Source organism: Formica exsecta, unplaced genomic scaffold (genome assembly GCF_003651465.1).
Source record: "Formica exsecta isolate Colony F162 unplaced genomic scaffold, ASM365146v1 scaffold192, whole genome shotgun sequence".
Lineage (NCBI taxonomy): Eukaryota > Metazoa > Arthropoda > Insecta > Hymenoptera > Formicidae > Formica > Formica exsecta.
This window is the reverse complement of record NW_021849218.1, coordinates 1,217,006-1,289,094: the sequence shown is the minus strand read 5'-3', so window position 1 is coordinate 1,289,094 and position 72,089 is coordinate 1,217,006. Positions and strand designations below refer to the sequence as shown.

The following is a 72,089-nucleotide window of genomic DNA, read 5'->3' as shown; positions in this document are numbered from 1 at the left end:
ATAAGGAGGAAGAGGAAAATTTTTACGGCATTTTAAATAATTATTTCTTCGCGAAAAGCAATTTGACGAGCGATTTGAACACATTTTATAATATAACAACAAATAACATGTAAGAAAAAAATATAATAATAAAATAAATAAAAATAATTAAGAATATAAATAAATAATAATATAAATATAAAATAATAAAATAAAAAATCTACGTGCTTAACATAGAATGCAGAACTGAAAAGAAAGAGAAAGAGAAAGGGAGAGATAATTAAAATATTGTAGTAAAATTAAATTTAAAATAAAATTTACGTAAGGAATATATTAAAATAAACAATATAAATCTACGAAAAATATAAAATTACATAGAATACAACAAAAAGCTATGTGCACCGGAAACGAAAAGTAAGCGGTGTGTCCTTTTTCACGATGACAAAGGGATTTTCGTAACGGGCACGGCACCGCTAAGACGAATTTGTCGGACGTGTTGCGGATCGAGCGAGACGACACCAGTCCCATTTGCATGTACGCGAGTTCGTTCGATTCATCGCGTCAATCGCGTCCGCGGAAAAATACATTATTAGCATAAACAAACGAATTCCTTCTCCATCGTACTCGCGACACGCGTCTAACACCGACTGTTTCGTAACGTGGCTTCAATTCCGCGTGCCGTCTCGTGTTTTCATTCTCTGCGACCATTGTCCGCGATGCGTTAAAAAAAATGTTCACGAAAGAAAAACACTACTAGACAAATAATAACAATATGTATTTTTGCAGAGAGAGATTCCTGATTATTTCTCATGGTTGAAGATCTTTATTTTGACACAGAGATTATAATGGAACAACTATTATAACAAGAAAACAAAATAAATAATATATTATGAAAAAAAAAGTTTCTTTTTGTCTATACGAATGAAAGACGCACACATCAACTTTTTCTCCTTTCGACAAGTACAAAATAGATGAGAAGATTAAAGTTTCACGATTAAAACTTATTTAAATTTCTATAAGCGTGCCGCGAGAGACAAATGTCAAGCTTGTCGGCCAGTGTCGCACGATTCCTCCGCGTGCATACCACGATATTTTCGGTGCAACTGTCATATCGACTTTATTGTCGTCAAGAAAATAAATCAGTCATTCTGATGATTGCACAAAATATGTAAATATTGTGCAACGAGAAACATGATTGTGCGATAAAACGATGGAAAAATTCGCTTAGAACTTTAACTTCACTCTTATATTCAAAGTCAAAAAGGCTAAAGAATAAGCGAGCACTCGAGCAGGCAATTATTATTATTATTATAACTTTGAAAAATTTAAAGAATCCATCCTAATTGCTATTCTACGCCAAAGATACTTATCTAAAGCAATAATTTGCGCTATTAATTGAAGCGAAGCACGAAATAGAGCGCATCGGATCGCTCGATATGAAATACGATGTAATATGGCATTTTGTAAAATTGCAAAAATATTTCAATCGAAAAAATTGGAAGGAAGCGACATCATTTTCTTTAATTGAGTCGTTCTTCGAGCTCAAAGTCCGGTGGACATCTAAAACTAGAGGCTAGCAACAGCGTACGCGATATCCCTGGACGGGTTCGGCACTCGCTCGGTTTGACGACGATATTTTCGGCGCGAACTGTTATTTTGACTTTTACGGCCGCAGGCCGTTCTTCCAAGGAGAACATTATCGGTGACATTTGTCCGCGCCGGACAAAACATGCTCCGGTCCGGTAGGATGACCCTAACGCCGCGCCTTTTGTCGAGCGAAAGGCACCCAGCCGACCCCGGCGTGTCTTTGTCATTATATAACGCCATTGTGGCCGCACTTGCCCGGCGTGGAAGTCGACTATGCCTTTGCATATTATTAAAATGACGATGATTGTCATTTTTGTGACCCCCCTCGCCCCCTCATTCCCTCTCCTCCACCGCCTTCTTCCTCCTCGCCCACCCTCCGCCTGTCGGTGTGCCCGGCCACTTACACGCACACACACACACACACACACACACACACACACACACATACATACAATCTTCTCCGTCCGTCCCTCCGTCTCTCTTTCTCTCTCCCACTCGTTCGCAGACGGACTCAGAAATTCCTCCTCGTCCCGTTTACTCTCTTCTTTCCCTTGGTCTTGCTCATCGTCGGCTTTACTCCTACGTCCCTCTCGGCGTGTCACTCTCCCTCAATCCGCCTCTCATTCGCTCTGTGGCGTTTTCCAGCGTCAATTCAATTGAAAATTAAATACTATTTCGTGAGCTTAATTCGCGATCAATTTTATATCAACACAGAACGAAGTAAAAAATGCGACAAATTTAGCATACGCCGTATGTCGATATGGAAAAAGATTAAAAATTATTACACGCAATTAAAAATAAAAAAGTTCGATCGGCAGTCGTTCTTGTGTATAAATATATATCCAATTAATTTTGTGTATAAGAAGTAATGAGATTTATATATACGCGAGAGAAGAGACAAAAATTATTTTTCGAGAACGCTCTCACGTGGAAAAAAGGCAACAGTTGCGAACGGTAATTTACTGTTGATAAAAGAAACATTCGTCGAATGCAAATACGCGTCCTTAATAGCCGTCGGTTCGATGATTCGTCGCCGGTCGACGGAAATTCATTGATAGAGCGGGACGTCGTGACGCAACTCCACGATTCTTTCGACGTGGACGTCTCTCCTATCGGTAAATTCGATACACCTGTGTGCCAATTGTTTTGACATGTGTCCCCATTGTACAGCCTTTCCAGACGCAGACACACATTCACGCGCGAGGACCCATTCGACCTCTTCTCGCGCGTCACAACTATGCGGGTCGTACAGTCCGAGATCGAAAAAAAGAAAAACAACAAAAGGAAAGAAAGAAAAAAAAAGAGTGAGGGACGAGAACGGGGGTTCTCTTACTCTCTCTCGATCGTTATTGAAGAAAAAAGAAAGAAAGAAGAAGAAAAGATCGGAGTCAAAAAGATCAAAAATAGGAGAACCGGCGACGGATGATTCAATTTTCTGATTAGATCGTGTGTTTAACGGTGCCGAACTTCTCGACCTTGCTCGCGACGATTTGCCAATACTCTCTATCCCGTGGTATCACCGGCGTGCGTCATAACCGCCGTGGTACAGGTATGAGAAGGCGCGCGCGAACTTTTTGGGCGCGTCCGCGACGACGCTCCGGGGACAGGATATAGGTTGTACGAGCAACGGCGGAGAAAGTTATGGCTTTTCTATTGTCTCGCGCGGGTGCTTCGACCTGGCCGATGCGATGGTCGCTGTTGAATTAAGCGCCGCGACGAGAATGCGTCCCGTCTCATTCGAGCGAGGAATGTAATGGTGCTCTCGGTGTGTTAAAAAAAGGTCGTTGAAAAATTCGCTCTCAATTATATCCTTTGTTCGGGTATACTTAGGTTTATGATGGAAAGATTGCAGATAATTGTGTCCCGGAAAAGACTGTTGTGCGTGCAATTTTTTCTTTACGAGTAAAAATAAAGAAATTTTATTGATTTAATGGATTTTCCCCACCCCCAAAATTTTAAATAATATTTTGACGTAAAGATAATTACGTTTATTGTTAGATACAAATATTTTTAATTATCCGGATATCTGCAATTATTACAGCTCAATTAAGCGTAACAGTTCATGTTGCTTCAAGGCCTCTTATTATCGTCCAGATAAAAATTAATCTTCAGAAATTAGTTTCTATCAGTATTTGGCATTTATTTGAGAATTTCGATTTTTTCTTTATTTTTAACAACTATAGTTTTACTTAATTTTTGGAAACGCAAAAAACTCGCTAATGATTTTTTTTATCCGCGCGTTAAAGACTTCACCGATTATTACTTTTCTTTCAGAATGGCTATTATTACGATGCAGGTCGTTCTCTAAATCGATTGGCGTCCTTTTTTTTTTTTTTTTTGCTGCCACGACTGTACAGGTGGTCAGTTGCCCCGACGAGGCAACCCGCATCGTATGGGACAGGTGAGGGCCAATGAGATAAATTCGATCTGACCCTCATGACCAGAAAGTACATTGTAACGCGTAATTATGCAAATTGCCGATGTAAAGGCAGAAGGAAGATTGCAAACACGTCTTTACAGTTGGACGAAAAAACCGTCCTCTCATCAAACAATATAGATAGTTTTGAGTCAAAGAAACTTTTCTGAGATAATGATACTTATATTCTAGATATTTAAAACTATGCATCGAACCAATAAAGAGATGAAACTATTCTTGTCGAGGTACATCGATCTTTAAATTAATCACGGAATATCGCGAAACAAAATTCTGGGCGGCAGCTAGAATAACACGTGCGTAAAGATGCGCGCAGACTAGATAAAAGTGCGGATAAGGAAAAGGGCCAAGACGACCCGGGGGCGCGGGTACACAATACGTCTGCTAGACGCGAACCTGAGCGGGGGAGAGGAGAGGAGGGCAGAGGGTACGGGCCGGCGGACGATCCTAATCTCTCTCCGGTTCGGGGCCACGGCCGAAAATTCAATTAAACTTTTGATATACGGGCGAAGCGCGTCCGCCGAGCGCGGCTGTGTAAACGAAAATTTCGCAAGCTTCACGTACTTTCCTTGGCCGATTCGACCGCCCGGTGGGATCATCTGCAGACGCGTTGCCGGTCGACTCCTAAAACGATTAAGCTGCGGCGAGGACATCATGAACTTAACGTTCACTCCGGGGCAGCTCGGTTTCTAGCTTTTCTGAATTTCCGTCTCTCGAACGGTACACAGAATATGTTTGGTTTAAGTATATACACTCAATTATTATTTTTTTAAATAATAGAATTATAAAAAAAAGATTACTCTAGAATAAAAGTTATTTTATTCGATATTTTATTCTTCCATTTAAAAAAATTAAACTGTCATATATGGACAATATTAAAAAAAAAAATTTAAGATTTTCGTTCAAATCACATATAGATTTTCTTAAACTAAATAACTTTTATATTCGAAATATTTTTTTATGTCTATTATTTAAAAATATAACTGAGTGTGTACTCTTGAACTAAACATACTATCCATGGTCTATAAAAGATAACGAGAAGAGAGGACCCGATATAAATTTCTTTAGAAACGAGGAAACGGAAGAAAAATATGACAAGTAAGAATAATTAAATAAAAAGAGTAGAAAAGTAAAAATTAAATTACACGACATATTCGTACTTTTTTCTCAGATTTTCTGCCTTCATCGTATATTTCATAATGGCTGCTTCTTCCATCATTCCCGTTATATTATTCTTCTCAGTAGGATATACATTGCGATGGGCGAGCTTCTCGGACTAAGTAGGAGCGACTGGTGGAATTAGGGAAGATTTGATGTCACCGGGAAATTTATCTCGTGCGATTTGCCGGATCTGGAATCGCTCGCAATGTCCTGAACGCCTGGGGCGCCGAGTCTCGCTTCCGCCGCGAGGATATCACCGATTGTCTCCTCGTTTCTTTCGATTTTTTCCTCCTCTATGTTGGGGAGTGGCGCGGGGAGAGCGTGATTTGTGTAGGGAGCATGGGGGATTTTTTTTTCGTTCACCGTCGCTCATTCGGATCCGGGATTCAATTCTAAATTGAGATCGCGTGTTTAGGATGCGGGGGATTACGGGGAGGAAGAGGATTAGATCGCGGGAAAGACTCGGTAAGGATATCGGATTGTTGATGATAATTAATTCAGAATGTTGGCGCGATTCCTCCTGTCACCGATCAATCTCTAATTATAGAACTGCTATTCGGTTTTACTGCCAGTTATAAGATTATGTTAATTCCGATCGGTACGCTCGACAAATGCGATATCTCTACTTGACGTTTTTTTTTTTCTATTCAGTGCCAATTACGATTAAAGGATAGACCAGATGAGCAACTGTCAATCACACGAAGCGCCAATCAATTTTAATGTTCTTCTGATTTAATTTTTCATTATATAAAAATATATGTCCTATATTTACTAAAAATATAATAATTCTCTTTTAAAATGATAATCGGAGCTTATAAATGACGTAAGTTAAAAACGATGTTACGATGTCTTAATAAATAATTTAATACTTTATTCTTCTCGAAGCCTTTTAATCAATTTACCGAGAGTCATAAATTCGTCTCTCTTTTTATTTAAAAGTGAAACAACATCGTCGTTGGACGTATATATTTTTTCCGAAAGTTTCTTCGTTTGTCGCAACGATTGCAGCTTCGGGAAAGCTGAAAGAAGCGGGCGCTAGGACAGTGGCGTCTATTTTTACTCAACCCACGACGTAACTGTCCAGCTGTGGGCCTCCTCGCGGTCCGATCGTGCGAGAAACGCCACGATTACGATTCGCTTTTCAGCCAAGAAAGGAGCCAGGGTGTTCGCGGCGCTTCGTTCCGGGTCCTAAGAAAAAAAAAAAAGAAAGAAATCGGACTGGCCGATCCGAGAAAGCGGTCATAATCAGAATCGGCGAGATCGGCCGAAATGTGGTGCGAGAGTTGAATGAGAAATGCGTTCGTCATCCTTAGCTGGGGAACTCTTGTCACCTCGCGGATCTCTTTCTCGGACAAATCGTCCATCATAGGCAAATATGACAAGCCGGGCAGCCCTCCCCCCCCCCTACAAAGGGGATCGGCACCGTGAAAAATCTGGCAGAACTGACGCTGCAGATTCGGACCGATCTCGCAATCGACCGGGGCCCGTGAGGTAAACAGGCGAGAATCCGCCCGAGGGAAAGGAGAAAGGGCCCGAAGGAGAGGGCCCTCTCTTTTAACGTGCAGCTCTCTGTCGGAACGCGCGATGCAACTGGACGCCTTCCGAATCGTTGCGTGCTGTTGAATCGTTTGCGATCTTTCCGCTTGAAATAAAATCTATCTATTCCCGTTAAAGCGTACAGACGTGACGTAAGAATACACGATTTATGAAAGAAAATGTATGCGACACGCAGTAACTTTTTATATGATGTTATATAATTATATAGAATATGTATTCTATATATAGATATATGAATCCACGCTGTAATAAAAAATCTTGCAATAGTTATCATGCTAAAAAAAAAGCCTTTGGATAAATGACGATTCTCTCGATTAAATGACGATGCGCGATTTGACAGAAGCAAGTTTTGAAATCACGCGAACCGACGACGTCCAATCGGAGACGACACTGCATATCTGAAATTGCCGACGAGAGAAGAGCTCTGTCGGGGGGAAGAGAAAGAAATTATTTTTTTTTTTTCGTCTTGCCGGCTATTTTTGCACAGTCTTGCGCCCAAGAAGTTACTGACCTCTGGCCAGTACACGGTACAGCGAATCGCCTATTTTTAAACGTACGAAAAATGCATAGCCTCCCTTTCGAAAGAAGTCGAGAAAAACGGAAAGAGAGAGAGAGAAAGAATGTATTTTATTATACAGTAATGTCGAGAAAGAAAGAGAGAGAAAGAAATAGCACGCGGCGAAGAGAGAAGTCGTTTTGTCCGTCGTCGACATTCTTGACAATATTTATTTCGGAGAGAAGCGGTCACGCGCGTGTCCCGGTCAAGAAAGCTTTCTGCTCTCCTCGAGTGTTTTACGAATACCGTAAAATCCCTCCTTCTTCAAGGAGGTGTCCGATATCCATTCTAACGACTAACGCTCCGTCTAACGTTGTGACAAAATAGGAACGAGGAAAAAATACGAGTAGCAGACGCGCGCTCGAGAAGCGAAGAATCATCATAAAGTCGTACACTCAAAGATCTTCGAAGGTTTTTTTTCAAATTTTCTGATCAAATTAAGACCGTCTTCTTTTTTATTACAAACGTATCCGTTTTCTTAATATAGCGCATTGACGTAAAAATATCTTACATGGCGTAGCACGACTTCTGGATGAAAAAAGAGTGCTTTACAAATAAAGTGCTTTTACAAATAAAATATTAAATAAATTAACAATTGCTAAATACGTGGACAAGAGCAATTTAATAGCGTAGATGCTTAGCAAAGTCAAAAGTCATCGGCAGCGCTTTGAAAGGATCTCCGGAAACGTCCGGGAGAGACTGACCGATCTACCTGTTCGGGTGCATCTAGGGATTCCGGTGGCTCGCCAATTTAAAAGTAATTTTCTCAAATCCTTTAAAAAAAAAAGGAGACCAGCCAAATCACGTCTTCCCACGGTCGGTCAGCTGGCCTGCGTCCAGAAGCGCGGAGATCTTCGCTCTATCCGCCCTTCCCGCTACGTTCTCTCTCTTCTACTTTCCTCTATTCTCTCTTTTTTATGAATTTCGATTTTTCTACCTGGGATCTATCCCGAGTCATCCGAGATTCAGGATAGCACGCGAGATCTTTTACAGTTACGCGAAAAGATTCCCGTGCGAGATAAAAAAAAAAGAACTTATCGTCTTAGCATACAATTTTCCCAAAATTTATTTCGACGCGTTATATTTATATCAATTAAATTAAATACCAGATTGTTGAATATATAAAATTTTTAGTCTATAAAAATATATTGCTGCCAAATATAGTTTCTTTTCTAAAGAAAAAAAAATAATTGGTGTATACTTGAATTAAGCGTATCTCAATTACATACTAAATTAATTATTATGTAAAATCATTTTATTATTTTATATAATAAAATTTATTAAAAATTATATAAAAATTATTATGTGTAATATGAATGCATCTGTGCTGAAAGCTTTTTCAAATTTAAAATAAAATCTACGAGATATGTGCCTTTTCCTAATTTATAGCCCGGTAGTATATTATAATTGCACATGATACGATGTAATTTGAATGTAAAACGAGAAATAACCCTACTCATGAAGCTTCATAAAATCATGCAAATCGTGCGATACAACAGAGTCTTGCGGGAACATCCGACTGACAATAAATTACAAAGAAAAGAGAAAAAGGAGAGGCGGAGAGGGAGATCACCCACAGCTGTGCGGAGTCAATTTTTCGAAAATTGACGCGGCTCGTCACCGGAGACGCTAATGCGAGATCGAGAGCGATCGAGCCGCCAAGGTAACGAGAAGAATGGCTGCTCGATCGTATAATCGATCTCGATGAATGGCCGAAATTCGATCAAAGGGGGCGATCGGCCATGTTGGACGATGAAGAAGGACAGGGTCCTTACCCGGGAAAATTTTCAAGAACACACGTGGTTCGCGTTGCCTCCGGCGCCCCCTTTCCCCTCCCCTTCGTTCCAGCTCTTTTTTTTTCACGGATTGCTTTTTATGTACCTCCTCCCTTTTTTCGGGGCCCTAGGATTTTTTTCTTACCCCTTGGCCGGCCATCTGCCGCTACGGAAGGGGCGGCCAAGATGCACAGGATCTGCGGGGTGAGGTTGAGGCCAGAGAAGAGGAAGAAGGATGCGCGTACAGTGAGACGGCAGACGAGAGATGATCTATCCAACGTGAAACGGAGGATGCACCTGGGAGGGAAAAAGACGGATGGAGAACAGAAAGAAGATCGAGGGAGCCCATCATCCGGGGGTAATGGCTTAAGGCCCAGTTTAAGATCTCAGCTAGTAGCTCTATGTCTGTGGGACGAGATTCACATCCACGAGAATCGATTCAATGACGCTGGCGCAGCCTGCGGCTAAAAAGTGGTCCATAGAGAATGGTTATCCCGAAAAAGAATGGGATGGCCAATGCACATAAATCGTGCTCAATTAATAAAAAAGTGTTATCCATAACACGATTTAAATGCAATTATAAGAATCGGTATAAATAAAGGAAAACTTTTGCATGATTAATAAAATTCTTTAATTTAAAATGTCTAATTTTATCAGAAACGATTATCGGATCGTAATCAACGCATGAATGAAATTGTGGAAAACTCTATAATTAAATAAATAACACGTTTCTTGTTCACTGATACACGTCTAATAAAAAAAAAATATTTTTATCGAGGAAATATACATATTACTAAATCGTTATTTTCGTTTATGATATTTGATTGCTCAAGTGTAGTCATCGATCGGTTCTCCTAAAACCGATGACGCCTTTGATGCGGATATTTATATCCGATCGAAAACCGGCAATTCACGGCGAAGCACCTTTTCTCTTACGACGGCGCCGTTATCCCGAAATAGAGACCTTTTTTAAATCATCCCCGCGCCAACTGCGGTCCGTTCTCACGAACGGGAGGCGCGACCGTGCACTTTCCCGAAATTTTTCAGCTCGCCCATCGGAGACCGATATCACCGTCGTCTCCTCCTCGATGCGCGCATGTGGACTCGGGCTAACAACCTAGCAGTATTTCAGTTTTTTACTCGGAGAAAATGGTTCTCTTTTTTTTACATCTTCCGCCGTCGAGAGGAATCTGTGCCATTCGGGGTACCGTAAGGGTCGTTTCCCCCTTCCTCCTGCCCGATATTTCCCCTCCCCCTCGTTTGAGCGGGATGTTTTTCTCTCCGTCCACAAGGTGTTTCCGTTTTGATGCAGTTCCGGTAGCGCCCTGGACCCCCTTCTCCCTCCCTCTCTCTCTCTCTCGTCGTCTTCGACGGGCCCCTAGGAGAAGAGAAAAAAAACGCACCCGTGGCACCCTCGGTGGTAGGCTCCCGCCACCCCACGTTGCGCGTTCGCGTCGCGCGCACATCGTGTATTGCGATGCAGGAGGAATGCGTTGCACCTAGAGCCGCATATAAAGGGAGAGGAGTGGAGGATATTTTTTTTTCCAGTGCCACACCGTGCGCGGAGACCGGGCCGTGCGAAAGTGGCACGGTGAGAATTTTTTTATGCAAAAATGGACATGGGAAAAAACGGGAGTGTCCGTGGACCGAGCCGGATATCGACGCCGGGTGCACATCGGAAAAGCAATCGGCCGAAATGTTTTTAATTGGCGTACTATCGCGAATGAAATTTCTTCTTCATCCGTCGCGAGTACGTCATGATGTATAATTACGGATTATACTAATTGTAAACTGTGTGTAGATACACTCAGTTATTTTTTAAATAATAGAGTTATAATAAAAATGTTTCGAATAAAAGTTATTTTAAAAAGATCTATGTAATATAATTTAAACAAAAATTTAATAAAAAAATAACTGTGTGCATATACTTAAACCAAACACATTAATATGTGTATATAAGTATGTGATTTGTAAAATATAATTCTTTGTATATAGAATGACGGAAATTATTACTTCTTCTTCATCCGTCGCGAGTACGTCATGATGTATAATTACGGATTATACTAATTGTAAACTGTGTGTAGATACACTCAGTTATTTTTTAAATAATAGAGTTATAATAAAAATGTTTCGAATAAAAGTTATTTTAAAAAGATCTATGTAATATAATTTAAACAAAAATTTAATAAAAAAATAACTGTGTGCATATACTTAAACCAAACACATTAATATGTGTATATAAGTATGTGATTTGTAAAATATAATTTCTAATTCTTTGTATATAGAATGAATGACGGAAATTATTACTTTATCGCAATAATTGATAATATATAAATAAATAAGAACATTTTGTATTAAATTATCTTACGAAATTGTCTTCAACCGGAAGTGATTAAGAATTTTCTCATTTAAAACTCTCTCCCTCTCTCTCTCTCTTTCACTTATTCATTATATCAGGTACAGATATCGTTCCCGGAAGTGATTAAGAATTTTCTCATTTAAAACTCTCTCCCTCTCTCTCTCTCTCTCTCTCTCTCTCTCTCTCTCTTTCTCACTTATTCATTATATCAGGTACAGATATCGTTTCGAGTCTTCGTGTATAAATAATTACGTAAAACACGAGACAGAGTTGAGTAATAAATCAAAAATAAAACGTGAAATAGAACTTAGATTAAATAGAATTCTGATTCGTTTTATCAGGCCACATTTATAGACATCAATTGCATAGATCTGATTAATTTCGAAGAAGAGTGAGTTCACTTCCAGAATGTAGCTTGACCCATTTCACCGTCTGTGATGACGGAAATCAGATTACGTTGCAAGTTAAATTAAAATTTTGAGATCTGTTCAGAAGAACATTCCTGATTTTGGAGATAATTATAAATCGTCTTGCAAATGATAACAACGCAAAAATTCAACGACCGAACGCCAAAAATGCTAATTGATTGGTAAATCAAAACTTACATTATCAAATCGAAGATAAAGATAGATTTATCGACGGGCATCTTAAATACATATATATCCCTCCTTTTGTCTAGCCATTTTTTGAATTAAATTTCTTCCTGAAATTTTGATATTGTTAGAAATTTATTCAATTATATATTTATTAAGTAAATAATTAAATAGCTACATATTTTAATAATTAAATAATTAGAACAATTTTTATATTTTTTAATAATCTTATTTAACATTATCATTATTTTTTATGTATATATCTGTTTAGCTATGTTTGTTCTGATGTCTTTTGGCTCGGAATAATAAATAGGTTGTGTTTTTTCGTGATCTTTCTATCCCTCTCGCTCTCTTTTTCTGATTTTGTTGTTTCCCGCTGTCCTGATTTAGTGCACCGTTAAATCATCGATGGCGACCGCTACGTTCTCAGACGCGGAAAAGTGTCCCGTGAGATCTGCGGGAATGCGAAATTCTGCGCGTTAATCATCCGCGAGGATCGGACGGGCACCATCGATGTGCACACATCCAATACATATTCGATAGAAAAATTTCTCGCCAAACAGACTTCTTGCCAGAGAAAATAAAAAAAAAAATTCGAGGAAATATTGCGTGATTTTCTTACACGGCTTTTCGACTTCTAAGAGCTTGGAAATTAGTATAATATTAATTCTCTCGTACTAAATGCCCCGAAATGCTCTCAATTTATTGCAATTTCGCTGTCTTCAAGAAAATATAATCAATACATATTTTCGTGATTAATGTCGTCAGTTAATAAAATAAAATTAATCTTGTGACAAAGAAACAAGTTGAATTTATGTTTAATATTCTGAAAAATACGGTTATATAGTTTATATTATTCGGAATACTTTAATCGCCATTCAAACAATGTTAATGTATTCTCAAAAATAGCAACGTTAAAAAAAAATTTCAATGATATACTTATACCGTATCAAAATTTTCACAGTAGTTGCCCGGTTCGATGACCTCCGAAACTCGCGCGAGTTTCCGCTACGCAGGGCGGCGCCGTTGACGATTGTCGAAAATTTGCTTGGCGGCTAGTCCGGGGATATCCGGTTACGAGAGGGCCCTTCCAGAAATATCCCGCGGTCGAGAGAAAAACGATAAGGCGATGTGTGAAGGCGCAGGGTGGTCGATTTCCCGTACGTACGTACGTGCGTGCGTGCCGATGGATGGGACTTTCCGGGAAAAATGGGCCGCGCGCTCGCGCGCATGATCGGGGACAACCCTTGCGAAGGTCCAAAATTTATAAACACCCTTGGCAAGGGGTCTGTTCTCCGGTTATATTTGGTAACTGTCTCTTCTCTCTCGAGCACACACATGCCGCAGTGGCGTAGCCACGAATGGATGGACTACGTGGTCATTTGCCTCTTTTTGAAGGTCTCGGTTATCGAGAGAACAAAGAAGATGCGTTTAAATCTTGGATAGACGAGACGGATCTTTGAGATTTTGCATATTCTCTTTTTTTACATTCTCGATGCCTTTGATGATATTTTTTCTCTCCTCTAACAAGCATTTTTTTTTTTAAATCTCTCAAAAGGCTATATCTTTCGACAGTATTCTGTTCAAAATTTTACCAAAATGAATTATTAAGAAATCACGCATTTAAGATTTAATGATTCAATCACGCATCGCATATGATTGATATGATAATATACGCAATGCGTGAGAAGTGAAATTTACTATCGTGTTCTTATATTGTAGATTATACAAGGAAATAATCATGCCGAAATTGTGATGATTTATTTTGAACTCGCCAAGAATTTTTAAAAATATCGGTTAGTGTTAGAATGACCCCTTGACCATCTCTGGTCACCGATATAATTATCAATGCCGGCATGCAGTCGTTATAGGGACTGTTTTGCTTTTATCTCCGGACCTCCTCTCGTTCCACTCTCGCGGTGGCATCAAGGGAGATCGGAGGATGAGTCGCGGAGAGAGGGGAGGGGACGATAAACTCCCACGAAGAGCTGGACGTGAGCAACGGGAGCGCGGTCGAAACCATCGGTCCTCTTTCTCGTCACCGTCGTCGTCGTCGTCGTCGTCGTCGTCGTCGTCGCCGTCGTCGTGGTCGTCGGTGCGAGGCACATGTGCACGTCGCCGAGTCGCCAGACAGATCTTTTTTGTCCCGAAGTAAAAATAATCTTTAAAACCCCGAACAGGATGCGTTGTTAGGGCAGGGATCACGGATAGAGAGGCCGGGAAGGGGGAGAGGGATAGCGCGCGGGCATCGTCACCAAGACGGTCCACGCAGCCACAGTTTTTTCACCCTTTGGACGGCTCGTCTCCCTGTAACGGGTGTCCGAAATTAACGTCCCGCGACACGGAGGTTCCCTCTCTCACCCGGCTCGGGCTCTGCCAGTTTCAGAGTACGCGTTTGACCGCATCTGTCGGAAATGCGGCTCGGCTGATGATCTTTGCAGTCGGGGAGAGTGCGAGAGAGTCCCGGAGCAAAGTATTCTTTCGACGAGAAATGCAAAAGAGATCGATGAGAAAATTATTAGATACAGGGACGAGCCTATTAGACACAGGAACGAGAAAATTAAGCACGTGTTTAGTGTCGCGGGAAATATTTATCGTGTACGATTGAAAATCGAAACCGGAGCGATGTTTGTTGCGTGTATACACGTGGCAAAGAATTAGCTGAGAAGCCGGTGACATCTCGCAACTGTGGCCCATTGTGCTATCGCAGATCGCCCGGTGGTCGTATCGGCGACACACTTCGCCGAACGCGTGACGAGTACCTACATTATCGCGGCCTGTTGGTATTGTTTCACTTAACTACGAACGAACGCATCAATGTGCGGGGAACATATATCCTCGCGTAACAAACGCTGATTCATAGCAGCTATGGCATAAAAAAAAAAACATGGTATATACTTGCAAAATTGCCTAGAAAAGAGCCAAGCGCAAGTTGATTCTTTCTCTTCCAATGCGATTTATTAATTGCTCAAAGTCGTATTATTTAGACCATCAACAGCAGCTGTCAAATAATATGATTATTTCTCCTATTTGTGAATATTCAATAACAGAGTCTTCTACTTGGTTTTCAATTTTACAATTTTTGATGCACTCGCGATTTATGTAATTAATTGGAGGATCATCTTCGATATTATTTATTTCATGTCTAGTAATATCATTTAGTCGTATATATAATTGTATATTCGATGAAAAATATCGCATAAAATCTCGTAAAATGTTCTTGTTTATATGAGTGGCCAGAAGTTAATCTCAAACATCTTAAGACAAACAGGAAGAAATCGAAAATTTTAGGATCATTATAAAAAATTAGAAATTCGTACTCTCCCGGAAATAGACCTTGCGTCAATCTCTCCTATCGTCACCTATTTTCTTGCAGGTCACGAGAGAAGCGACTTGTACTCTGTCTGTGCGAGGAAGAGGAATCGCAGAAACACGCACGAGAGCCGGGACACACGAAGAGCGCGGAAAAAATTCTATGAACTTGCGGTCGTCCGGAATACAGTGGGCCCCGCGATAATGAATGTGGGAGTTTCACACGGGTCAACGGATCGCTGCCTTTTCTAAGGATACGCGCAAGGTGCACTCTCTTGCGATGAATTCTCTCTCTCTCTCTCTCTCTCTCCCTCTTTGTCTCTTTTCCTCTCTCCTCCTTGTTCCTCTGCCAGAGAGTCAAAGCGTGTATCCTAGCGTGTTTACCCATAATAAACCGCTTGATAACTTATGCATTCCGAACGGACGAGATATTATCTATCTAGCGCTGCCGTAAATAAGATATACACAAACTGGATGCGTATAAATTCGTCGGATAAATGTATCGTCGGTCCTCTCGACGATGATGCCCGCGAAAGGCGTTTGGAAACTTTCCTCGCGCGCGATCTGGATTCGTTCATTCAACTTGGTGCACCGAGACGGAGACGTTCTCTACCGCTTACACGGTGCTTACAGGCTGATATAGTCGTACATATGTGAATTAATTCTGAAAACACGAGTATTAATTAATCCGAGAAATTTCCATCGATATTGAGTTATTCCTGGAAACAATTCATCGCGAGATATGATCGAATCGAAATCGTCGCTCCTGTGAATTTTGTCTGAGAGACTGACATTTTTACGCAAATCGCGTAAAGAAAATGCATTAACCTTCGACCACAAAATACCACGAGCTTAAATTCGCGATGCTGACGTCGCGTGCCGCGCATCCATTGCCCTTTACCCGTGAAAACGCTCGCTACTTTCCGCGCCGCGTACGTTCGATAATCGTGGTAATCGTACCCTTTCTCCCGGGATTAACATCGATTAGGCGCGCAATCGTGATGCCGCATCGGTCGTGACGTTCAAGAAACGGAAAGCCGCCGAAAAATTTAGCACCGTGTTTTTCAACTCGAAGGAGTCTCTGACCTTTCTTCCTCCGCTTAAAAAAAGATCGCAAAAATATCTCATCAAATTATTCGGGTCAAATTGAATTCTAAGCGAGTTAATTTTGCCTGCAGTCGGCCTTCGTCGTCAGTGCTCTTATATTCTGTTTTTATTAGCCTGTTTTTATATATCTAATATATATATTTATCTCTCTCTCTCCCTCTCTCTCTCTTTGCTTACTTATCAATTACATTTGTCGATAAACGATCAAGGTGGGTTTCAGTTGTGACATTAAATGTAAGATTCACAAAGTTAATTGAGAAATAGATAAAAAAAATTGAATTGCTCTCTGGAATCTTTTCCGCCCAAATCCCAGATTGGCCGGTCGAGATATGCCGGGGATACCACGAAACACTGTCCAGGAGCCCCAGAACACTCTGGGCTCGCGGCAGATAATTTTTTGGGGTTGTTAAAAGTCACTTCAGAGACGCCTCCCCGAGGAACGAGCCGAGGACAGGGCGCGTCTGGGGTCTGGGAAGCATTTTCGGCGCCCATCTCTTCCCTCTTCCCCGATCCCCTCGTCCTCGACTCGAAGAAAGTAGGAAAGAGACCGCCTCCGCCCGTTGGAAAATTAAAGGGCGCACCGTATCGCGCGGTCCGTCACTGCAGACCGAAGATGAGAAAGCGACGTCGTATATACATATATATGTATGTACGTAATACACGTAAGATATATATACATATATATACGGATGCGTACGGAACGAGCTGTACCACGTTTCCTTTGAAACTTTGAACTTGCTATCGTGACCACCGCGTCTCTTTGTAGACGGATGAACGTCTCCCGGATCCAGGATAATACGAGACGTTCTTCCCGCCAGCGTCTCTTTTCGTTCCATCTCGTCTCATCTCTTTCTCTTTCTATTTCTCCTCCGCTAGCCTAGTCTCAGGATCGAGATCCTCCGGCGAATAATCCCGGAAAGATCCGCGTCGCGGATATCGATCCCACAAGTAGAATGAGGGGTTTTAGTCGCGGAATAATTAATGTGAGAGAACAGGTACTCCTGTGTGCTCCTCCGCTTTCTCTGTGACTCGACGCTACGTGTTTACGGCGAGTTTCGAGCGACGACGAGCGTGCATCACTCCGTTGCTCTCTACGATTCAGTCCCTGAATCTGCCTGCGACTCGTGCATTTGGCGTCCTTCTTTTTTTACACAGAAATGAAGCGATCATGATGCAAAAGTTGAATTAATTTTGAGAAATTAATTAATTCGAATACTGTAGAAAGCGTTTGAATCTGTCACCATATTTTGCATTCAAATTTTCCAGATTTTTCCCGACTTACAATCTCTTAATAAATGCGAAAAGTATGTCATATTTTAACATTAATTTAATTATCCTGATGGATTATAAATAGTATCAAATATGTCATCATAATATATTAATATAGTTTATATTTTTAAATTTTCTAATCAAGGAAGCTTGGAATAAATTGTATACAGCCTCCATCTATCTGTTTATCTGCCCTCGACAAGTAATAGCGGTTTAACAATTTCCGAAAAGTACTTAGTAAAAGTAACTTGAAACAATTTGTCACGCGCGCGAGACGGGATTCTGCTACAGAAACTCATCGCCGCTACAACGAGTGCGGCAACGATCAGCAACGAAAACTTGGCATCTCGCCAAACAACATTAATACGTTCGGGAATTACCGCGGTAACTTAAACGCTCGGTCAGCATTAATCGCGTCGACATCACGAAGGTTGTCTGCGAGCTTCGTCTTAAATTTTTTTATAAACTTTTCCCTCGTTTGCATTCGTGAGTCCACTAATCAGAGATTGAAAAAAAGATATGGAGCGATATATTCGTGCCAAACACATGCATACAACTTTATAACTTTGACCCCTCTAAAAAAACTTAGATATTTATTTAACATTAAAAAATAAACTGAGTAATAGTGGAAAGAGTTTAAGATTATATCAAATATTTACTTTTCTATTGACAACGAGAGAAATAAATTCGAAATATATCAATTAAATGGGAAAACTGGCAGATAAGAGCCAAGCCAATTTTATTAACAAATGTGCATTTTAAAACTGTACATTTGTTAATAAAATTTAACAACAATAAATTCGCGCACCAATACTAGCGCCTTGGCTTTTATCTGCCAGTTTTCCCACTTTATTGTTAATACTCCGCGCCTATTGCTGTTATTATCGAAATATATCAGCTTGACAATTTTTTTTTCCCAGACACCCTATATACACAAGACGAGTTTTCGCGCGCCGGATACGGAACCGTTAGTTGCCTTGGCGCGCGTCCGTTGAAACGCGCCGGAAAAAATCGTATCCGCCGCGTTCGCGCCGCGACGCGAGGAAAGGGTTGCGTTTTGGAAAAAAAAAAAGCGCGTCTTGCCCCTTCCACTCTCGCCGCGCCGGAGATAACCGCGCGAGAGAAGGCGCCGGGGTCTCTCCCTCTTCGCGGTTATCTTTGCGCGCGAGACAAGGACCCGGCCGATGCCGTTGAGTGAAGTCTCGGCGAAGCGTGAGAGGAGGTGGAAGCGAGAGGAGCGGATCTGGCAGCCAGACGGTAGACGAGAGAAGAGAAAGACGAAAGTGTGCGGGCGTGTTTGCGCGGCTATAGCGAGTGCGAGTGGAAGGGAGGGAGAGAGAGAGAGAGAGTGAAAGAGAGAGATACAGAGACACAGAGAGAGAGACAGCGAGCACGGGAGGGGATGAGAGAGAAAACGGAGGGGTATAGAAAGGGAAGCGAAAGGGGAGGCAGGGAGGGAGCGAGAGACGGCGAGGGGAAAGAGAGAGAGGGAGAGCCTTTACCCCCACCACGGGGGGAGGGGGTGAAAACTACCCCGAGAGCGCGTGGGGTGTCCGGCCTCGGCGCCGAGGCGAACCGAGCGCGTCCGAAGCCGAGCGCAGTGCCCGACACACACCAGGTCCCGCACGGCACACGACTAGAGGCGCGCACAGTCCGGCACAGTCCACTCGGCGATACGACCCATGCTGGACCGTCGTCGCTCCGGTCCACGCCGGCATCAGGCATCCAGCACCCGCGTCGTCACCAGGTCGCATCAACATCAGGCGACGCAACGTCAGGTCCACCCTAGCACGAGAACGCGGTGCTGTTGCAGTACATCGACGTCACTACCGCGATCGCGCGTAGTCCAGGGACCGCGGGTGTACCAGGCCGGCAATTAAAAATAACGAAAACAGAAGACGAAGATAGATAGAAAGAGAGAGAGAGAAAGAGAGAGAGAGAAAGTGTGTGTGAGGACGTCGAAGGATTCGAGGATATCGCTGGACGACGACCGTCTCCGAGATCTCCGGTTCATCGAACTCCCAGCGAAATACATACATATCGCGCCTGCGGGACACTCGCGGCGCGACGCTTTTGGACTTGTTTATATTTACCTTTTTTTTTTTTCTTTTCTTATCCCGGTCTCCAAGGCTACCGTGTCGGCCGGGCTGAAATGTGAGCGAGCGGTTGACGAGAAACAGAGTCAATTCCGACGACGACGTGATTCTCGTCCGCGGGAAATCTGTGTGAGACTGTGAACGCCGTTGATCGCGTTCGAGAGTGTTTTTGCGATCCCGTGTAATAAATTTCGGGCGGATAGATTGCGTCGAGAGAGAGAGAGACTTGCTGTCAATCGCGAAGGGTGCCACCGTCGTCCACGTCGGTCCGCACTGGGTGCGGGCGGATCGTCTCGATCGGGGTTAGCCCCGTCTGTCATATGTCGTTGGTAGACGCGGTGCAGTCGCGGAGTAGCGCGACCGACGAGGAACATGAGGACCGACATTGACAGTTGACAAACAAGTGTCTAGGTGACAAGTGTCGGATAAACGAGGAGAGAGCGGCCGCAGGTAGAAGAACGCGCGCGCGCGCGTGTGTTTTCCAAAGGGAAAAAGGACAGTGTTTTCGATATCCCCGGGAAAAAAAAAATCGGATGGACTTGTTCGCGGCGGGCGAAAACGCGCGGCGGAGGTGAGAGGGAGGAGGGCGGAAGCGTGACGACGGCCAAGATCGGGTCCTTTGTCCCGCTGTTCCTGACACCGACGCGCGCTCTTCGTCGCTTCCTCCTTCCTCATCTCGTCCCCGCGGATGTGATTCAGGAAGACACGACGACTGGCGTCAACAATAACAACAACAGCAACAATCATCCCCCTTTCGACTCCGTCCCGGGGCCCAGGCTCTCGTTGTTGTCCGAGAAACGGTGAAATTCACGCGACGATAGTCGAAGATCGCAAACGCCACCATGAGGATCAAAATGCCCGCGGTCAGGATCGCGCAAGGTGAGTGACGAGAGAGAAAAAGAAAAGCCCGTAGGAATGATTCGCCCGTCGGCCGACACGACCGCGTGTTTTCGCAGGTGTTTACATACCGATGTATACACACATGTAATTTTTCGCCAACAAATACCGACAACACGTGATCGGAATCATCGTCGGTCACTTGGGCGAATAGCTTTGTATTTAACTGACAAGTGTGTCCGTTTCGATCGACGTGTAACGACGGGTATGAGAGTCGCGCGATTAAAGGACACGTCTTCGCGATCATGATTTACCATGTTTATGAATTCGCGCGGTTAAACGAGAAACGACGCGTACAAATTAACGCGTATGTATTTAAAATCGTAAAGCTCTTCGCCTACTTTACGATGTTTCTTAAGCCTTTAAGCCAGGCTGTCGCGCTGCTTTTTACCGCCTATAATGATGCGATTAGATTAGATTTGATAATGTATTCCCGTTATCTCCTCTCTCTCTCTCTCTCTCTCTTTCTTTCTCTCGATGCGATTGCTCTCGAAGCCAAATAATTCGCGAATGTTTACGATAATTAGAATTTAATTGTATTGTCGATAAATGCCTGTAAGAAGAATGAATGGCTTCTCAGCAACGTTAGTTAACTTTGCGTAATTGTTTGCCTTTCTCTATAATTGAAATTTAAAAGAGACAAAGAATCAGAAGAACTAGAGTTGGTCGAATCACTTGCAGTTATAATATCTGTCTATCGGAAAACAACGGTTTCAGGATGAAAAACACGCACGAGACGAGCTTACCGTCAAATTCTAATCGCGAATATAAAAAATATAAATATTTGTTTTGCCTCAAAACTACTTATATTTGAGAAATACATCACGATTAAGTATTTATATTTATTATCTTGGACAAAAATGGTAAAGAGAAGAATGTTTTGGACAAAGTCACCCGATATTTCATACATTTCTTGACTTCTTTAAATATTTACTTTATATATTATAAAAACAACGTTGATTAATGGAAGCGTAATTACTTGCAGATTCAATCGATCTGTCGTCGTAGCTCGATTTCAAGTTTTCCTCGGATCAAAAGCAATCTCTCTTTCTCTCTCTCTCTCTCTCTCTCTCCCTCGGTTGTTAACCGCCGTCGACAAATCCGTACCATTTGTAACGAGAAACTCTCATCGGCGGCCCGCAAATCCTTCCGTGATCGGATCGTCGTAAATCGTTTTCAATCGAGTCACGCGAGTCCGGTACGCTCCACTTCGATCCTAATCATTTTATACATCCATTTCGATTCCATTGACGTTGCGCGTCATCGCGGTCTACGTTTGCGCGAGAAACAAAACGAATAGAAAGAAGAACGAATTTGAAAATCAATCTTACTTGCAATTAATTCCCTGACGCTTTCCCGAAAGAAAATAATCGAATGCGGCAGTCATAATACAAGTTTTCCGCATCGAGTCGGTATTCCGGTCACGATCCGGTAATTAACTCGGCAAACTAGCGTCTCGATGAAGAGGGCAACCTGTCGATGAGGTAAACGCGCGGTCGCGCCTCGTGGCGTGGCGCGACGAAAAAAAGAAAAAAGTGAAAAGGATCGGCAGTCGCGTGGCCGACGACGGGAAGGGAAGGTAAAAAAGCTACGAAAGACGGCGAGAAAGTTAAGCGAGAGAGAAAGAAAGACGGGATGGGGTACAGAGAGAAAGAGAAAGTGTGCGCGAGCGAGTGAATGAACTAGAAGGGAGAGAGAGAGAGAGAGAGAGAGAAGGAGAGGTCGAACGAGAGCGAAAGAGGGAAAAGAGGGATGGAAGGCCAACGTCTTCGGGTAACTCGTCGTCGGCTGAATTTTTAATTAGTCCGCGACAGCCCCCACCAAGCGAAGAGAGTGGAGGCGGTGAAGGAGAAGAGAGGGCATGAGAGAGAGAAAGAGAGAAAAAGAACGAGAGAGGAGAAGGAGGAGAAGATGGAGGGCGCGGGGTGAGCTTAGGAAGGGCGGCATTGTCATGCGCGCGTTTTTCAGAAACTTTTCCACCCCCGCGACTGCTACCCCCCCGTCGGTAACCATCCGCCCCCGCGACGCCCCCGCGAGGCACCCCCTCGCCCCCACGGAGCGGCGGCGACGGCGACGGCGGCGGCGGCGGCGGCTCCGTTTTCTTAATTACAACTGCGATATTCTTTAGTTCGCGCGATGACGCCGCCGCGAAAACATACCGGAATATTTTCTCGGCCACCGATTATCCCCTCGCACCCCTCGCGATTACCCCCATCGGTTGACTCGCGTCACGGGGATCGTAAGATCGATGGGCAAATTCGATCCGCGAATGCGCCGGGTCGTGACTCGTAAGACGAAGGAGACCGATGATAGCGCGCGACCGGAATCGATCGGTCGTGATTAGGAACAAGAAGACGATAATATTACTGATTCGCGAGTTTGCGTATCTACCACCTTGAGGAGGCGAAATCAATGAGAGACAGTGTCAGTGTCGGCGGATGGTGTGTGTGTTTGTGTACGTGTACGGTCCCCTTAAATATAATCAATAGTCGTTTTTATAATGACCGGAAAAAGATCTCCGAGATTAATTTCTCTCTCTCGTGGAAGCGACCTCTCCGAGAGACGATATCGAGAAAAAAGATTTTCCTTCCGCGGTAATGATAAAAGTCGGTATTTATCTCTCGACCAATTAATTGACGACTGACGACTTTGTTTCATCAAATAATATCCATCGCTTGACGAATCAACGATGACATCTTTATACGTCAAGGTGAGTTCTCGTCGGCGTTGAGTGACATCGTGATTCTTTGAGATGATTCCCGCGACGGGGGAATCAATCGAGTTAGAAAAAATTTCCGCAATGTCCAGAGATTCGACGCGGCAAATTTCGCAGCCTCAAGCCTTTCGAGGCTTCAAATTCGTGTTTGCAAACTCGGGATTATCCTCGAGGCGATGTTTGCGTCACTCGATTACCCGCCCCTATCCCTTTTACGTACGTATACCATGGACAGACAGCGGTAAATAGATCTCGCGCACTTACTTATCGAATATATCTTATCGTAAGATCGCGTGCTCGTCCGTAACGACTATGCAAAACGGACAAGTGTTTACGAGTTATCTGGTCATCCGACAATCGCGAATATATTCTCTCGCAAAGTCGACGTCAACCGTCGCGAGTAATGTCGGCGATTATTATTGAAAGAGCATTAACTAAATAGATCATTAATGTATCATAAAAAATTAATTTTTCGCTCGCTATAATTTAAATGTTATAAAAAGATTCTTCTTAAAAAGATTTTCAAATATACTGAATCTCCTGAAATTTATTTATATATTGGACTAATTGATTTTATTTTTTATTTGTGATTTAAATTCAGGGCGTTTAATTCGAAGGCATTTTCGTTTATGCTTTATTACTATCAAAAAATTTGAATAATATTTAAATGTTATGTATGCCATATACGGCAATAACATGCGAGCTTTTTTATATCATGCATTCGTATTCGTGATGATGATTTCTTAAACATTAACAGAAAACGATATCCTTTCGACGTATTTTTGGATACAAAATTGTATATATGACATCATACAAGAAAATTGGAAGAAAATCTGATCTTTTCTATTTATCATGCATCTTTTGCAAATTTTAAATTACAAAATACATGACTGCGAGACATGTCTAATGCTGTAAATCATGCGCCATTTGCGTTTTGTTTCTATCCACGTGCGATAACCACATAATGTCCTAGTCAATGGAGTCGCCGCAGGTATTCCGCATAATCCGAATCGCAATAACGCGATAACCCTTCAAGTGTTAATCTTTAAAGACCGAATAATCTGTTAACTAGTTAACTGACCGGCCCGCATAGTCATTAATCGCCGGAAGGTCCTTAAACTGACCACGCGTTTTCTTTAATTGTTGCATTTGCGGTTTGCTATGAATTAACGTAACAAAGATATATACATATGTGTGCTTTGTTTCGCAGATAAATTAAACGCGAAAACAAAATTATTCACGCCAGAAAATCATTTTTACCATAATTACGTTAAGGAAAAATCAAATGACAATTGTTTAGATTCCAACTGCCATCTTTCTCCCACAAATGTCAATCATTATTTTACAGGTGCCATCGCAATTTAAAAAACGTAATGTAAGGAAATTTGACGTTACGTATAGCAAACACCGAGCTTGGGTCGGTAAAGATCATTCTTTTCTTAACGTAATCATGATATAAATGATTTCCTCGCTTGAATAACTTTATGTTCTCGCATTCAGTTTATCCGTGAAAGAAAGCACGCGGATATATCTTTGTTACGTTAATTCGAAGCAAGGTCTTCTTTTTCTGAGCGCTTGATGAAACGCCGCGCGGCGGAGGTTAATGAGCTCGCGATTACGCCCGCCGAGAGGGGTTTCTTGCGCGCCCTATATCCAGTCCCAGAGATACTCACGAGGATGTTATTTAGCAAACAGAGAGCGCTGAAGCTTTGCCCCCCGCCGGCACGTGCGCGACATATGCGCCTTTTGCGCGTACGCGCTGGATATTGTCTTTGATGCGACCCGTCGGAAGCGGCCCTTCTTCCTCTCTTCCTCCCGCCCCTCTTTCGAATCCGTCTCTCTCTCTCTCTCTCTCTCTCTCCGAGACGTCTCCGAGGAGACTCCTCGGCTAAAAAAGCCGCTTTGATTTGATTTCCTAGATTAACGTTTAGGGCGCCGGGCGCGGCGCGTGGCCGAACCCTTTCCTCCTCCTCGCGATCCCTCTTCTCACCCGTCCCTTTCTCTCCCTCCCCGCGCCGTGTCGGAATCCCCAGCCACGCGACCAGGTAAGAGGAAGGAACTCTAGATTCTCCAAACAAAAAAGCTCGCAAGCGTGTGCGATGTGGATGGGTGTAATATTAATTGCAACGGCGGTAAAAGAGATACACTTTGGGTTGATTTCGGGTCAGCGTGATTGAATCCGGTGTAGTATTTATGATCGCATTATCAATATTTGCACGAGGATTTTAATATTATAAGTTAATCGAAATTGAGGTTTTTGTAATGGAAATAATATTCAATAATATTCACTGGTATTTTATTATGCGTTTAATGAACAGATAATTTAATTGGCGCGCGGTAACGTGTCGATTTCTAATGAAAGGAATTCAAATGAAGATATTGATATATTGATTCGTCGCGGTATAATTAATGTGACAATGTTAATCAAAATTAATATATATGCGATATTTTCATTAATATGTTTTAATTAATAATTCAATGCAACACATATATTCGAGAAATCGATCAGTTCGTGAACCAATATCGAGATGGCACCACTCATCATCACCGTCGGATGTTGCATTGATATTCGCTACTGAATGTCAACACTTGCCCTGATAAACTCTTTTTCCACCCGAAAAAAAGAAACGATTCTCGTGAGCGTAATTAGACTTTTTCGCTTCGCAATGCATTAAAGATAGATTAAAGATAGCCAATATAGTGAATAAGAAATAAAACTTAATGATCCATCTGTTATTCGTAAAAATGAAAACATGGAACTTGAGCTATTCGTATGGAAATGATAAGAAAAACCAAATTAAACAGATAATTAATAATTAATTATATTTTAAACACCTTTTTATTTCACAAATAAAATTAACAGAAAATTAGCAGATTCGATGGCACGGAAAAATGAATAAAACGGAGACTTGCTCGCACTTAAACTTTCGCAAAGTAAGCTCGCACCAAGTTAATCATCGGATATATACGCGAGAAGAGAAACTGGCGAGAGGTACGTTTCTGATACGAAGTATCGAAGAAGCTGCAGGGGAAAATAGAGCGGACTACACATTATAGGGACAGACATTAATTACTCATCGGACTCTCTTTCAATCCTCGCGATGTCCTTACAGACGGACCAGGACAGACGACGTCGGTTTCTCCGAACTCGGTAACAACAGGGCTGTATATCGTCCATCCAATCTGCCGGTGGGCAATTTCGGCTGAAATACGATGTCGTCTGGTACGTTCGCGAGGCTCGGTCGACCCGGTTTATTGGCCTCCGTGCTACACCCACCCTTAAAAAGGGGTTAAGATCGCGGAACCGCGAGCGAATGGCCGTTCTCTCTCACGATGAACGGAAGAATGCGCGATCGATATTTCTTTTTCATCGATCCTGATATCCTCTAAAATAAAAGGAAACAATTTTTTTTTTTTTTTTTGAAGCTCTCCAGTAATTAAAAAATGTTAGCAATACGTAAAGATGATTCAAAAAATTCTTCCAAATTTTATTTATATATGGACGATATTCAAAGAGAGATTCCAATATATGTGTAGTAAATTAAAAGAGGAAAAGAGTAATTTGCAGTTACGTGCTGTGCGGATAAACCTCCGTCCATCGACTTAACGTCGCTACAAATGAAAATATTTGGCTTCCTTAAATAGCGATTCTATAGAGGATAGAAGAGGATTCTGAAGAGGATCGGGTCTCGCTTCGACTTGTATTCAAAATAATGGATTTACAAGCGCGCGTCCACGGTGGCCGGACAATTTTACCGGGGTGGGACGGTCGCCGTCGAAGAAAAGCAGGGGGCAGCGTCGAGTTGCGCTCGTGAAAAAAAAAAGAAGAGGGGCACGGAGGTGTCCGGTAAGCCGAGACTGTCCGAGAAGGCGCTGCGACGAAAATTTATGTTGTTTGCGGTGTCGGTTTCCTGGTCCATTGTCCATTATTGTCCGAGACCCTCCTCCTGAGAGGTGCGAACACACCTTTCGAAACGATAATCTGCTCGTATTATTATATGGCTTTGTCGGCCGTTCACTTGTCAGAAGAGCAGGACGGGGAGGGGAGAGAACGGATCCGACTCTCAGCACCGGCTACCTGACCAAGGGTCACTACCGAGCGTCTCCTTCCTCTTTGGAAGTGTAAGGTGGCCGGTCCCCTTTCCGGACAATCATCGACGACACCTCGTAGATTATCTGACAAAAGGTCACTACGCTGTGTCTCCCTGCATGCGAGAAGCGAGAAGGAAATTGGACTTTGCCACGAGTGTACCTGTCACTGAGATCGATCTAATTAGGATTATTAACGATTCTTTTTTTCATCGAGCACATTTTGTAGGATACATTGACGAGATATTATTGTTTTCTAAATTAATTATGATCGCTCTTGTCAATATGTTTTTATTACACGTTACCCCGCAATGTTTCTTGCTGTTCTAAAAAGCCTTGTAAATTATTCGTTGAAAACTACTTTACAGATTTATTTAATTATTTATGGCGTTATTATCTATTATTCTTAATTTTAATTTGATAAATAAAGAGAATTAAAATATTCTAAATTTTTATGAAAAAATATATATTTACACAAGATTCAGCTACAATTTACTAACTTCTTATACACAAGACAAGATTAAACACGGAGCGGTAATCTATATCACATGTCAAAGCATGTGCCCGCACTTTCTCGTGCTGCTGGTCCAGGGATTTCCTTCCTCGTGGCCACCCGTTATAATCTAATCCTCCACGACCGGCGCGCGTATGTAAACCACGTGGTGCGCGTATATACGCGGACGGCTCGCGGCATTTCTATAAATACGACGCGTTGGAGACCAAGTTCAGGGGAATAGGGAGGAACTTGGTGCTTTTATAGATATTCCCTTGGACCCGTCGCGTCGGGTTCGAGGTTGGATCTAGTTATGCGCTCTCTCGCCTTCTCGGCCCCACGGCGTGCGTTGGCCCCTGCGGAAACTTCGACCGGAGAGCTACTTTACCCGGCTTTCTTAATGGGAACAACTCGCGGTGTCGGAATGCCGGAAGCGCGTAATTAAAAGGGAAGAAAGAGACTCCTCGCTTTAATGGCGCGTCCTTGAAGATTACTTTTCACGCGCGAGTTCGATACCTGGATGGGTTCGTTGCCTTCTCTTAGCTGCGTCGGTGAGACCTTGAGGAAGTCGTATTTATCGAGGAAGTGTCTAGAGCAGCCGAGTTTCTCTGAAACTGTCCCTATGCTCTTAATGCTTCCGCGCTGGAAGATTGAGCTATAAAGAAACAACAACGCAACGGAGCTGCTCGGCGTTACGGTTATCTCTTAATCTTGCATACGATCTGGGGTCATATTGATAAGCGTCAACTATTCTTTCAACATTGTATTCTTAGCTTTTATTTCGTAATGCACTAAAATTTGCGACTATGAATATATATCATTCCAATTCTCTCGCAAAACTAAATTAAATATATAAATAAGATATATGAATGATATATGTAAATTAAATACATATAAATAAAATATTAACATATATAATATAAATAAATTAAATATATACATAATACAGCGTCAAGTATACATCTTTCAGATTGCTCTATTATCGTTTTAATAAAATCTCTTTGGAATTATACTTGTATAAAATCAAAGAAACTCCAAACTCATTAAATATTTTTTTCTAAAATCTCAATTTTTTTTATTTTTAAACTATTTATTACATTGCCATATTTAAAACAAGATTGCTACTAAAACCAATTGCTATTAAATATCTTTTGTTAACGTTCTGTAAGCAAGTGAATGTGCAATATTTATCTACGTGAAAGTCAAAGAACTCGCGTTGAAATATCGCAATATCTGGGCTTCTTTAGTCTACGGCATAAAGAGTATCTCATAGAATACCGGAAGGGGAAATGACGCTGTCGAACGCGATTTTCGGGTCGGCGAGCCAAATCGGATATTTGCTTTAACGAGGCGATAATGGGCGGCATAAAGGAGTCATGTAAATGGTCAAAAAGACGAGGCCGAGGCAAAGCGACGAGACAAAAGGTGACGCGAAAAATCACGTCCGGCTTAGAAAGCGGAATAAGACGTGGATAAAAAAACGTCGAAGCTTTGTAACGCGAAGACTTTCGATTGGTCGCAAGACGCAGAATTGCTCTGCGGGGTTCTCGATTTTTCTCATAAGCTCGATTGACACGAGAGAGCGAAGGACTACTGACTGGCCGAGGAGAGCCGATTATTGCGGGGACCGGACCAATTGCGGGTCGGGGCCCGCGGGTGGCCTTGCGATGAGTAGGGGGGCCTAGAATCGCTATTATAAAAAATGAGTTTAGGGTCATAGTTTCTTATGCACATTATGTGCGAAAATTACAATGGCCGCTTCTCAGCGAATACGCAACGCAAGATGCGAATATTTGACATCAAGCAATTATCGATAATTCGAGAAAATTGTTTAAATATTGTGCGATGTTATTGTATAATTACTATAATGATATTTTTATATTAAAAAAAAAATTTGTTATCAATTTTAATTTATTATCATAAAGCATTTTGATATAATTTTAAGAGCATAAATATGTTTTTCATTTCTTCTTTCTCTCAAATTATCCGAGAAAAAATGATATAATATGGTCAGATATAAATATATATATAGAGTTATGAAAAATAATAATAATATTTTATATAATTATATAAAAAATTACATATGTTACCAGATCTTTTCATAACTAATTATGTATATTTATATCTGACCATATTATACCACCTTTCTCGAGTAATTTCAATCAAATAAAAATAAAAATGTTCATAGAAACACGTGCGCGCGAATTCTATTGCAACAGTAAACAAAATAATATGAGAGAGCCTAGGTGTTTGACAGCGAAGAAAAGTTTAACAGTTATAAAGTAATACATTTTGAAATATTCATATCAAATATACTACATTTCGATGTTAACGTAAATGCACAATAGCCGCGATTCTCAGTAATACGGTGCGGAAAGTTGCGAACGAAATGTTTGGCGGTCCCAAAGTGTCGGAGAATAAATTTACACTTCGCGAATCGAGGCGTTGGCGTGTGCATAACGCTTACAACTATAAACATCTCCACGACGACGACGATTACGACGACGTTTCGGAGACGCACAATTCGAAAATTACCGGCGAGCTTTCGCGCGCATTAATTCTCGCCCGAGAAAACTCGCGTGATCGTTAATTATTTCGCGTGACACGCTTCGGCACTTCGCGCGTTGTCAAAAGTTCGCATTCGGATGTTTTGCGGTAGCGTAGCGCAGAGAGTTTCGTCGCGGGGGTGAAAAGGGGGAAGAGGGAGGGGGACGTTTTGAATAATGTAACAACGAAGCGCTTCCCCCGCGGCCCTTCCCCCTCACGTTTCCCTTTTCTCTCTCTCCCTCTTTATCGCAGAACTTTCTAATTAATCGGCAAGAGCGAGAGAGAAGGGAAGCGACAGAGTATGCGGGTGGGAAAGAGACAGGTCATGCCGGACAATACAAAGCCACGGCGCGGATTTGCGTTTCTCAATGGCAATCCTCTCGTTGCTCGTCGTTTGTTTTTCCATCATTGTCGGGGATGGTAGGCCAACACAGTTAAAGCGAACCAGCGATGCGTGGTTTTTATCATCATCGTACGAAAAACGTGTCAGCGATCCCCGCTGAATGGTGGGATGTCATGACAGCGCGTGTCTCTATCACTGAATTTTAACGATATATTTTTCCCGTCGCTTGTAATCAATTGGAAAAAAAAAAAAAAAAAACAGATCGAGATATACCGCGTATTTCTTGAGAATTAATTTATTTTGAAGAAATCTTGGCGCACATGACGCTCGATTCTGCGATTAATAGAATGTGTGTAATATTTTTAATTTAATGTAAGTTTGAAGAATTTTTTAAATTTTATTGAGGCTGCAATTTATCTATTTGTAACTTTAAATTATAAAAACCCTTCAAGTTTTAATTTTTCCTAATTAAAGAACACCACTCAAACAATCTCTTCGCTTTCTACTATTTGTAATTAAGAGAAATTGCGGCTGTCAAGGATTCTCAATCGATCAATATCTACCAGTATCATATTTGTAATTTTCTTTTTATCCATAAGTTCTACGTGAAGTTAATTTATTTCTCAAATCAAATTTAGTTCAGATGATGACTCAATGATTGACTAACCGATATCATGTGCTCTCTTTAACATTTCTGTGTGTTTTTTTTATCAATCAATCATCGCGCGTTCGACAGACATTAAATAAAACTCCTCGTAACTTTCGAGATCGAAGCGAACTTTTCGTTCCGTATCGCTGGTCGCCTTTTTCCCACGTCTGTCATAACGCCGCCATGTAGTTGTGAAAATGATTGCGGCGGCGATTGGAGACGCGACGACGACGATGAGACGACGACGGCGTTCCCAGGAGTCCACGAGGATGCGAGAAACGTCGAAGTCGTGTCTCACGAAAGGTGAAACGCGCTCTAAAGGCCATGCGTGTCTGAGAAATATTTTGCGAAAACGCGACGGGGGCGCGGGACATCCGGAATCCGCGATGTCCAAGCTGCCGCACGTCAAAGCACGCAGCTGTATGTCCGCGGGCGCATAACTGTATGCGTCCGCATGATTTATTTTGATCGAGAAAAATCGGGGAAAGGGGTTTTCCTTGAAAGGCGCGCGAATGAAAAGATGTGCGCGAGGGGGAGAGACAGGTCAACTCTCTCTCTAGGACCTGTTTTGGCCGTTCCTCAATGGACAATGTCCTGCTGCCGAGCTCACAAAGGGCGACCCGCGCGGGTCTCGAGATCCTCCCACGATACGCATGTGGAGCGACGGAACGCGAGAGTGAACGAGACGGCGAGTATCAAGAGAAAGAGAGAGAGAGAGAGAGAGTGAGAGACGGTCTGTACCCCATTCAGAATCCGTGAGAACCAGATTTCATATTTCTCATAACCGTCTGGTCGCCAAGCGCGGAACAGAGGAACGCAGTTTTCTAGCGATCTCCCTGGGGCCTTTCTGATACCCAATGTGGTCACTGATTTCACCCGTTTGTTCAGGACAGATTCCGGTCTATGAGATTAAACTGATATTTTCGTCTGATTTGACGATGCGCTCCACTTTCCATGACGGACACTATTCTTTGCACGATTTATCGAAAATAGAAGCAGTTTCTGGCGAGTGGTTAATGGACCACTGTCAAGTTAATACGTGACGGTTCTATTATTAAATCTCATTTTATATCTTTTGATACGTTTTAATTATTAAATCACATTCACATATATAATTGTTCCAGATAATTAATATTTTATCTGTAAGAGTGACGTAAGAAGAAATCGGTGTATCGATGTAATCTTAAAAGAATGGTGATGCGGTTATAATAGATTTGTACTCCGTCATTTTTATGAGATCGATAAGGACATACATATAGTTGGCTCTTATATATCTTAAATTAGATACCTTCATCAACATTCTGCAATATTCATGAAGCGTAATTACAGCATTTATTTCGACTACAATCTACAATCGTTTAGTTTTCAGTACGCGATCGGTAAGAATATATACCAAATTAGTTTCTCAATATTTTACAATATTTATAAAATGCATATGTAGATTATATTTAAATGTTATTCTGAATCCAAGAAAATTATTTGCATTTATTTTAATATTAAAATTAAACAGCCATGAACGAAATATCAATATCTCGCTTTCGCAAGATTTAGGAGACGTAATTCGGTACCCCGACAAAATTACCTGCGATCATTCAGTTTAACACACCCTCGCTCTACGCGGGCGAGGTCGATGATCGGCATAAAAAAAAAAAAAAAAAAAAAAAAAAAAACCGCTCAACCTTTATTTCGTTTGAAAAGAGAAAACCCGTTAGAGGTACCGTTCGCGCGATATCGAAGATATCCGAGGGGATCGAGAAAGGTGGCCAAAGAAACTCGAGGAAATCTACAACGAGAGAAAAAAAAAATCGATCCAATTGTGAGAACGAGGTCGATGGACCTTTAGAACTTACCATTCGGGTCTGTCTCAAATCTAGCTCGCTGCTCACAAACGGATTCGTTTTTCTGGTCGGTTCTGTTTTTTTTTTTTTTTTTTTTTTTTTTTCACAGGACGCGCGCATGCACGCGAGATATGCGACGGGGTAGAAAGGGTCTGTAAAGGGAGGAAAAAACGGCGTACGCGCGCCATTTTGGATCCTTTGTACGGAGCATAGGTGCGCCTTGAGCAGAACGAAACGCACGGCTGTGGAACACGTACCGGGGTTAATTCGAAAAACTCTTTGACCCCGCGAGAAAAACCCGACGACGCGAAGGGTTCTCGAAGAAAGAGAGAAGGAAAGAGAAAGGCAGATAAAGAAAGAAGAACGCGTCCGAGAGAGGACGTGCGTACGGGATTTGTAAAGTGGGGGATTCGTATAAAAATCGTCCCCTCCATCGGCACGCGTGCCGGTAGGTCCTTTCTATTCTTCTTGATATCCTGTCGGGGGCCCTTGGCCGGCCCTATACGCGCCCCGATGCTCCAGTCAGCATCCGAGCATGGAGGAAATCAGATCTCGGGTACGGCGATGAGAATCGTTTCGCGTCCCCCGAATATCAAACGAAGGCGTCGTTCGCGAGAACGCGGGGCCCCGTCGCTAGGACGACGATCTCGCGTCGCGTTCGATCGGATCCGCGATCGATTGATCTGGCGGTGAATTTCGCTCCCGATAGGAGTGCTCGGATACATCCGGAAAGACGTAGTTAATCGACGATGGCGCACAAAGGTAATTATGGCGGAGTGTGTCCGGACGAAAGAGTCATCGGTAATAATGTGAGCGAGCGGCGCGTTATCTCTTATCAGACGCGATTTGCGCGAGGCATAAGTACAGCGGCGATAACCAGATAACTCGCGCGACGGGGCGTAGCACAAGGAGTTACTTACGTGAACATGTGATTTTGCTACTGAGACGATTAGAGGCGGTAAACGCAACTTCGGAGAGTGGTTTCCCCTGTATGAATGTTATCATGCGAATGTTCAAAGTTTCAATTTCGGTACAGATTTGTTATGCCGCTATTACGTGCATCGCTACAACCTACGCTCTCGTATATCGCGTGAACCAGTCTTAAAGATTTCCAAGATTGTAAGCGCAAAAATAAAGCCCGCTTTAGATGACCACAACAAAATTTCAGAGCAGAATTTTATTTATCTTTTTATTACGTTGACAGACGATATATCTGAAAAAATAAAATGCACACCTATACAAAATACATGTGAAAATATACTGTGTATTATACAAATGTATGTCCTAATACCTCCTTTCCCCATTTTCGCTACCCCCTCCCCCATTTTCACTTTCCCCCTCACACACATACATACATATATACGCATATATAATAGATGTTTCGAATAAAATTTATTTTGTTTAGGGAAATATATATGATTTAAACAAAAATTTTAAATTATTTCTTTTTTTAAATATATAACAGTTTTATTTTATAATTTTATAAAATATTTTATGATAAATTTGATAATGTACAATAAAGTGAGATTTTTAATATTCATTCGTAAGATGTTGTCATTCGTGTTGCTTTTAGGTATAAGCGGAAAAGCAAAGTAATTCTATTATTTAAAAAAGAAAACAAACTCAATTATTTTAAAAAAATAACTGAGTGTATACACTTAAGTCAATCACACTGTATCTACATATATACATATGTATATTCGCATCGCAAAATTACAAATAGATGTCTGTCTCTAATTTTGTCGTTAATTATATATCAATTATCTAAAGCGCGCTCAAGGAGAATGTATTATAATCGGATATATCGCAAAATTACGTCAAAAGCGCTATCATTCTCGGATAGCTCGGAAAGCGTGAGATGCCGCGCGCCGATAAATGACGCGACGACGTCCTATTATGGATAAGGCTGGTGATATTTGCGATCGCGTCACGGATCTGTCCATCTTTGCCCGCGTCGATGCGAACGTGTGCCGAGAATCTATCCGTTTTCCCGATCGGTTTCGCTTCAGAGGATCGGCTGCCACACGTACGCGGTGCGCGAGGCCTCCTCCGGTCGGCGAAGGAAATTGCCGCGACCCAATACTAATGGATAATGGAATTATTGGTTACGGTCGGAGCTCGCCCTGGGGATGATCGTAATTCGATTGTGCTCCGATGTGTCCTGTGGACGTTTTGACAGGACGGATGTCCTAACAAGGATACCGCCTCGGGATATATCTTCGCCCGTTTCTCTGTTTCCAGGCGATGTGCACTCGCATAGGATCACGTTGTGTCGTGGAAAAACGTCGGCGAACTGTCATAAACGTACTTGTCATTTGCGGTTAAACACGATACAAATAAAGATACAGCGTTAATGCAAATATGAAACTGGGAATAATTAAGCAAAGATACGTCAAAGTATAATAATAATTTATATAATTAATTTTACCAACCAATCTAGATTTTTCTTTTTATTCGATTTTCAATTGATTTGAGAGCAAATAATTTTCTTTCTCGTCGTCCATCACATATCTCTCTTTTCAATTTTTCCTCAATTCTCTTCTTTAATCTAAATCTAATGAAAATTTGTAAGGTTGAGAGAGTTAAATACATCTCAAAAGAATTGAAATCGTCAATCGTGGCGAATCATAAAATCTGAATATCGATTTTCGAAGAATGGAATTGCCTGCTACGGGAAAATGACCGACGGCGTCGTCAAAGCGAACTATCGTCGAGAATCGATTCTCCGATTCGTCCTGGTGTATCTTGCTGAGAGAATATAAGAAAGAAAATTAATGTGGAAAAACTAATAACACTCGGAACATTTTCTGCAGAGATTCCCGCACGCGCGTCCTTCTTCCACTCGTAGATGGAAATTACGAGGACGATGGCGATAGGGGCCACCGGGCTTGGTGATCGCAACATTACGGATGTATAGGCCAATTTGTAAGCAATCCAACTTACATTCGCCGGGCAATATTATATCTTAACGTTATCTCTCTTCTCGACTATATTCGCATTCTCTCTCCCCTCTTTCTCGTATATACGTGGTCCTTCTGCATGCAACCGCGTCCATTTTTATGCGAGAGGTAATTATCGTCATCAAAATCAGAAATGTGTATCGCGTTATACGCAGTCCGGTATTTTAACATTTTGATAACGATAATGAGGACAAAAGTCACATATCTTATTTTTTTTAGAATAAACGTTTTATTTTATTGATAAATATTTCGTGTCGATTATCGTAAAATAACTTCTCAAAATATTTGATAAATATTTTTAAATCAACTCTGTACTGTAAATTATAAAACTCTTGATATTAATACCAAATATTTTACTCCGTAGTTGCTTGTATTTTATATCAAAACAAAAATTTCAATACAAAAAAATGACTTTTTTAATAATTTCCTCATAATCTTCCACGCATCGTAATCGTATTTTTAATATGCATTTATAGCGATTTGACATTATTTGTATATATTATTATATATATCGCGTTAGAAAATTTCTAAAAAGAGAGCGAAAACATTCGTACAGATTCTAATGGAAACGCGATAATCAGATACATCTGATTAAGACCGCAAAAAATGACACTCTAACGGGGTCTAGAAGACGCACGCGGTTAAATAGGCGGGTGATTTATGAAGTGGCGAAGAGACACGTGTCTCCTCCGTTCTCCTCCTTCGCTCACCTTAAACTCGACGAGGCTGCCAAGCCTCCGGTCCTCGCGCTAGGGGTTGCGGAAGGGTCTACCGGCGCTGCCGACAGTTTTGGTCCAACATCTGCCCCCGAAAAAACAAAAGCCCATTGTCGCTAACGACCGGTCGCGCGTCTCTTGTTTCTAACCGAGCGCTTTTGAATCGTAGGCGAATAACGGATCCGAGAGTAGCTCGTCCATTCAGGCTACTCTCCGCTCCTTCCTTTCGCTCTCGCTCGACCTCTCCAATCGTCGTATCCAGCTCGGCCGATCTTTTTTCTCCTCTTCACTAGCGATAGAATGAGACGTGACCAGACGTTGCCGTTATATCATCGTCTCCGGGATTTTTATCGAAAATTTTATCGTCGTTTTTACTATCGTTATTTTTATCGTCGTTATTCCGTTCCCTCCTTTCTTTCGCGTTCTCGACTGTCAGTCGAGGACCACGAACAAGCGCGATTAAAATCTCGCGTTCCTACGAAGAATGCGGGACGCGATTGTCTCGTCCGAACACAAGTCTCGACACACCGAGACTTTGCAGACTTATCTCGTTTCCTGTGCTACCGGGTCATTCTTCCGGTGAAAAACGAGAAGATGCAGATACATAGAAGCGACGAAAAAAACTCGACCGGATCGATTCTGAATGGTAAAAGGCCCCCAAAAAGATAGATTCTTATCGAAATGCTTAGATTCGTGAAAATATTTTCTAATCCGTTGAAAAGAGCTTTTGGCCCGTCAAGAAGGTACATCGAAACACGATATCGGCGAAATGTTATAGGAATACAGCCGAGTTATGTTCGCCATTTGAAAGACGCTGACAGAATTAAACGAACACGATGTATAAATCAAAGTATAATCCCTATAATCCCCGTAAATGCACGCAAAATATAATGTGAAAGATATTTTAAATATTCATATATAGTATTAATTGTAACATCGAACAATACGAGAAAATTGATCGTAAATTTAAGTTCGGCCCACCGATCGAGGGGTAACGCGGATTCTAAAGGGTTGAAATGCTCTCGAGTTTGCGCCCTGGCCAATGGTCAAGCGAGCTCCGCCCAGAAAGAATCGAACGCCGACGAAAAGCGCGAAACGAACGAAGCAGGAGACCCTGGCAGCAGCCAGGGGTAAACAAACAGGGGTTGGTGTAAAGGCCGCAAAAAATAAAGAAACCGCGCACGAGGACGAAAGAGGAGAGCGGAGATCCCCCGAGAAGCGAGACGGAGATACGAAACAAGAGGAGAGGGAGAAAACTTGGAAGGGCGAGAACGAAGGGAGAGGAGGGAGACTGGAAAACGACTGCCAAGACGGTGGAGGGTTTTTCTCGTTTTCGTCGCGAGTCTGGCAGCCCCATTTCGAATAGATATAGATACTCGACTCGTCGAGGGAAAGATCGATGTATGAAACTACTCCTGCCAATCTCTATGTTAATGCGCGAAACGTACGAGAGAATGGAGACGTAAGACGGTCGCGAGGACCGTTCTGCTGTAGTTTCTCCTGAAGGACACTCAAAAGTGAATTGTTGCGTCTGCGGCTGACCTCGCGGGCCCTCTGCCCCTCGGACGACGGTGAATTATAACGGTTGCGTAAGGGGAAATTAGTTCTGTTTGTTACGAGGAAAGTCCGCTCGCTCGGATTAGGCGAATACCGTCTGCGGCCGTTTATCGTCGAAAGGAAATTGCGGGGAAATTGAATGAGGAAAATGAAAAAAGAAGAGTCGCTTTAATTCAGAACCGAATTTTTAGGAGATCGATACTTTTATCACCTGCGCTTCAAATATGATACTTGTATAGTTTTTCACCTGCTGGGGGTTGAAAGAAATATAATAGCCGGAAAGAAACATTTTCAAACTCATTCAATTTCGCCGGAATAATAGATCTCTAGTTTTGATTCCATTAATTTAATTAATTTCCATTAAGAGTTTTTTACGACTATCGGCGAAACGAATCGCTCAAACAGAGCCGTTCGTTTTGATACCTCATCAACGGGATTATAGCTGCAGCTGGTTAATAGGTATCGTAAATCGTAATGATTAATGTCCCATTGCGAATAATGCGCGAGACATATGTCTACATTTCGTTATGCAATAGTATCTATAACACGTAAATATCGATAGTAATAAGCTGACACTGATATTGCTTTCACCATGATTCGCAGTCGGAGTCGGGGAAGCGAATATAATTGAAAGGTTTCTTTGCAGAATATAATTGCAGTAATACGTTCCTTATAACACACAATGGAATATCGTACATGACGAGATACTGCATCGAACGTAATACTTATAATTGCCGATGTAGGAAACTATTTCTTTCTCGAAAGGCATATTACTTTTCCTTTCCCCCCAAACAAATAAGGTAAAAGTATATCATATGATATATTATATTCCTTTATGTAAAAACTTCCTCACAAAAAATATCTGGAACCTTATCTCTTCGAAAATCAAAAATTGAATTTAATATTTCAATAAAAAACACGAATGACATCGTTATATAGGAACCATCAAATCTAATCGATCGCGAGTAAATTAGAATTGAATAAGAGAAGGAGTGTGGTAAATTTAATCAAACTAACTCGGCGTCCGCTTAATCAAAGTTCCAACGCATCCCCAAAGGAAACGCGCTGCTCTCTGTTACAGCGGAAACCTCGCAAGGTACCACGTCCCCAGACACCGTCCAATGCGGGGGCTGTAGGGCGTCCTACCCCCTCGGCGAGATCGTCCGGTTCATCGAACACAAGGTCAACCACTGTCGCAGCACCCTTCAGGGCTGCCACAGTCCACCGGCGACGGCTGCGCCGGAGGACTCCGATCCGGAGGACGCCCTCACCCTGAAGACCGTCGATCCGGACTCGAAGTTGAACTCGGTGCCCAGCATCTCCGCGCCCATCAACAAGAGGAGCGGTCGTTTGGAGAGCCCGCCGACGCCCCAGGGCCCAGGGCCGGATACCGGAAGTCCGATCGACCTCAAGGCGAGCGCCAGCTCGACGCCGAAGAGGCGGACGGAGGCGCCAGACGATGACAAGGAGGATCTTCCGAAAAAGCTGAAGATCGAGTCCGTGGACGCCGACACGAACACAGTCAATTCCGGTAAGTTTATTTATCGCGCTCCTCTCTCGCTTCGCGTTTTCGTCAGTGAGAACAGTAACGCTTGCTTCGCACGCATTTAAATGTAGAGCAGTGTCTTTTTTTAATTCTTTTTGAGTGACTGACGACCATTGAGTCATTTTTGATAACAATATGAACGAAATATTCATAAAACCTTGTATTTATTTTACTATATTGGCAAATTTAATAATTATAACTTGTCTCGTTACAAAAATTAAAATTAAAAAGATCCAACTCAGATCCTGCGAGTTAAAATAATTTCTATAAAAACTACTCTTATACTTTAGCAAGAAACAAACAATTGTCTCTTAACTCATATAAAATGCTACTCTAATATATCTACTGCAATATATATTTACTATATCTAGATATATATTTCCTATTGCATACAAAAAAAAAAAAGAAATAATTCTGAAGCATAATAATATCTTCAAGACATATATATTTGTAGATAAAACACTAATTAATTTTTTGGTTATTCAATATACAATGACATTAATGAGCTTGCTAAACTTTTAATTTTTCGTACCGGAGTATTATTATGTATTTTATTATTATTGTAACATATAAATATTGATGCATTTTATACTGAAATCGATTGATTGACACGGTCTCGTGTCGAGAAATGAGATATGCAACGCGATTTAGCCGTAATAATACGCGCGAATTGATTCCGTTTTCCAATTTTGCGTTTCGGCGTCCGTATTATAGATTTGAAATTTGGCAGCGTTCTAGAGCGACGGAAAAGTATGTCAGGGTTTTTTTTTTTTCATCGCCGTAAGTGTGCGTGAATCGAGGAATCCGTTGTGCCGATCCGAAATCACATGCTGGTTTGGCGAATTGTCGGTTGCCCGAAGGGACGGGGGACGAGGGTGTTTTAAAGTACAGTTATAGGGGGCTGCCATGTGATGTCGAACCTGGCCGAGCGGATACGAACAATGGATCGGTGGATTCGATTTTTGAATTTAAACCACCCGCTCGGGGATTGGGGTGAACCTGCCCCTCTCCCCCCTCTCTATCCTTCTCTCGTCCTCTTTCTCTCTCTCTCTCTCTCCTTTCGTGTCTTCCCTCGCGACGTTTCTCTGCCCCCTTTTGTTGGGAACTACATTGTCACATGTATACGTCGAAGGGTTTAACGCGCGCGAACGTCCTCAATCGGCGACGCGACACGTTGGATATAAAAGTACTACGTTATCTACTTTGCGTTTGGTTTCTTTGTGTAAAACAGAGCTCGATCATGATCGAACTGATGATCACTTTCGACTCTCTTTTTGTGGCCTACGGTTTACAAGCTCAGATTATCGCGTAATGACCGTACTTCTATAGAGAAAGAGAATTTTAGAAAAAAAAAACATTCTCTCTCTCTTTCTCTCTCTTTTATCCAGTTTTCTATTAAATCAATTAACAAATGAAAGAAGATATATTACTAATATAATAATTAATTTCGCAATAATAATTTTCATAATTAAACTATATGTATATATAACCATGATATTTATTATATTAAAAATAAAAAATAATATGTGCTTGTATTTATTATTATAATTTTAAATAGTGAGACTCCATCGTGGTTTCTAATTTCACACCGGTGGCATTCTCGATGAATCCACTGCTTCTCCTTTGAGATTCTTATACAGTGCTTAACTGTGTAAATTGATGTAAGAACCTGCTTTGCAACGCAGAATGGATTTCGCCTCTTCGCCCTCGATAACAGAGAACCACCGCTCTAGCTCTCCTATGTATTTTCCTTTATAATTAAATTATTTTTATCGTCGTATATGTTATTTATTAAAAAGAAGTCTATATTACTCGTGCGGATATACTTCTGATTATTTTCAACTTTATACGCGTAAATTTCTTTTTCGAAATATTTTCAAGGAAATATTGATATGTACCTTGTTGAAAGAAGAAATTTTTATTACGAATAATAATCTCTATTTAAAACTTCAACAGTTAAAAAATATTGACTAATGATGGATTTTTATTCTTAAAATAATAAAAGTTCTCATAATAAAATATGTAATTTTTAATTATACAACTGACTTTATTTATAATTGTATATTTCTAGTTTGTCAATTTAATTATAATTATGATTTAATTATTAATTATAATTGTAACTTAACTGAGAATTATTAATTATGATTTAAGCAACTAATCATACAAAATTTTTAATACTCGCGTGGATCCGTCATCTTTCGATTTACACGAGTGAAAAATTTCGCAGATCTTTTTTCAAATTATGGGGGATGAACTTGTCTGAACAATTTGAATTTACCCCAAAAATACTACATCGAAACATGGATGTAGTTAAATTTCTGTCGTCTCGGGAAACAAGGGCGGCCATCACGAACAAACATAATCGTGTCTCCCGAGGAGCAACGCATCAGCGGTCGTTCGTACACCGGTGTCTCTTTAAAGTTTCATCACGCTCCGCGGCGCTCGCCCCAAAACCCTCTTTTGCCAGCATGTTCCGGCAACGAGAGAAAAAGAAAGAGAGAAAGAGAGAGAGTTAACCCTTTCCGAACTGGTCCACGATCACTATAAGAATACACTCGCTCGTGCTCATCCCGCCGTTCGTCCGCTGGGGATATTCCCCGGTTAAGCCCCTTTTGTCGCCTTTTTTGTCGGATTTTTTGCTACCGGACAACCACGTCGAAAAGCCCAATTAGAATCGTCCTATTGTTCGGCCACGTGGTCCGCACGAGCCGTCCACACGAGAGCGTGTCCATACGGGCGGACGATGCGTGCGTGTTGCACGGTTGATTCACGGGGATTGCATGAGGACAGGTAAAGCAGCGCGTATCAGAAACGCGCACGTGGGGTGGCATCGACAGGATGTGCTAGAACCCTCGGTGTTTGGGCCGGAGTCCCTCTTCCGTATAATTTTTGATATATTTTTCTTTTCCTTTATCGACTATACGCGATTTGCGCGACGATACTCAGATTCCGTGTTCTCGAAAATTGGTAAAAGAATTTTCCGAAGAAAAACGCGGGATATATTTTCCGTCATTTTCGTCCAACTTAAATCCACGACGGATGCGAGTTTAGAAAAATCCGTGATTCAAGGGAAATTCGGTTATATACAGGAAAATAGAGAAGCGGAGTTACACCGCGTGTAAGAGAATGACGTTGGAGAACGTTGAGGGACAATATACGTTTCCGAGAAGGGCTGAAGGGCGAAGAAGCGAGCCGGGGTGGAGGAGGGCGACGAAAGGAGAGCGATAATCCGTCAAAATTGACACCAACCAGCGCTTCCCGGTGAGATGCAGATTTGATCTATCTGTCACGTTTGTCTCCGGGAATATTAATTCTCGTCCGCGGGTGAGGTTTTTCCCCGGCAGCTTTATGGCTCCTTTCCGATCCGCCCCCTCCTCCCTTCTCTGCTTCTACTAGCGGAGTCGACGACTTCCCGGACCGCCCGAGGTGAGCGGAGAATTGCTTGCGAATTGGCTGTCGCTCGGGGTTTCGGGGTCCTGCAGCTTTTTCCTCCTCCTTCCTTCCGTTCTTCTCTCGCGGAAGGAAGCCGACAAGAACGAAACGCACGAGCAAAAAGTGACGTAGGAAACTTTTTCGGTCATATATTTTGCATATCACCGGAACCAGAGAGCCTGCTTGCATTTTATCTCGTATTTTAGTACTAGTTTTCCAGCATTTTTTCGATGATCTAAATGTGTAATGTGAATAACGCGAAATCCGATCGCGCGCGCTTTTACTTATACGAACGAACATCTTATTGTCGATGGAATAGAATGACAGAATGCGAGAAGAATGGCACATGCTATTATAAAAATCAACGTGGAAGCCTTCAGCATGGTGGATCCTCTGAAGAGGAGTTTGCTTCCGTTTCGACTGCTCCGGTTCATATTTTACCTTCTTTCTTCCTCGACAATGACAAGGTAGTTGCGTTCTTCGCTTCCTTTGCACTTACTTCGCGTGCTTCACATAAAGGGAACCCCGCGAGAAAGAGAGAGAGAGAGAGAGAGAGAAAGAACGTCATCAAAGCTTACAAAGCAAAAGTTCAATATACGCGACGCTACGACGCGTTTAAATTACCATGTCGAGTGGCTTTTTGATTAATTTTTTTCCCTTACGTCCTCTACGTAAGGCGAGTCGGTGTCTTCCTCTCTTTTCCAGGTATAACACTACAGAAAAGAAAATCGAAGTAGCTGTAAGGAAAGTCTCTCACGCTGAGAAAAATCGACAGCATTAAACATTAAATTTCAAACTTCTAATCTTCTCGTAGAAAAATGTCGCTCTTTCGCATTTTGTTTTCATCGTATATCAAACTCTTAACTCGGTTAATTCTGAAAATTATCTTACAATATCACTGAAATTTTAAATTACAATGCGCGAAAATTTAATTTTAGATACACGCTCAGCGACTATTGTCCCGCTTTAGTCTTTGTGCCAACTCATGAGAAAAAAAAAGACTCGGATAATAAACTCTTTTAATAAATTGAGACTCGGCCCTCGAAGGGTTAATAGCCCACGGTGGTGCATTCGCGAGATTTGCGGTTTGGACGGACAAACTGAGTAACGGAGGACATAAAGGCTCCGTGAAGCGCAGTCTGACCAATCTTTTCGCGGAACTATAGTGACCACAAGGAGTATGTTACGCGACCATTCCAATATTCGTTTAGAGAGAATGAAATCGCGCCGGTCGCTATATTCGCTCGATTTTAACGGCTTCGGCTCTTTGCCGCTCAACCCACCGCGACACTCTGCGGTGGGTTGAGCGAGTCGTAAATAAAAATTTACTGGAAAAGATCTGCTAGCTACGGTTACAGACACGATGTAGACCAGATATTAATAGCGTGTGAGTATCATATATATATATATATATATTCGTTTTTCAATAACGTATCACAGAATATATTGATTGAAGCTGGTAATTTCGTGTGTGTATTTCAATATATTACATTATATATCATAAAATAATTATTATAACAAAGTTAGTTAATTAATTTTAATTTCTCCGCATCCTTATGAAATGATTTATCTCAAACGAATAATTAACGTTATATATTTTTGTTATTTTTATATTATTTTAAATTAATTTTTTGTTTTTATTTATTAATCTGTTTGGATAAGTGCCGCATATTTCTCGTTACTGCGTAAAATTGATCTCAGTTGGTTATTTAATTAATGGGTCCAGTAAAATGATTAAAATCACCCGCAAACTACCCACCTGGACATGATCCGCTGCACGTTGTCCCTTTTAAGTGCAGCCCTTGTATCGACAACAAAGTGCATACGTCGCATACGTCGGCTAATCGATATTTTAATATTGTCACACGCCATTCTGGATTAAAGGCCTTTGTATGTGTTTGTGTGTATGTATGTGTATATCATGACGTCACTGGGCGGCAGATGTGTCCCATCCAAAAAGATTTTCGAGAGCACGTTACAACGTCGCTTACACGATTAAAATTTGTTCATGAAACCACGCATAATATTCTTGCAATTATGTGTATATGATTATAAATAATTTAAACTATTTCTTTGAAATATTTTTCAAACATTAATATCGTAAAAGTTTTAATTCTTGCTAATTATTATATTAATACATGCTTGTTTCAGAATTGTTCAATTATGACAGCTGTTTTATATATATTAATTTAAGCTTTATTAAGTTAACAGTGTGAGAGAAATGATATCTTGTAAATTTTAGCAATATTTAAATATAATTAATTAGTTATCGTATAAAAATTCTCTTCTATTTACAAATTTTATGAAAAATAATTTATTTATTGACTGTCTCTCGACATCCAAAAGATAGATAATCAACAAAAAGGTATTTTCAAAAAAGCACTATTTCGAAGGGCAGGAAGAGGAGGTAAATTCGTGTTAAGTCTTCCGTAAAAGGGTTGAAAGGAAGTATTCGTAGGATGACCAGGGCTCGAATCGTTGTTAAACAATGGCGTTCCAAACGATTTGCCCGTAAACGTTGCGCAGGCCAATTTGTCGGGTAATTTCTGGAGAAAATCGTTCGGTCACTATCGTCGGAGGGCCGAATCTCATGTGCAGACATATTGTTCATTTGATTCCGCTGCCCTTTCTAAGCACGAATCCTGTTGGCATCTTTCAAACGTTCTCCTTCTCGTACTTGTATATTGTGACAAAAGTTTGCAGCATGTAGATTTATTCATTCGTTATATTATATTTCGTCACATCGTTTATTTTCGCGTGTACTTTTAAGGGTAGTCAATTTCATTGAATCTATAACGTAATATTTAATCTAAAAAAATCGAGTGGCAATTGTATCTTAATTTCCTTCCAACATTACTGCTGCTAGTTTCCAACATAAATAAAGATCCTTCGAAAAGAGCTTGTAGCAAAGTGTGCGCTGTAATTTATTACGCAACATTGCAATTCGAAACGGTGCAATTGTGTAATGTATATTGAGCTTTCCATTTATTCGATAAAAGAGTCATCGTAAACGATATAACGCGCGCATTCGCGTTTTCCCAGCCAGTCTGCCATTTCTCGCGGACACATACGGCCATGAAAATCTGAAGAAATAATCCTAACGGATGGCCACCCGCGAGGTTTGCATATGAAAAGCGCCCGGCCGTGAATCGATACACCTTTATTATGCCCGAGCACTTGCTTATCTCCCGCTTCTCTCCCTGTCTCGCATCTTCCCTCCCCGGGGAAGTCGGCAATATTTTCGACTTCCGGGGAAAGAAAAGAAGGCCCGGTCGCTTGAAGAAAGGTCGAGGGAAAGCAGCGTGGCGAACGCCCGGGGCGTGAAACAATAATTGCCGAATTTTCGCGTTTCACCACTCGACGTCAATTTCGAAGATGACTCGACCCTCACTTTCTTTCTCTCTCTCTTTCATACGAAAGAATGATTCTATTTTTCATTTTTTAATTTCTACAACTCGAGTAGGTTTGTACTTCACTCTCGTCCCGTCGCAAGATCAGGTTCTGGAGATGACTCGAAAAAAATATCAAAGTCTCGGAACTTTTGCCTGATTCGAGTTGCCAACCTTTCCTTGGTATTTCTACGAAAATTCCGTTATTTTCAAGAATTTCTTTTTAATTCGAAAAGAAGTTATATACACAAGTCGACAAATCATGAGAAATCCATTTTACAAACAAAAAACTTCTATAATCTAACAAAATTTTATTGCATACTTATTTTTTTGCGCGAATTTAATTTTTTTCGGGATGTTACTAAATTACCAAAATATTTAATGTCTAGTATTAACAAATTGCGACAAGTGTAGTCTCTCTCTAGAAAAAATAAAAAAATAAAAGAAATTAAAATAAAAAACAAATATAATTTGAAATTTCCATTAAAAAGAAACTTAAAAAAAATACGGTTTAACTAAATAGTTCTTTGAAAGTAAAGCTGGAAAGAATTAGAATTAGAACAATGGTTATATAATTAAAATATATTTCATACTTTACATATACACGATTATCTTAGAACGAAACAATTTCTCAACTCAGAAAATCACCGAAGATCTCTCGCGCCTATTCCTCCGCGATCTTTGCGCCTTGTTCGTCCGCGACTTTCTCCTCGCTCTTTTCAGCGACTAAAAAATCGCGTGCGTCAATGAGATTGCGACGATCGCATCTCATGCGACGCTGCAAGCGTAATCCTGGTGAAAGGTCAGCAAGACGAGAAAGAAAAATCCCTCGCCCACTATCGGGCTCGTTATTCTACTTAGCACCTTGTTACACACGACGAAATGTGTTCTATTGTGTATTGTCGCGAGATAAACTATCATTTACCCGGCGTCGACGAGTTGTTCCTAATTTTATTTAAGATTCATTGTCTTCACATCCTGCTCGCGCCGTCATCGGACGATTTCTCAAAGCCTCGCATTTTTACGAGCTGCTGTGAGTAATTTCACGTCAACGTTGCAATGTAAAATTACGATTGTACTTGAGGAGGCAAGGACTTGACTGTGGAATCGCTGAAAATATCTATGACATTCGTGCGGATTGATTAACATATTTTTGCAGTGAAACGTCAATATGATAAATAAACCCAATATCTTAATTACAAAAAAATAATATTTCTAATCGTACAAAAAATATGCCTCGATCCGTCGATTGTTCGGCTTTAAGACGATCCTGAAGCTTCGTTCAAACAAAGATCGCTCCCTATCCCGAACGGCCATTTAATTAGGACCACTTTATTTTGCTGCAGTCTTTTGTCTCTCCGTCTGACTTGCCTTACCTTTGTCCAAGTATCGCGAGACAGTGAAGTATAATGGGGAGGAGAGGGCGAGTCCTGAACTTTTTAATCTCTTACAAGAGGAAGTACTACTTCTCTGTCCGTTACAACGCGCACGTATTTATCTCGTCTAAGAAGTTTCTTCCCGAACAACGTTTCGTGCGTATTTATTCGTCAGACTGTGCGGGATTGCTCGCGTTCACAAATTCGTCAAGTTCGAGTTGAAAGAGAAAGGAATCCGTCCGAATCGAAATAAAAAAGTTTTGTAGCTAAAATGTTTCTTTAATATGGCTAGAATGTTATTCCGTAAAGATTGTATCGAAAATGTATTTTCGATATTGTGATGGGCCAAAATAAAATATTTCATGTAAAAATCAACATTTCAAGATGTAATAATATTAGAGAATTATATAAATTTAAATTTTTCACCCATATTATAATATCGATTAAGTTCAAAAGTACACATTATAAAAAAATATTTCCATAAGAATGATTAATCGTTATCTTAGGCAATTCCGTAGTGTTTCTCAAGACGTGAATTTTAAGTTCTTTCCTTCCTCGGGAAAGGACCCTAACGTCCGGCGTTACGATCCAAGAGAATATGCTTCCCGGGTAATGCTTTTACTCGCAAAGCGAGGGTCGTTCTTAAGCACGTGGCGCCTGCATCCTCGGTCTGTCACTTCTCCTCCTTTCGACCGTCTCATCTTATCCTCGCCGTTGGGGCGACGTCGAATTAATAAAATCCCACGGATTCGCCCCAAACGTTCGCGACGCAACGGACGTCGTCTACCGCGCTGGCGTGAAAAATGGGACGAAAATCTGATATTCCGGATTAAAAACATTGAAATTCAAAACCCGTCCCTCCCGCGTCATAAGCTCTCGCGCGCGCCATAAGGGGGAAGGAGGGTCGAGAAGTCGTTAAGGGTCAGTTTCAGCCGCATGCCGTGGTAACCGACCCCCGACGTCCCCCCACCCCTCCCCTCTCGACCGTCGTTCGACGAGGATATTATTTTTAAGCCCCCCCGCAAGTCGTCGGACCGAACCGCAATTTGACACAGACGCGCCGTTTGAATTCCGAATTCAATCGGCCGGGGCCGATCTCCGCCGGGTCTCGATTCCGCGAAATTAAGGGTGGTTCGAAAATTGATAGCGGGGCTGGGGGGCGTGCGCGCGAGCACACGTTACATACGTGTAATGTGCGTGTGCGAACATTTTACGAGCTGCCGTCACATGCTCGTGAAATTACCGTGAAGTCTCAAATCCTCCATTGTTAGATTATTACGATATATATCCAGGATCTCTCTTATAATCATCTTATTCGCGGTTCTAATCCATCGAATTATATCCTGATTTTATCAGCGTGACTCCCCCTCGCTTTTTCTTCTTTTAAAATAAACCTCAATTTACGAAATAGCTAAAAATAAAACTTCGATGTTTTACCTTCATGACATCTTTTAAATCTCTCTCTTTTCAAAAACAATTAAAAAATATTAAATAAAACAATTATTAAAAATACACACATATATATATATATAATAATTAATATTGAAAAATGCTAAATAACACACTATATATGTATTTAAATATATGTGAGAGAGATTAACTACACAATTAATCATGAATTCATCTAAATCTTCAATAATTTGTAAACTCACTAAAACTGCTTATATTTAAATTCTAAAAATTAAAACGAAATTGCGCTACGATGACAACAATAACTCTTAACCACCGCGACATTCATATATCTGTTTCAGAGCCAAGATGGCTGCAGTGCTCGCAATGTTCCCGGCGACTGTGCTCGGCGTGGGAGCTTCTTCAGCACGTACAGAGCATGCACGGCGCCCGTCTCTACTGCTCCTCCTCCTCGTCGACAAACTCGTCGTCGAACACCCCGGCGCCGAGTCCACCGACGCCTACGCCGACGCACGCGCATCACCTTAGCCCGCCAAATCACCTGAATCTGAGCGGCAAATCCACCGGAAGTTCCTCGGCCGCGAACTCATCAGGCGGCACGAACACGAGTGGCAGTAGCGGTAGCCGACAACAGCTCCAGACCTCGGCGTCCTTGGTGGGCGATCCTCTCCACAGTTTCTTGAGGTTACCCCAGCATTTGGAGCGAAGTTTCCCGCCTATGTTTAGGCCCGACTTCCTTGCCTTGAATCCTCTGGCAGGGTACAGAGGTCTCCAGGAACTGCAGACGGCCACTAGAAATCTGCAGAATCTGGGCGACCCGCTTCGCGGTATGGACGGTTTGAATCTGGGTGATCCGTTGGTACGTAGCTCGCTGGACTCGCTCAACAATGCCCGGAATCTCGCAAATTTGGCCGAATTGTCGCACGGCCGAGGCCTCGCCGGCCAAGCACATCCACCGCCACTCGAAGCGAACCTGGATTTTTACTCAGCGCGCCTAAGGAGCCTCGCTAATCCGTCCTTAGGCGCGGCTCCACCTACGCCTAGCGGTAATCCTACGACAAATCCCCCTCCTCCGCCAGTACCGCCGGTACCATCAGTCCCCATTGCTAGTAATGTTCCACAGCCGCAGCAACAACAGCCACAACAACAACAATCGCAACAGCAACAGTCGCAGTCTCATTCTCAAGCTCATTCAGTGGAACCGCCTAGTCCGGCCTCAGCCAACCCCACGAATCTAAGCCACGGCAATCATCAAAAGGAAAACTCGCCCCCTTGTTACACTCAGAGTCCAGTGGGTCACCACAACAATAACAATTCGACCGACAGCGAGAAAACAAGTCCGCCAGTAGCTTCGACGCCGATAATTACCGATTCTTCATCGGAAACGGTATACACGTGCGAGGTCTGCGACAAGAAGTTTCGCTTTCAATCCAATTTGATCGTCCATCGTCGCAGCCATCGAGACAAGGAGAGGCAGTACCAGCAGCAAGACAGCACGCAAGACAGCCAGAGCACGTCGACGAAATGCGAAGTGTGCGAAGTCGAAGTAGCGAGCTTCACCGAACTGAGAAAGCATATGAGGAAGGAGCATCAAGAGCATCTAAACTCAGCTGCCAGCCCACAGGGCAGCGTCGAAACAGTGCCGGACGACGGGTCTAGCTGTGACGAGAACATGGACCTGGACGAGATGGAGGAGAACGATCAAAAAGCCGAGCGCGAGGATGCGGAGGAGAACACACCCGAAGATCTAACGATGAGCACCAATCAAGGGCAGAGCGGCGAGGAGAGCGGAGGTCGGGTGGAGAAACCGGCCAGTCTGGTGGGCGATCTCATGGAGAAGTTCGGGCTGAGCAACATCGCCCAGTACTCGGAGGCCTATCGACAGGCGCTGCAAGAGAATCATCGCAGCGGCTTCCTCAAGACCGACTCGCCTTGCAATCTCGCCAATTCTTTGAATAACAACAAAGAGAAGGAGAGTGCGCTCTCGCCGAATTTCAACTCCTCGACGACGCCCAACATTTTTTCTGGCCAGGGGTTTCCGAGATCCTCGGGGCCGGACTTTGGCGGTCTCTGGCTACCCAGTCCGCACTACTTGGAGAACAACGAATTCCGTAAGGTGTCCAAGGCAACGACATCCAGCCTGGCGCTTCAGGGCTTGCCAAGCCCGTTGCTGAAGAAAGAGCGAAGCGGCCGAAACGATACTTGCGAGTATTGCGGCAAGGTCTTCAAGAATTGCTCGAACCTGACGGTACACAGGCGATCACACACCGGCGAAAAGCCATACAAGTGCGAGCTCTGCTCGTACGCGTGCGCTCAGAGCTCGAAGTTGACCAGGCACATGAAGACTCACGGCCGACACGGCAAGGACACATACAAGTGTCGTTTTTGCGAGATGCCGTTCTCGGTGCCAAGCACGCTCGAGAAACACATGAGAAAGTGCGTGGTGGTGGTGCAGCAGGGTCCCAAGCTAGACATACCGTACCCGGTGATCAAGGACGAGGATTCTTCACTCAGTAGTCAGCTCAGTAAGGATACTTGATCCTGGAACGGAAGCCTACCGCCAATCCCGCCGCTGTGGCCGCACAGGCCGCCATACCCGGTGTACTGAAGACGGGGAGGGATCTTCCTCCTCGGCGACCTCGATAAAGGGAGAGACACATCTGACAATCTGAATCGTGCAGGACTGGCTCGAGCTCATAGAGATCTCGGCAGCGCGATTTCAGAAGGATCTCTCACCGCGAAATATCCGAGGTCACCTCTCGGGATTAGGAGAGGTGGTAGGTCGATGCGTGATCTCGAGAATCTCTCGACCGAACGGCCTGGAAATGGCTCAGAATTATAAAAAGCAACGGGAAGATGTAGCGAAGCTGGAGTTTCGACTGGTTCGAGGAAGAGAGGATCCTCGTTCGATCGCGAAGACGAAGCGCAAAGGCGATTCACGTGACGCGAAAACAAGGAGACAGTATAAAGAGGAAAGGTGCTCGATGAGAGAAAACCTGCTCCGCGTTTAACTCACTAAAAAAACGAACGAATGGTTACCAGTTTGCGAGTCTCAGCACAGCTATTTAAATTATGTATCGCTATAAATAGTTATAAATAACGCGGAAAAAAGACACTATATAAATATAAATCTGCATATATATACATACACACAGATATAAATATATATATATAAAATATATATATATATACATATATAAATATATGAAAGGCGGATACAAATATGCAAAATATAAATATTATAAATAAGATAACGAACATATAAGTTCGTGACTTTATTATCGCATTTGAAGATTATTTATTTAATAATAGATATATATATATATATATATACATATTGTATAACGTAATATATATGTATAAATATATTATGGAAACTTGTAAAACTTGCCGTGTATGTAAGTATACTAGAAAAACGAATCGGAGTAAAGTTCTTTTTGTACATTGCACAATGTACATTGCAAATCGCTTCGTAAGAACGTGTCAATGGGACCGACGCGTCTTTTCATTTCGAATGCATCGATTTACTTAGCCCGTAAGAAGAATGGCGATTTTGATGATCCTGTGTGTATATAATATATTAAAAACACATCGATATTTGAGAAAACACCCTGTTATATATATATCAATACTTAGAATATCGAAGAAAAAAATATCTGATTAAGGTAATATATGAGAAGCTAGTATCTCTAAACTCTAGCTCGATCCTATGTACAATGTATTATATCTATTATCCGCGATTCTATTATCTTTATTAATATTATTATTGTCCTTATTATATATTGCCTTTATTATTAATATTATTATTATTGTTTTGAAACATGATTATTGTAATTATTACTATTATGGCTATTATTATTATTAGCATTCTATTATTATTACGTTTGTCACTATTATGATTACGGTTGCACAGTGAGTTCAAAAGCGCCGCTTTCATTATTTTATTCCGATATTAAATTATTATCGCAGATGTTTTTAAAGATTAAGAAAATGCCAAAGTTGTTTAGGTTTACGGCCGTTGATTTTGCGTCGCGCGCGACGCGTTCGTCGACGCGAACGAGTCGTTTAATTAATCGAGGCTGCGTCACGAGAATCCCGGGGGAAGAAAAAATATTTCCAATTGCGAAAATTCCCCTCCTTCGACGGCCACTTCGCACGTCGGGACCTATCATCAGCGCGCTTTGTTCGTTGATTATATTTATTGCCGTCACGGCTGATCGGATCGCGTCCGGCTTTCGCAGGATCGATACCGTACGTTGATCCTGCGAAAATCGTCCCGCGACCAAACCCGAGGCGCAATCAGAATCGAATTTCCGTTTTCTCTCGTCCTCGTCTGAAGACTGAAGCTTTCGCGGGCGACGTGACGATCGTTTTTCAAGTTTTTGCGTTCCATTTTGAATAGTAAACAAAATAGTATTTTTTTTCTTTTTGTTTTCCTCAACGACGCCTCGTCGACGTAAACGTTTTCGAAGGGAACTGTTCCTAAAGAGAGAGATATATATATATATACATAGACAGTAAGATTAAAGAAATAACTTTGCGATGCGTGAGAGATGAATGCGAATATCGATTGCGTGTCTCCTTGTGATTTTATTGTGCGTGTTATCCTTCTCGTTCCGGGGATGAATGTTGCGCGTGTGTGCGTGAGAACGAGAAAGCATAAAGGCGATTTAAAAAAAAAAAACTCATATCAGATAGTTCTCTCGGTGTTAGACGTGTACGGCCCTAGATAAAAAAAAATCTCTCGTTATCTAGTTAAAAGTTTGTTAGATCGATTCCTGAAATACGTACATGCCAGGCTCCGCGCGTTTATACGACATACTGTAAATAATGGCACTGCCCGTAGCGATGAGGTCCGAAAGCAGAGAGAGAGAGCCGCGTCGTCGAAAAGTTGTTTAATGATTATAACAGGAAGAGAAAAAGATAAGTTCCCTTCTCGTTCCGGGGATGAATGTTGCGCGTGTGTGCGTGAGAACGAGAAAGCATAAAGGCGATTTAAAAAAAAAAAACTCATATCAGATAGTTCTCTCGGTGTTAGACGTGTACGGCCCTAGATAAAAAAAAATCTCTCGTTATCTAGTTAAAAGTTTGTTAGATCGATTCCTGAAATACGTACATGCCAGGCTCCGCGCGTTTATACGACATACTGTAAATAATGGCTCTGCCCGTAGCGATGAGGTCCGAAAGCAGAGAGAGAGAGAGCCGCGTCGTCGAAAAGTTGTTTAATGATTATAACAGGAAGAGAAAAAGATAAGTTCAACGCGGTGATTTTTCCTTTTTCTCATATAAGGGCGCGCTCCGTCATTCGCGACTCGATCGAAGGGCGAGAAAATGATAAAGATACGAGAGGAATAAACCCTTCTCGAAAATTTGCGAGAACGAATAGAAAGAAAGAGAGAGAGAGAAGTTTTTGACGGAGCGCCGTGTATGTAATCGACGAAATAAAAAATCCTGCGGCACATCACCAATACTTTGATTTCGAAAAGTTCTCCCTCCTACTCTTCTTGCCTTTCTTGTTCGAATTCATCCCACATAGGACCAAGTTCCCTGCCACACCGAAACAAAGGAGTGACACATGCAAATCTCGCGGCGGGCGATCGGGCCGGCGGGACACGACGAGGACGAGAGCGAATTTTTATGCGAAGAATATTCTCGCGTTAGGGACACACGGCAAGATGCTGTAGCCGCGATGAATAGTAATGCGAATCCAGCATGGAAATTGCCACGGCAATTCATCCTGCTCGATTCGCACCAATCACGGGATATTAGCGTTTGATCGTATGAAAAAAAAGAAATCCAAAAAATATATGATATTGCACAAATTTTCCTCAGTATCTCGATTAATTGACGTATTAATTAATATCAATCCCGTCGTGTCTCCCCCGATTGATTTCTAATATTTCTACAGGGTAAATCACGTAAAATGCTAAAAGATAATCCCAGAACACAAATGTCAAGAATATAGTCGAGCGAAGTATCTAGGCAGTCTATATAATTTAAAGCTACGAAATATTTCCTATAATTATAATAAGGAAGCGAACACACACAGAAGAAGATCCACACATAGAGTCGATTATCGGGAGAGGAAAAGACGAAAGATAATATCGTAGCAGGGAAATTGGATTTTTAGGAAATCTTCTGATCCAGGGTAAAATATAATCCGAAGCTCGGTTTCTAGGGACAGTATGTGACCGGGTTGTTAAACCTGGCATTGCAACACTTTTAACCGAGGATCGACATTAAGGCAATACAAAAAAAAAAAAAAATAAGAAATCCAGACGTCTCCGAGTAAATTCCGGCCAAAACTTGCGACAAACGTTGGCCGAGCTTTCCTCGCAGGGGTCCCTAATTGTAAACATAGCAGATATGGTGTATGTCTTGTGCGATTCAAATAAACGACATTGTTTTTAAATAATCTACATGAGTTTTGTCTAAGTTTTCGTGCATCTCTCCCTTCCCCATTAATTGCCATTAATTATTTAACACAAACTATATATAACATTCGTATATATTTATATCTCTCTCTTTTAGCGAGAGAGTTTCCTCTTTAAATAGACTATAAAAAAATATCCATGAATAAAGTTTCTCTCGTGACTAGCGTTTTAGATTTTTGAAAAATAATTTTAAAACTAGTATTCGTTGCAATTTTTTTAACTTTCAGCATTAGAATATTTCAAAAATAATAATGAGTAACAAATTTTTATATATATAATACTCTTCCATCAGTTTAAACATAAAAGATTTATCAATCACAATTTAAAAAAAAAAAACCGTAATTTTTTGATGAATTTTTGATTTTGTGAATTTCGTTATTTATATTCGTGAAATTATAATTGACTACATACATATATAAAAAAATGTTTAATTATAATTGAATATATATTTGATAGATAATCATGACCGATAAATTATTCAGGAAACGAAAGATTCTCGCAACCATCTGTCTACGCCGTTCGTTTCCGATACGCCTCTATGTCAGGCGTAGAAAGCTCGTTACATAAATTGTTTAATTCGTCGTCGAGTCACTATCATTCGCCGCTTATTGCATTGCATAACGTGTTTCGCAATGGTTTAAAACTCGATTAAAATCGATCTATCACGCGACGAATTTTATTTAGAAATAAAAAAAGTATTCGCACAATTTTTCGTTTATCAAAAAATATAATATATAAATGTGTGATTCAATCAATCTCTACTGTCTTTACAGCTTTAATTAGTCTTAATTTGTTCATTATGTTACATATAATTAATAAATAAAAATGATAATGTACACATACATTCTGTACTCTCTGATTTTTCATTTACACAGTTGTCGTTGAAGATTGTACTTGTTTAGTATAGAATTCTTTGTGCCATCTAGCGTGAAGGTATAAGGATACAAACGAAAACTCAGGTGAGAACAATCATGTTGAACCAGAAGAGAGATGAATATGCTCCGTTGCATGTTGGGTTGCCCTACCAAAGGCTGTCCAGTTAGTTCATATCCTGTTTCGTTTACCGTTATAGAAAGTAAACGATACTTTAAAGATTCCTTTTTCTTCTATTTTCTTTTTTGCATTTTAGTAACTTTTACTATCAAAGTATGAATTATTTATGTATCGAATATATATTTTCAATGTATTTATAATATAAAACGAGCCATAATATAATATCAAATAAAAATTGTGATAAATGCTATGACGGAAAATGAAATTTAATTTTATTAAGACAAAGATATTTAATTAAAGACAAATATTTTTTGTATGTCGCTAAGAATATTTTAATTTCCAATATCAAATAATTTCCTAAATCTATTATTTATTATTTTTGCGCAAAGATGGAATAACAACAAATTATCCAATAACATTATTATACGTCAAATTTTAATAAATTTATTAAATAATTAATTAAATCAACGTTTAATTCAAGAATTTATTGTAAAAAAAAAAACTTTTTCAACATTTTATGTAATTCTAGTTGCTACTGGAATTAATATTTGTGTATTAAAGTAATAATTTTATTGTCAAAATCCTTTTTGATTAAAAATCTTGATATAATAATGGAATTAAAAAATCGCTTCCGTTTGTTATCCATTTCGCAGATGTAAATTACGAAATATGCACATCTCGATATTATCGCTATTTCCACCCTATTTTCGTTTACTCCGTTTTCGCATTGAGATCATTCCTGAGCGGATTCCTCGAAAACCTCAAGCGAAATATAGATCACGAAGTCCGGGATCCACCGTCAACATCAGATTAATCCGCCGCTCGGTAATCGAGAGAATGAGAGAGGGAGAGAGAGAGAGAGAGAGAGAGAGAGAAGGAAGGAAGCTTTCAGAGCTTTCTCGGTACACGTCTGCCGGTCTCACTGTTTCGCGGCAATCGACTCGGCGGGAGCAAACAGCGGCATCAGAATGCAAAGTTAGGACAATGCCGTTAATTTTTGGTCGGCCCCCATTGTTCCCTGGGCATATTCATCTGTCAACTGGCGAACCGACTTCTGACACATTCTGCAGTCGACGCATTCGCGCGATCGAGTCGAAAGGACGTCCTGCTCTAAACCGTTTCCTAATTCCCCCGACTATGACATATTCTCGTGCATTTCGTGCACAATCGAAAATTCTGTCTCAAATGAGCCTCGGGAAAAAAGAAAAAGAAAAAGATCAAGCCGATCCCCCGACAGCGAGCCCTCGAGAGGGATTCGCAAATTTCCACGAGCGATCGCGGTCAATAGTTTCGCCAGTCTCTTCGGACCGTTCTGAATGCGTGTTAACTATGATGACGTCACTACAATGGCGAACACTAATCTGCACGTCAGAAACAGAGGTGCCCCTGCATTCACTCCCTCCGCCAACCCTTTCCGCGGCGCCGCTTTCGTCCCTGATCTGTCGGTTTCCCGGACAAAATATGTCAAACACTTGCACCTCCCTCGAATTCCGTTACGGCCATTTCCGCGTCGTAAATAGCAGAGATTTATTCCTATTGCAATTTGTAATCGTATTCTGCCTTAATGACAAGCAAATAGTGACAAACTGCAAAATCGCGACAACAAAATCAATATGAAAGGTTTCGCGAAGGCATCGCGTGATGTCTCGCAACACTTTTGCAAATTTATTAAACGACATTAAATAAATAATCATTAAATGACATTAAATAATCGTTAATACTGAACTGCGATAAATATTTTCGAGATGTCTAATATAAAATTTAAATATAAATACTTGAAAAAGAGACTGTGTATGGATCGATACGTATCGCTTGCTTCTTCTATTTCTACAGCATATAACATTTCCTAAATATAACTCTTAAATAAAATATTATTCGATGAATTAATTACGTTAATTGACTATAACAATAAATTTATCTGTCGAGAATCTTGTTGGATATATAAATATGTTTACGTTGATAAAATAATTTCGTCGAGACAAATAATTTCTAATTCATGCGCGCGCCAATATACTATTGGTCGTGGAACCCTTGCCATTCCCGTTTCTCGCACCCGTAGCACCCAAACTTGAGAAGCACCGATGCAATACACGGTTGCCAGCTAATAGGGGATACAGTCCGGTGTAAAACTACCAGTTGCAGAGCGAGCTTAGAACGGGGTTTCTATACACCCTGCAGCGAAAGAGACTCTTACCTGTTAGCGCAGAGGGTTGCAGTCCTGATCACGCCATTGCATGCTGGCTGATGAACTGCTTATTATATATTACTCGCGATTATATTTGCGATGATATCGATTTAAAACTATAGTTTTATACATTTATAAATTTATAATAAAACAATAAAAATAATAAAATATTTAAAATAAATAAAAAAAATATACACGAATTAAACTTGTGTTATTGATACACACACAAAATGTGTGTATCATATATGTATTATATATATAAAATTATACAATCAATTTATGTAAAATATAACAATTTAAATAATATAAATACATTATAAAAATATTAAAATTTCCAAAAAAAAAGATAAAATTTATAGACTCGTGGAGCAAAACTTTTTTTATTGCATCGCAAAATTTAATTGGACGTTTTGTTCTTATTAAGATTTTATTAATATTATATAATTGTAATTTTTTTAATTGCAATGTTCACCATGGAGAAAGTCCACGTAGAAAGATATATCCAGTAAACAAATGAATAATTAACCAGTTATAGAGCACTAGGACAATTTCATTAAACATAATGGCTCTTTATCGCGCGTTACCCGCAGTACGTTGTTGCCTCGGTGTCTCGGTGTTGTTATCTCGCAAAATTTACAATTTTAATTTAGCGAGTCGCTCGCAGCCCGAGACGAAAAACTTGTGGGTAACGCAAGGTTAAATGTCTAGGGAGACCGTGAAGCTCGAAGTTTGTTAGATCGCGGAATTAGTCGGCTGTTAAGCCAGATAAGCAGTCAACATGGACGAAAACAATTGCGCCGGATTAGCCGGAATACTCCGACGACGACGGCGCCTCGTCCTCGGTCAAAAGATTAAGTAATGATCATTCGTCTTCCGGTTAAAGCGGCAGCGCCTCGTGTATATTGCCTCCCGTCCGTGGAGAAAGAAAAAGAAATAAGAGAGAGAGAGAGAGAGAGAGGAAGAAGGCATTTTATCTCGCGATATCTCACTTGGCGAGATCTCGCGGAGTTACTCTCGAGCAAATTTGTCGAATTATCTTATCGTTGAACATCTCGTAGAGCGAGGGAGAGAAAGAGAGAGAATCTAGCACCGCGCGATGTCGAATTAATTTCAATCTCATTAATGCCGATACTTCACTCGCAACCATCCCTCTCGGTTTCCCGATAAAGAACCAGCGGAGAAATATTGTCGAGCGGGGTTTCTCGATCTTGCGCCTCCTCTCCTGAATTGAACGAATTAAATTCCTAGATCAATTACACTCGAATATTCCAGTACGCGCGCGTCGTTCGGAGGTAGAATAAATATTTATCTTTATATATTTTCGATCGCAAAAATCAATAGCGTGAAATTTATCTTATCGCCGCAAAACATACACTCACATATGTGACATTTTATACATTCCACCGTTGTCAATTATCAATTTTACACATCTCGCCGATGTGACATTAAAAACAAGCCGTATTTTTTGTGCGGTGCAGAAAAATTGCGCGCTTATATAGCTCTCCTCGCAACACGCTATTTGCATAGTTTACGAACGTCGTATGCAGTTTGCAGCCACTCCAGTAAGTATTCTCAAACGACGCGGCACGAGGTGTTTTTCTCGCGTTGTTTCCCCTGCTTCTCACCGCGCGACCGTGCAATTCAATTTTCGCAAGCGTGTATCGCGGATCGGCGATATTGCCCAACGACCGAAATCCACCCCCGAAGGGTCAGCATTCAGCATTCGTCTGAGAGAGGGGTGAATTTGACCAATCGGACGCGTGGGCAGGCCACCCCTCGACACTGACCAATCGAGATTCTCTACGACACGGTCCGTTCGCACGTACGAGTAGGCGCGCTCTAATAAATTGACAATGCGTAATTTTAAATCAGAATTCTTTTAGCACGAATGATCGAGAGAAGATATTTATTGAAAGAAAAGAGAAAGAATAAATTTACAACATATAAGCATTTAATATTTATAAAGATTTAGCTAAAACATGTAATAGAGCTCTGAATTTAATATTCAATATTTGATAACCATTTATTTTAAGATTATGGGAACAACTATTTTTTTGGAGGATTTAAATAAAATCCTGTTAAAACTGACCGCTTCAAAAATTTAGTTGTAATAGAAATATATATATTCTCAGTTATATATAATTGTATCAAATACTTTTTTCTAATATATGTACGCACTTGGACGATATTTCGATGTTATATAATAATTAAGTCTCATCATGTTATGCTGATTGACGGCATCTTTAAATTAACTCTCATCTGCTAATAATTAAATTTGGATAACACAATTATTGCGGTGAAAATCAATGTAATTGCAATAAGAAAATGGTATTAAATTAAATTAAAGGCAATCTTTAAATTTTTTTTACAATTTTGATTATTATAAGACGCTAGAAAAATAGCAAGCTAAAAGTTTCTTAAGTAATCTACGTTCAAACCTGATATATAGTACTATTACAAGATAAATAAAGAAAGTATCTCTCACACATCATAGCACATTAAACATTCTTTCGGAGTATACATATATAACACGACGTATAGTGATAAACCAACTTATTAAAAATTTAATATCCCCAAAACAAGAACGAAATTAATTTATATTTCATCTCCAAAAACGCGTGTGCCTAATCAGCTGTAATACATACACGATTAATTCAAATCCTCTGAAATTTCCGTCTCAATATTATCATTAGAGGCGCGAGTGCCGTGTTGCTTTTGCAAAATTCAAACCCGCCGGTAGGTAGGTAGGTAGGTACACCAGGCCGGCGAGATAATAATGATGAAGTTCGGTGTCCGTGTAGCCGAGTGGCTGGCGAGACCGGGAGGGTTGAAGCCGGGGCGGAAGGAGAAAGGCAACTCCGTCCGGAGGAGGAGGGTGCGGAGGGGACAGGGGGAGAGCGCGGTGGGTTATACATTTGAGTACATAAATGTATGTAACTCCGAGTTTGTGTTGGAGTGGGCGTCGGCCATCTTGTCCGGTGGGTATTGACCGAGGCGACCGCCAGGCGAGAGAGACATGCCATGGCGGGCACAAGCCACCCTCTCTGTAGCTACTACCTCCGGCATTAATTGCTCTTATTAGTTAAATCCGTGCCACGTCGTCAACGTTGTCGTCGTCAGCCCGAAAAAAAGTATCGGTCCCGCCTGGATTCTTGCTTGTTTACTTGCGTGCTTTTATATTGGCTCGCGCGCGCAAAGGGTAGTGGGGGTGGCGATGTAAACATATACACGTTATTTACGATGAAAAATTCATACGAGCAACGCAAGACTTTTGCTTTCGCCTAGAAGAAAAACGCGACCGAGGTATAGTTTGTCTTCGTAAACCAAATAGAGAACTCATTATTACTCATTATTAAAAGACTAGAAGAGCTATTAAACTATATAATTGCGTGTCTTGGTTTAAGTGCCTTGTGAAATTATTAAAGTGGAATATATTGGAAATTTTATTACTTCTGCTCTTTCTCTCTCTGTGGAATATTTAATGGCGTTACTCAAACTACCAATATTGAATTTTCGATAACCAATTCGTTGTCTGATCGCGACTTGAAAAGGCAAATATTATTTGCTTTACAAAACAAACTAGGAAAATTCTCATAGATCAATGGCATAGAGATATAAGCGATTCATTATATCGCATGCAATTGTGATATTCGTCCCTATCGATTATCGTGAGTGATAATTCATTGCATTTGCGTTCCACAAATTTAGATTCCACACTGATATCAAAAGTGGAGTTGTCCATCTTACGCGGAGCGACGATAAATACGAGATGAACGCCGAGGATATTAGATTCAGGATCTCCTTTATAAGGTGCAATTATTATGAAATTAGCCGCGGTTAAACTCGACGGTAACGAAACGCCTGACAAGCCTCCGCAGCCGCCTCCTTAAATAAAAGTTTCAACCGTCGGAACTTTACCGATATAACGCTCAACCATCCGCTCAATGTAATTCATCCCACTGTTGCGATGTACTTATTAGAATGTTTAATGAGTTCCGAAATTATCTGTCCGGACTCTTAATTATTATTACAATAAAATAAAATTGAATAAAAATATTTGTAGAAAATATTAATCCTTAATTTTTTAAATTCGATATTTTCGAATTAAATAAAATTGGATAAAATTCAATAAGATTTATAATATATGAATATTTAATTATTACAACGAAATCAATTTTGTACCAATCGGAACAATTTACCTTTCGATAATTAACGACTTAACATATATTCCGTCAAAATCGTGATGTCTACATCGGTCTCGCGTTTTGGGAGAGAGTGTTAAAATTCACGGTATATCCTCGATTTCCATTGTGATCCATTCGTGTCTCGGCTTTCTTTTTTTCTTCGCGCCGCCGAATCGAACGATACCGCATCGACAACCAGATGCCTGTACTATTTCTTTAAAAAAATGAACATTTTCACAAGACGAATAAAACAAAACGTTTAGAGAGAGAGAGAGAGAGAGAGACCTGATGTATCAAACAAAATGTTTAGTAAAAATTTACAAGAGATATTTTGCTTTCTGCTTAAATTTGAATTTAAGTTCTATTTGCATCCACGCTATTCGCGGCATCCTGATTGTATCTCCACTTGCGAGTCCTTTTCCTCGGGTAAAAGATCTGAGCATCGTAAAACTTCTCACGTCCAACTGACTTACGTCTTTTGGATGTCCTGCTTCTTCTCTCTCGGTTTATTTTCGAGCACGATTCCAGACGGCAATTTATTCACAGCGGGCAATGAAAATCGAGAAATCGCAAAGTTCCGCGATCAATTATCAATTCTGCGATGCAGTGTGAAATATCAAAGTGGCTTTATGCACGTATCGACTTATTATATAAATTTTATATATTCATTAAAAATCGCGCCAACAACAAATAAAGATTTTTTATTATTTTGTATATCACTCTCTCGACAATTGAAAAACTTTTGATCGTGTAAAAATAATAAAAGCACCACCGTAAATTCGAAGGATAAATGTATGTACAATTTTTACATAGAGCAAAGACCGAATCAGAGGAAAGAAACGAAAGCTTTTGAGAGTTTCATTTAACCCTCGGTAATGAACGTCGCGACGCTTGTCGTCGCAAGCGCGGTCGTCGAATTTCAGTCCATTCGAAGAAACGGCGTGAATGCACGACCGGAGAGAAACAACGGACACCTCCCTCTGTGTGGCTTACGAAAATTCCGAAGGTACATATAGTACCGTCCGTTCGTTTGCCGGCGAAGAGAAGAGAGACCGTGTATACGCAGGAGCTCTAATTCACGCCCGGCATTTCACGCGGCGTGTATTTTAAGGCTGGTCCCGGCTCTAAAATTCCACCCTTGCCCGAACACTCTGCTCGTCCGACCTTCTCCTTTCCCTTTTGCCCCCTTTTGACCTCTGTTTCTCTCTTCCTCTCTCTTTCTCTCTCTCCTCGTCACCATTGCGAGATCTCCGTTTTCCTCAAACACTCGCTCCTCTTTGTCTCGCTCTTGCTTACTTGCGGCATCACGTTCGTCCCTCTCTGTCTATCTCGCTTGTTCATCCCTGCGTGTCTCTCCCTTTCTCCCGCTCGCTCCTCCCTTTTCCTCTCTCGTACGCGGGAATAACGCGAGCTAGGTAGTACGTACGTACGTACTCGGTACTCGTGGTGGTAGGTATAGCGACTGTGGATATAAAGGTTGTTGAGCGCCGAGGCAGGATGGGCGACCCAGGAGGGAGGTGAGGTGACGGGATGGAGGAGTGAGACAAATCGAGAGTCAGAGCGAGCGTAGAAGGCGCGACGGAGAGACAGCGTGTAGCGGCGAATGCGAACGGAAGGAGAGAGAATAACAAGGAGACAGAGAGAGAGAGAGAGAGAGAGAGAGCGCCGGGGTTCTTGGACTCTGTGTAGTGGTGCAAGGGTTCGTTCGACCCTTAAGGGGTTGTGGCTAGCATCGGTCCCCGCTGCCCCGGCCCTCAGCCACCACCGCGTCCCCTTTACCTACCGCTACCTCCACCTCCTTCTTCTCCACCTCCTTCCACATCTCCTGTACCACCAGTATCCTCTGTCCCCCCTACCCCCTTTCCACCGCCTCGCCTGCCGTTGCTCGTCGACCACCCAGTTAGCCACCCTCGTAGCCACCCTACGGCGAGCAAAACTACCCTACCGCCGGCGGCCATTTTACTCTCCCCTCGCCCTGGACTCGCCAAATTGTAATCCGAGTCCCTGGAATTCCGGGCAGAGCAGCCGTGGTCCGGCCTCAAAGGAGGCTTCCTTCGCCCTCTCGACATACCCCAAGATAATGATTAACGGAGTACTCCTCTTTCTCGCTTACGCGACTCCGTTCTACACTTCGCAGAACAAACAGAGACGTAGCCAAATAATGGCAGCGAGCCGCGTGAAAATCCTTCATTTAACTACGACGCCGAGGTACGTCGGGACGAGTTTGCGCGAGCAATGTTTTTGTAGACACATCAAAGGTCGTTCTCTTTGATACGGGAAAATTATGCGGCGCGAATTGTTATGTAAATTTGAAACTCGCGTGCTTTCCGCGTCTCCCGTACGAATATTAGCAGAATGGAAAGTTTGCGTTAATGGAATGGAAATTTTTTCAACGCATGCGAATCGCTTTACACAAGTTGCGATCATTCTTGCGACTATTATTGCCTAGAAATTCTAATCATTCTTTTCTACAATAAATAATCCGTTTACAAGTTCATCTTTCACGGTTTCTTTTTTCTAGTTATACGTTATTTTTATACCTCCAAGATACGCTTCGATTGAGATGTTAATATTTCAAAGATCAATTGTTTTTTCCGATAAAATCCAATACTGCGAATTTATGTGTCTGGCCAGATCGAGCGATCTGCCCTTAATTAACACTTACACCGCAGCATCCCGACTCGAACGAGCCGAGAAATGCACGAGGACAATAATTTCGTATCTCCACGTTCCGTCTTATCTGATTGGGTGAACGGTATCGGCGGGAAATTCACGATTATCTGTTTATGGGACGGTTAATGGGGATCGTGCCGAGTCGGGCTTCGCGTCTGCCCGACATCGGCCAATAATATTACATATATTTACCTGTGACGGCGCACCTGCAGCTCGCTGCACAAAATTAATGTCCGAGGAAGCAGAAGGTAGGATAGAACACGGGAGCGCAGGACGGGACCGGAACGATTCCTGGGTGTGTGTGAGGTGTTCTCTCTCGTACGTTTATTTATCTCGCAATTCTCCAGAGTCTGAGATTTGCGCGTTCCAAGTTTACATGTACGTCGTTCATGATTCATCGCATCGTTATTATAAACGTGCAAAAAATTATTGCCGAGTGGATTATCGATTAAATTAGATCGATCGATTAAATCTAATCTACCGTTGACTTAATTTTCATTAATTAATTGTTTCGAGTAACTTTCGATATCTCGACCGACGGAGACCCTCTTGATGAATGGTCCGGATATTCAGCGGTCGAATCTGCAACATAGGAAAGCAGAAGAAAACGTAAAACTTCAGCAGTCTACAATTTGCTTATTTACGGATATCGCATTTTACGCGGAGGGAAAGATTCTGAGCGCGAAGGAAAAACGAGAGACAATCTCCCCCAAGTCGCAGACTTATAAACGGCGTGTCGTCTTCGAGCACTATTTATCTAAGTCCCAGGATAGATTTTATCGCTCTGGATATAATTTGTTGTGCAGCAACATTAGCGGTCGGCGCAACATTTGTCATTCCGTGCGCGCGCCTCTGTGTTGACAGCGCTCGCCTCGTTCCCGGGGTGAAGTTCACCGAAGAAACCGGAATGAAAACTGGATCAGCCAGTAGTCCGGAACACCCTGTGCCGAAGTGACCACAATCGCCCGTGTAGACAAATTCGCGATAGCGGTGGTCAACTTGGCTCTGGAGTTTTCAATATTATTCATCGCACTCGATATGATATAATGATTATTACATTTTTTTTTTATCTATGTTTCTATCTATGCAAAATATAAATGTATTACACAAAAGTTATTATCTCCTCGTATTAAAATAGCTTTGTTCTGTCTGAATTATTAGACGTATCAATTCTAAAGCGAGAAAAATTTAAAATAAATAATTGTCAAGAAACGTGACATTTAATAAATTTTACAAATAAAATTAATTTTGTTAATTGTAAACATCTCGTAACTTGCAAGATCCTTTATGATTGAATTTATATTTAAAAAATAAAAAACACTTTGAACGAATATTATATATCCTTAGATAATGTAATTATTTCTTTTCTCTCGCTTTAATATATGCATATATATATATCTCCAAAGTGTCACGATCGTGAAATGATTATTAATTGAATAAATGTTAGAAAATCTATACGAGAAATAAACATATCATTATTCTCAATCGCTTTAACAAGAAGATCGAGACATATTCCTCCGATAAAAGTATCGCGAGCCACTCGAAATGTTTTACATCGTTGCAACTATCGACCCCGCCGACTTATGGGATTCCAGCTGATCGTTCATTTGAAGAACGCTCGTCGGCAACAGTAGACGCGATCGCTCCGTCCAATTTTCCGGATTTCTCGTGCACGAACTTCCGCTCTGGAAACGAATGCGAGGAAGGAGGCGCGACGAGGGAGGGAGGTGGAGGAACATGCTCGCTCACAAAGGGAGAAAGGGACCCCGCTTCTCCGTCGACGGCTTGCTCTCGAATACACGCGTGCACATATCAATATCGGCCATGCATGACAAGACGCCTGGCTGGACACGCGACGATAAAAACGAAGAGGAACCTCTCTCGCATTCCAACCGCGCCATTTTCGGATCGAATCTTCGACAATGTCTCGCGCGACACTGTCAATTATATCTTGTATACATAAATAAAAAGAGATGTAATGTGTTCAAAAAATATATAAATCAATAATTTTTACATTTAAAAAATATGTGATATAAATTAATCATTTCTACTAATTATTTAAAGATGATAATGCGTAATTTGTCGTTGCTTTTGTGTTTATTCAGGTTATCATTTCGAATAATTTAACTGCATTTCCAGCGCTATAATATAATCCCGAAGACTTGGATATACAAGTAAGTCGCCGATATATGTTTATATGTATATACCGATTTTTCCAGCATATCAATACAAGGAGGGAGAAACGCCGGGGTTGCGATTTTCATCTCGATTCGGTCTCTCACGCTCGCCCGGCACATCGGTAAGAAGGAAAAACGAGCTACCTCTCTGGATACTGCTCCTCGTAAAGGAGGGTAGTAATCGAAGCGCAGAAAGATGCAGACTCGTATGTGTTACGAGGACTCGTGCATGTTTCTTTCTCCAAGGAGTCGGGATCGATGCATCGGCGCGACGGTATGATAAAAAATCCTTTTATCAGTATGATGATATAGAGAGATCTATTTTTCTCCTCTCTTTATAATTTTATCTCATCACAAATTTTGTACATCAATGATGCTGAGATTGTCAATATTAATAAGTCGTTGAACAGTAATCAAAACACGAAGAAGATTTTATGTAGATTTAGTAATAATCAGATTATTGTGTAATCAAACATGCTGTGATCTTTATCTGCATTCGATCGATGCTATCAATGTATATCTCGGTCTTTCGGTTTTTCTACAAATTATCGATCTAAAGCTATTGATTCGCATATCGAATAGCGTCGGCCCGAACAATCCTCGAGCGCGAAAATTTGCGCGGCGCGTCGCGACGCACTCACTTTCCTCGGCCACGCAATTTTGGGGGGATGGAGGGGGGGGGAGGGTGAAGGCACTCGCGTCGCAAAATTCGAAAACGTGCGCGAAAATCCGACAAATTTCCGAAAGAGAGAGAGAGGAAAGGGAAGACTTGAATGTCGCCAAGCTATCCTCCACCTCTTCACCTTCGCGACGACCCACCACCACCCCTCGGGACCACTCTCGGTATCCCTCCGCGGAGAGGCCATCTCGTCCTCTTACGCCCGTTATTACTTCTACAAATGTACAAGGTATCGCATTTCGCGATCGAACTCTCGAGGCCGGAACGCAAATTCGATGGAATCGCCCGGCTAATACCGGGTCTCAAAGAAGCACTGCCGTCGTTCGCCTTTGAGACCCGCGAGGATCAGGGCTCCCCCTTAGTCCTTAGTCGTCTTCTTCGGACCCTTGTCCCCCTTCCTTCTCCTAAATTTCGGATCCGTCCGCTTTGTCCCCCCCCCCCCCTGCCCCATTCATGTCGCGTATCTCGTGTAATAGAAATAATGCGAAAAATCGCGGAAGTACACGCGAGGATCGCGCGTGGAAACGGCAACAACCCCGTCGTCCTCGCAATCTCCGAACTTGTTCCTGAAGGAGTCTCGAGTGTAAGCGCCAAATTTGGAAACGATCCAGGAAAATAATGATCCGCGACTGTCACAAGACTGAGAGCCCTATCGATCGCGGCCGACAACCGCGATCGAAACACCGGTGCACGCGGAAAACGCGGAACTTTGTTAACGCGTAACTTTGTTAACGCGGATCTTGTATCGGAAGCGTCTTTATTAATGATCACCCGAGGCATCAAGCGTTATTCGTAAGATTAACGACGCGAGTTCCTCGGGCACGTCGTTGTAAAGTGCATAACTTAATTAATGATGAAATTAAAATTTGCTCAGTTCGATGAAGTAATATTTGTTGAAGAAATTTGTGCAGATTTATTATGTTTTTATAAGAGTGAAGAGTTATATTCGTATTTGAGTTTGAGCTTGCATCAAGAAATATCAAGATATTTTTTTCAATCTTCAAAAGTGTAGATAAACAATAGAATCTTATTTTTAATCTGATTTAAAGTAAATTCTTACTTTAACAAAATTTTAATTTAAAATTTAAAGTTAAATATTCAAATATATATAAGACGAGAAAAATCGAATGTTTAATTCAAATTATCATGAAAAAAAAGTTTTTATTAAAATCTGAAGAGTCTTATATATAATTACATTTAATAGCGATATATGCTATTAAATGATAATTTAAATGATAAATTATTAAAGCACGTAGTTTAATAACCATGGAAACATATATTTGCAATAAGATACAACACCTGTTCCGGACATGAAATAAGAGGAGGTCCAGCATCTGGTCAGGTGAGATCAGAGATCATGGGTTAATCTGTAGACATCTCGCCTATCCAGTTCTGGACCAAACTGGTGTTTCATTCAGAGAAATGTCCGTGACCCTGCAGCAGCCCGCATCATCTATTAAGTCGACTATCTAATTTAATTCATATGAGATTATTGCTCATATACATAATAATATATAGATCTGCAATATTATTATTTATTTAAATATTAGAATATAAAATATAAATTAAATTTATTTTAATATTAAAATACAAATTATAAATTAGAATACAGAATGCAAACAGATCTTGACCAAATTATTCAATTTTTTCAACAAAAAAAATGGTTATTATTCGCGAGAGAAATACAAAATAATTTTATATATTACATAAATTTGCAACTATCAATATATCAATATTATAATTAGACAAAACAAATATATTGAATTCCGTATTCAGAATATAATTTTTTCTACAGATTCAATTTTCTGCAAAATATAAAATATCCATATACAGATATAATTAATTACTTTTAATTCTCTCACCGAAGAAACGGTCCGCTAATTCCGTCTTCGAGCAGGACGAAAAAGATTAACGAGACGTGAACGCGGGGACTCTGTCGGAAAAAGAAGGGTGCGTACTATATGCGTAGACTCTTACACGCGTCTCTTTGAAAGGACTCCGGCGCGGTCCTTCGTCTCCTCCTTTCCGCCTCTTACGGTTTCCATGACGCGCGTACATCATGCTAGCCCAGACTCACTTAATTGGGTCCGCCATTTTCGGTGGCTCGACCCTTCGAAAAGCCTCGCCGCTACTTCCCTCCAACCACCACCCCCTTCCTCCCCCTGGTCTTCCTTAGGTAAGGGAGAGTTCAGAAGGGTTGCCCACCTACCCCGACCCTACGAGGCCTTCGAACACGAGCCGAGTGGCTTTTGTTTTCGCCCCCAGAGGAGCCGCCATTTTGAATTTATGATACCGAGAGAGTCTACGGTGCTCGGACACCGAAAAACTTTGGTCGTTAGTGAAAGTTAAGGGCGGCTCTTGCCCGTCGGTGGCGGAGCATGCGGAGTCATTTTCCCTAATAAGCGATAGATACGCTGTTCACGGACGGTCGCTTGACGAATGATGGTTTGATAGGATACACGTGTGCAAGTATATATTTATTGTTTTTATAGCATAAAAATGTTCGATATAGTTGCCCAAATAAAGATGTAATTTATAAAGAATAAACAAATAAATAAAATAAATATTTTCTAAAAATCAACACAAAAGAAAAAAGATTAAAAAGATATACATAAAATAAACGCAGGAAATGCATGTGTGTGTGTGATGTAATAAAAAATCGATCAATCGTACAAGTCTAATAAAACAATTAATCTAAAAAAAATCTTTTTACATAAATAAGAATATTCTAAAATAAAGTATATTAAAGGATAATTGTGTCCGTAAAATTTATATCATTTAAATCTAGAATATTTAAATTAAACTTTATATTAAATAATTAATAATTAATCAATGTCATTTTATCGCATAAGAATTTTGATTCTTTAACTATATACAGGAAGCATACATTTGTTAGAAATCACGTACATGTGCGAAGCCGTAAATGTTATGAAATATTCGTTTACGATCAATCTGATTTTCTGGCAAGATCGAGAGGAGGAGCTAACGTTTCCGTGTAGGAGGGAGCTTTTTCGACAGGCC

The 72,089-nt window shown here is 41.3% G+C and overlaps 1 protein-coding gene across 2 annotated transcripts; it reads left to right on the top strand.

Moving 5' to 3' along the window:
• The first annotated feature begins 19,302 nt into the window (after window positions 1-19,302).
• LOC115233998 (B-cell lymphoma/leukemia 11A) lies at window positions 19,303-52,863 on the top strand. 2 transcript variants are annotated; one of them, XM_029804677.1, is made up of 3 exons: window positions 19,303-20,664; window positions 39,672-40,121; window positions 50,085-52,863. In XM_029804677.1, exons 1-3 carry the CDS (start codon window positions 20,628-20,630, stop codon window positions 52,280-52,282), a joined length of 2,685 nt encoding a protein of 894 aa, XP_029660537.1. In that variant the 5' UTR covers window positions 19,303-20,627; the 3' UTR covers window positions 52,283-52,863. The 2 variants fall into 2 exon arrangements, with proteins under 2 accessions (XP_029660537.1, XP_029660538.1); XM_029804678.1 differs by lacking the exon at window positions 39,672-40,121.
• Window positions 52,864-72,089: the final 19,226 nt, after the last annotated feature.

Bases quoted from the DNA above. Each gene is read 5' to 3' on its own strand.
- LOC115233998 (XM_029804677.1), top strand. From the start codon at position 20,628: ATGAGGATCAAAATGCCCGCGGTCAGGATCGCGCAAG. The intron at 20,665-39,671 runs GTGAGTGACGAG...TCTCTGTTACAG, and splicing joins CGCGGTCAGGATCGCGCAAG to CGGAAACCTCGCAAGGTACC. The intron at 40,122-50,084 runs GTAAGTTTATTT...TATCTGTTTCAG, and splicing joins CACGAACACAGTCAATTCCG to AGCCAAGATGGCTGCAGTGC.